Source organism: Cupressus sempervirens, chromosome 4, assembly GCF_028749045.1.
Source record: "Cupressus sempervirens isolate cs-2001-9-10 chromosome 4, ASM2874904v1, whole genome shotgun sequence".
NCBI lineage: Eukaryota > Viridiplantae > Streptophyta > Pinopsida > Cupressales > Cupressaceae > Cupressus > Cupressus sempervirens.
The window spans coordinates 147,449,849-147,521,937 of record NC_143121.1 but is presented as its reverse complement, the minus strand read 5'-3'; the positions used below and the strand labels follow the sequence as shown (position 1 = coordinate 147,521,937).

At 33.9% G+C, this 72,089-nt stretch overlaps 2 protein-coding genes and 1 pseudogene across 3 annotated transcripts; all 3 read left to right on the top strand.

Moving 5' to 3' along the window:
- Nucleotides 1–32,946: 32,946 nt before the first annotated feature.
- Nucleotides 32,947–34,202, top strand: LOC149560393 (cytochrome P450 81Q32-like). Its single transcript, XM_089824671.1, has 2 exons — nt 32,947–33,275; nt 33,394–34,202. The coding sequence occupies exon 2, from the start codon at nt 33,397–33,399 to the stop codon at nt 34,012–34,014; it is 618 nt and encodes a 205-aa protein (XP_089680797.1). The 5' UTR covers nt 32,947–33,275; nt 33,394–33,396; the 3' UTR covers nt 34,015–34,202.
- Nucleotides 34,203–35,045: 843 nt separating this feature from the next.
- On the top strand, nt 35,046–40,581 carry LOC149560392 (uncharacterized). Its single transcript, XM_089827600.1, has 3 exons — nt 35,046–35,742; nt 39,037–39,100; nt 40,410–40,581. The coding sequence occupies exons 1-3, from the start codon at nt 35,559–35,561 to the stop codon at nt 40,579–40,581; spliced, it is 420 nt and encodes a 139-aa protein (XP_089683726.1). The 5' UTR covers nt 35,046–35,558.
- LOC149560391 (vinorine hydroxylase-like) lies at nt 39,871–41,670 on the top strand (annotated as a pseudogene). The gene is made up of 2 exons (XR_016363680.1): nt 39,871–40,737; nt 40,843–41,670. The product of XR_016363680.1 is annotated as a vinorine hydroxylase-like (transcript).
- Nucleotides 41,671–72,089: the final 30,419 nt, after the last annotated feature.

The window sequence follows — 72,089 nt, the reverse complement described above, 5'->3', positions numbered from 1 at the left end:
AGGAAAAGTTAGGGACCCTATTGAGAAAATCTACCACAACTTTTTGTGGTTCAAAACTGAGGAGAATTCTACAATGAGTCTTGTGGCTTGGGAAAATGTTGGCAAACCTAAATCATACCCTAGGGGTCTAAAATTCAGGAGAACATCTAACCTTCATAGGACATTAATGGGAAAAATATGTTAGACATTAATTAGGGATGAGGTTGGATGGTACAAAATTATAAAAGCCAAATATTTGGGGGGACATGTATTTTAGTAGAATCTTGGTAATGTTGAAATCCCATTGGCCTTAATAATTTGGACTAATTTAGTTCATAGTCAAAAACTCTTGAAGAAGGGTATCGAATGGGTGATTGGGGATGGCAATAAGATTATATTTTGGGAGGATAATTGGATTGGGTGTGTTCTTGGCTGGTTGCAATTTAATTTTCTGAGGAATGCCTATGTAGACTAGCTTGGATTATGGTCAAGTAATTATATTGATAATAATGGGAAGTGGATAAATCTTGATCATTTGTTCTTGCAACATATTTTATCCCACGATCTTCTAAAGATAATAGAAAAATCTAGAGTTTTGGCCTTCCCTTATGAAGATGTGGTTGTGTAGAATTCTAATGCCTTGGAGGAGTTCAATGTTAAATCTTCTTATAATATCATTATTATTCATGAGGAGTGTAGTGACTGGTATTACATTTGGAATCATCTAGTAATTCCAAAGGTGAACTTTTTCTAGCGAGTTTCTTTTCATGGAAGTATACTTATAATAAAAAACCTTAAGGAAGAGGGTTTAAATTTGTTAGTAGGTGTCCATTATGTCATAAAGAGGAGAAGACCATCACCTATCTCTTGATCTATTGCACCTATGCCAAGGAAGTATGGTTGTGATCTACGCATAGATTTAGAATCCAATGGGTTTTCAATGGCGACCTTTAGTAGTTTATTCTAGGTTGGGAGCCTCCTGACGTCCACCCCCTCATTAGAATGTTATGGAAGGCTCTTCCCTTGTATGTATGCTAGAATATATGGAAGGAGAGGAATAATCGCATTTTTAGGGAGAGTGTCTCTATCTCTTAGTCACCGTCTAAATGATTATTAACCTACTACATGAATGCATCTTCCACTGGAGGTAGAAGCCCCACCCATTCCCTAGAACTACATGACCATATTATTGCAGATAATTGGGGAATAATTTATTTGATATCCAATTTTGAAATTTATAAACTTTTTCCCAGACAACAAGTGAGATGGAAACCACCCCCCTCTCCCTTGTTCAAACTTAACTTTGATGGGTTTGTAAAGGAAGGATTCATGGTTGTGGTTGAAATTATTAGGAATGACCACGGTAATCTTGTGATGGCATGTGTTGGTAGCTGCAGTGAGAATAGTAGCAAATTTCTTGAAGCTAAGGGTCTATTCTAGTGGGTTAAGCATGATAGTTTAATTGGTATTCAAAACTAGGTGCTGGAGGGAGATTGGAAGCTTATTATCACAGAAATTAAAGGGAAAAGTAAAGTAAACTACAATATTTCCCAAGTAATTAACGATTCCCATACCCTCACCTTGATACTTTAGGAAGTTTCTATTCAACACATATACCATGAAGGGAATGACATTGCAAATGCACTAGCTTTGATTGGGAACACAATGGATGACATGTATAGCTGAGAGAGCTTTAATGGGCTACAAACTCATATCTAGGCTTTAACTACAAAAGATATTAAATAATTTTATGGAGTTGAATACTATTTTGAGAAAATTGACTTGTTTGGTAATCATTATTTTGAGTGTATTACCAAAAGGTGGTTTTAATATAATTTATCATGTGACTATTTTGATATATTCTCTAAGTGGTGTTCAATTTGGGAGATATTTTTGTCTAATTTGGAATGCCAAATTTTGCAAGATTTATTGTGATTTTGTCAAGATTAAAAGGATTGATGATGTATTTAATGAGGGTACTCATACTGACAATGAAAGAAGTTGTGGTTGGAAATGTAAACAAATTATGAAGGGTCATTATTATTTATGGTGTAGTGTGCCTATAGTAGGTATTTATTACTTGAAGCATTTTTTTTTGGGTATTTATTGTTTCAATTGATTCATCTTCAAGTTTTTGAGTGCTAGGCTTACTAGTTTTCTTAGTCTACATTTCAAGTTAGCTGGGGTAGTGTCGGATATATCTAAGGCTTTCATTATGGATTTCAGGAAGATCATAGAAATGGGTGGCTACCTTATTCACATTAAGCCAAGATCCATTGATAAATATAACGAGGACCTTCCAGGACTTATCTCAAGGAGAGTGATTTGGTGTTGTTTATGAAATGCATTGAGTTTGTCTCTATGTAGTTTGTTAATACTTGGAACAATAGGTGAGTGATTGTCAATGAGATGCCTTTTGAGATCAATGAGGAATTCATCACTAAATTTGGTGGTTTCTCCTTAGATGGCCAAAAATGGCATAAAAAAACCCATGCTTTTGTCAAACCCAGCCTCAACTAGTTACTCCACCCAGGAGAAAGTTTGACTTGCAAGTGTGGTGGTTTTGTCAAATCTCTAGAAAGAGGTATGATATGTTGTCATCCACTATCTCACCTTAAAGGGCATGTTCCAAATTTTATACTACTATAATCTCCCCCATATTACACCATTTTCAAAATCATGGTCTCATCTTGTTTTCCTACCTCATACTTAACTCCATCAAAGACAATTTCCTCAAGGTTAGGCAAAAGATGAAAAAAAGGTAAACCTTGTAACATCCTCCACTAGGCTTTCATTGTAGAACTATTCAATTTACATAAGATTCTTTTCCCTACCCAACCTATCAGTGTCTAGGTTATCCTCCCCAACCTAACTATTTCCACCTAAATCCCCAAATCAAGGCTAGGATGAGGTCTACTATTGATACAAAAAGTCTCAAGTCCTCTATGCACCACATCTTTAAACTGTAAGAAAAAGTGATTGAAATGATAAAATATAATAAAATGAAATAGCATGAAATAATAGATTTAATCCAAGAGAGCAAGAAGAGTTTTACCATACAAATGATACAAGATCAATGGAGCAATACCAAAGAGGAAGCAACACAAGAGACAAGGATTTGATAATGGGAAAGCAAAGAAAACCTATTGTGAGTATTATGAATGAGGCAAAAGCCTAAGAATGAGAGAGAGAGAGAGAGAGAGAGAGAGAGAGAGAGAGAGAGAGAGAGAGGAAATGAAGCAAAATAGCTCATTTAGAATAGCATCAAAAACTTGATGTGAATAATGGAGACTAGATGAAAATGAGAGAGAGAAGTATCTCTTTTAAAGAGATGAGAAAGGAGTTTCATATCTTTGCATGTGTAACTCCCATTTCTATGAATGCCACCATTCATAATAAGTGTATGCAAAGTGTCAATATCTTCTTAAGGAGGAATATCTATTTTCCTTATTAAAGGAAATACACACTAATACATTTGGTACCAAATTGCAACGGCAGTGTCGTTGCAGTTTTTTTGTCACAACTTTGTCGCTGTCACAATTGAGATGGTAGACTGTCGCAATTGCGACGGCGACAAGGTTGTGACAGAAAAATTGCAATGGCACTACCGTTGCAATTTGGTACTAAATGTATTAGTGACAAAAAATGAGTTGTCCTCACAAGTAGACAATAGGACAAGAATGACATGTCCTTTACATGTGGACTAGAGAAAAAATAAATAATACATAAGGGATACCTTGGTTTATCCTAATAAATAAATAAATACAACCAAGGAAAGATTATTAATTCTAACACCCCCCTTTAATCTTTACTTGGGGAGATGTTGTCAAAACCAATTTACAATATTACAACTTGATTTTTTGAAATATCTTCATTATGCAAGAGGTCTCTTATCATCATGGGTACATCATTGGAGAGCCAAGAGAAGTGGATAATTCTTCAAGTGTGTTACATCTTCAAGTGGATTCATGTGGCATAGGATCTGTACAACAAATAATAATATCTTGTATGTGCCTTGATGGATTACCTGAAACATAGAAACAAAAGCAACTATCCAGAAGGATAATTTCATCTTATATTCAAGTTAGAAACTTTTTATGTATAAGTAAATTCTCATAGAGTAAATATAAGTGTAACTTGGTACTGCAAAGAAATCAAGATAAATCATATCCTGCAAAGAACAAATATGTTATCAAAACTTTCAAGAAAGGACCATAGAAAATGTTAGCTAATGAATCCAACATCAATAATGCTTCAATCACGTGGATATAGACAGTCCACTAATAAGTCATTTTACTGCAAGTTAATGGGTGATCAATCCATAACTTGCATGACTCATGATTTAAGAAAAGAAGTATACATAACATTATATGACATATTTTCAAAGATGTCAAAGGGAAGAAGTATGAGTATTAACAATTGACTGCCTTCAAATAAGAGTAAAATGCCCTCAAGATAGGTCAAATTAACTAAAATTGGAGGGAAACTCTAATAATAAATGGTATTAATCGTAAAGTGCCAATATGGCAATAGAATGATGCTAAAAAATCATAAACTGCACTTATGTGTCAATAAGTAGAACAAAATAAATGTTGAAGGCAATAGTGTATAATAACTCATAATCTTAAGGAATAAGAAAAATAAATAAAATAAATTTACTTATGTGAAATAAAGAATGCACTCATATTTGATAAGTCACAAGAGACACACTAATTTGTATATTTATCAGGATATATATGTGGGCCCCCATATATACACATGAATAAATATACCTAAACTATCATGATATGAAATCATGCAAATAGAATTAAGATCATATATAGAACATAATTTCTAGGCAACATACTAAAGAGAAATGCCAAAGATGATGAAAGAGAATTATTAACATCAAACAATATTTGCAGTAATTAATCCTCCTAGGTTAAAGTCCACCCATTCTAAAAATTGATCTCTTTTACTAAGTACTTTTTGAAACTATTTATTTTTTCTCTTAACAAATTTATCACTAGAAGAAGAGTCGTGATGTATGAATGCATCATTTATTTCAACATTAGCATTATTACCATTATCAATATTAGTATTATTACCATGATCTATAAATGCATCATTACTATTACCATTGTAAGAAAGAATAGGAGGAATAAAGGTAGATATATGAGGAGTAGGGTTTAGAGAAGGAGGTTAGTCCTCCACTAACACAATTTTGCTTCCATGAACTTGTTCATTTTGAGCATTAGAAGAATCATGCACACTATTTCCTGCAAGACGAACATTTCATGCTATGTGCACTTCGTTAGTAATAGGATTATAAGCTTGACAACCTTTGGTATTTTGCATATTTTCACTCATGCACTTTGTACATGCCATCTTAAATGAAGCAATAGGAGGTAAATTTTCAACTGTATTAGATGAGATATGCTCATTTATCAAATGAGAAAGCCTTTCATGCTCCATATTAAAAGTAATATCTTTGTGCAAAGAGTGTCTAGAAGAGGTGAACCCAAAAAATTTAAATAAGTTATCATGGCCTAACTTAGCATTAGCAACAACTTCATTAGTGTTAGGATCAATAACAGAGCACATGTCCCTATGAAACTCAACTTTGTAATTTTGACATAATTTTACAATAGAAAGAAGATTGTATTTCAATTCAAGAACATAAAGGACATCATGTAATTTTCCATTTGAAATACTAACATTACCAAATCCTTCAACTTTGTAACTATGATTATTAGCTAATTGAATTGGAATATTAGAAGGATCAGGTTTTAAATAATCAAACACTTCTTTATGAAAAGTAACATGTTGAGATGCACCAGTATCAATAATCCATTCTAAATTTTTAGGAACATGGTAACTAACAGTAAAAGCATGACGAGATGGATGAGAGTTTTGATTATTGTTATTGATAGATTGCTTATCTTTTTGTTTTTTAAAATAATTATTCGTTACATGACCATCTTTTCCACAATAAGTACAGTGGATTTTTTTATTAGATTGATTAGAATGAGTATTATTACGATGAGTGTTTGGATGATTATCATGATTATTATTATTATAAGTATTGGAAGAATCATTATTAGAAGATTTGAAATTCTAATTTTGACTTTTAGACACAAAAGCATGTTCATTTGATCTAAGAGTACCAAATTGTAACAACTTAGCTTCCTCTTGACGTAACAAATTTTGAAAAATACTATAAGTTAATTGAGTAGACAAAGTAGGAATAGCAAGTTGAGAATGAACATTAGTAATAAATTGTTGAAATTGTCTAGGAAGACATTTCTTTAAAATAATGGTAATTAATCTAATATCAGTGAGAGTAACACCTAATCCAATTAGTTGACTTTTAATATAATCAAATTTAAGTAAAAATTCATCCATAGATTTGAAATCAATATACCTTAAGTCTTCCAAATTGTCTTGCAATTGAATCTTGCGTGATTCAGATGGTCTGTCATACATTTGCTTTAAAATATCCCAAGCTTCATGGGCATTAGTGCAATGAGAAATTAGAACATATAAATCTGGGTTAAGAGATATACCAATGAGGCCAAGGGCTTCCTCATTTTTAGTATTCCATGCATTTTGTTCATCTTGTGTAGCTGAGGCACCAGGAACTATAGAAGGGTCGGTAGCAACATCTAAAATATGCTTAAAACGAAATATAAATGAAAGATGAGTTTTCTAAGCATGATAGTTTGAGTTATTTAACTTGATTTATGGAATTAAAGTTGACATGATTTAAAAATTACATTTAAAATTTAAATAATAGATTTGAAATAAAAAAGTGAGACTTATTATCCACAAGAATGTTAAATAATTATTAAGAGATTTAGAGAGTCAAAATTAAAAACTAAAATATTTCTTGCAAAACCACTGGTCAGATTGAAGAAACAGGAAAAATAAAAATTTGAAAAACTGAAAAAATGTGTTACAAACAGAGAGCGATAACTTTTTTAATTTAACTCTATTTTCAATAAAATTTAAAGGGTGTTTTCATTTTTATGTCTTCTAAATGCTGTTCAAATTTTAGCCAAACCCAGATCACGGATTGAGAGATATCATAAAAATACGAACTATTGTCTTAAAACTTGAAAAATAAATAATACTGCACATATAGTACAATAACTTTTGCAATGCTATTCTGATACAAATGAAATTTAAAGGGTTTTTTCATTTTTATGTTTTTTAAATGTTGCTAAAATTTCAACCAAACCCAGATCATAGATTATAAGATATAAGAAAAATACGAACTGCTGTATTTTCCTTTCTAAAACAAAAATAGAAAAAAAAAATTGAATTTCAAAAACTTAAAAAGCCTGCAATAGAAATAGTGTTAGATATAATAAAAAAATTAAAAATAAAGAATCCTTTGGCGGCAAGACTTTCAAAGGAGGTTAGAAAAAATAAAAAATGAAGAACTCTTTGGCGGTAAACCTTCCAAAGAGGGTTAGAATTTTTTTTTGAAGATTTAATAAAAAAACCTCCAAAAAAAATAAGAATGAAATTTTTTTTCTTCACTTCTCCTCTCAACAAAGTTCTCCAATATGGTATCCTTCATAAAAGCTCAAAACAAGGATTAGAAAGCTCTGATACCATGTCAGAAAAAGTGATTGAAATGATAAAATATAATAAAATGAAATAGCATGAAATAATAGATTTAATCCAAGAGAGCAAAAAGAGTTTTACCATACAAATGATACAAGATCAATGGAGCAATATCAAAGAAGAAGCAACACAAGAGACAAGGATTTGATAAGGAGAAAGCAAAGAAAACCCCTTGTGAGTATTATGAATGAGGTAAAAGCCTAAGAATGAGAGAGAGAGAGAGAGAGAGAGAGAGAGAGAGAGAGAGAGAGAGAGAGAGCAAAATAGCTCATTTAGAATAGCATCAAAAATTTGATGTGAATAATGGAGACTAGATGAAAATGAGAGAGAGAAGTATCTCTTTTAAAGAGATGAGAAAAGAGTTGCATGTCTTTGCATGTGTAACTCCCATTTCTATGAATGCCACCATTCATAATAAGTGTGTGCAAAGTGTCAATATCTTCTTAAGGAGGAATATCTATTTTCCTTATTAAAGGAAATACAAGAAATGAGTTGTCCTCACAAGTAGACAATAGGACAAGAATGACATGTCCTTTACATGTGGACTAGAGGACAAATAAATAATATATATGGGATACCTTGGTTTATCCCAATAAATAAATAAATACAACCAAGGAAAGATTATTAATTCCCTACCCAACCTATCAGTGTCTAGGTTATCCTCCTCAACCTAACTATTTCTACCTAAATCCCCAAATCAAGGCTAGGATGAGGTCTACTATTGATATTAAAAGTCTCAAGTCCTCTACCCACCACATCTTTAAACATATTAAGATGGAGGAGAATATTGACATCATGGACTCAAATGTGGAAATATAAGGGGCTAGGAGGAGGTCCCCTATAAACAAGAATAGCATGTGAATGTGAAACTTAGGCCTAAACCTGAAAGCCCTCCTTGCTAAAACTCCACTGGAAGTGAAGAATTTAAGCCCCCATAGAAAAGGTAGAAAAGTAAAGCCTCTCAAAAGAAATACATTGTGGATGATGAGGAAGAAAACTAATGAGGTAAAATCTATAGAAAGAAATAATGTAAGCCCTATTCTTTCCCATATCTCTAAAACCCAAAAGTATGGCACCATAAAAAAATAGAGGGTTGAAAAGGGGGAATCTCTTACCTCGCTCCTGCTAGCAAGTAAAAGGTAAACAAATACTTGATAAGGAGCCCCTAGAGATCTTTGTAGGAGAAAATTAGAATTTTGTTGAGGGTTTGGGACACATGAAGTAGAGCTTTAACAACCTTGAAGAGAGATAGGAGATTCCAGAACATATATTTGATGGTGTTACTTGGTTTACGATTAGGGTGATGCACTCAACTGCATCAAATCTTCACCTCTTTTATCTAGAGAAAGAAGGCCTCACTTCTATGGAAGGTATGGACACCATAGGCTCTTTATAAAAATTACTAGTAGATGTTTGTATGTAGCGACTATTGGATAAACTATAAGGGAAAGATAAAAACAAGCAGAGTTAAATCTTGTCTTGGTTTTAGTTTTCTAGTTTTTATTAAGATGTTTTTCATGGCACTTGGCCCCTATAGGCTTTGTTCATAGGTCTTCCCTAGACTCCCTTTTACTATGTTTTATGTATATATTATAGTTCAAACTACTCATAGATTTTAAATGATGGTTAGATTTTGAGAAACTCTTATGTGGTGGTTTTCTAAATTAAGAAAGGGTGTAGCTTATGATTTATTTTAATTAATTCAATAACTTGTAGCTATTTTGCAACATTTTGTTACTTTGAATTAGACCTTGTTTTTGTTTACTTTTGATTTCAAAAAGTTCATGAATTGTAAGACTAGCATCAATAATTCTTCTTGTAGGGACAAGATTTCTTGGTGTAGGTGAATAACATTATCTATGAAAGGTTTTACTCTATTAACCAAAAGCAAAAGAAAAGTTTATGTGTTAAGTTCAGGTATACTCAACCCCAACCTCCCACGTGAGAGGCTCACAAGTTAGCTCTTGTCTTTGTTCAAACTTTTTTTAAATCTAATATAGAAAGAAATAATTAAAAACTAAAAACTAAATCTATCAAGGTTTTAAAAATTATTTATTTGTAGGATTAACATAATATCGCTAACTTATATTAACAATTATAAAAAAATATATATATAATATCACTCATCAATATAAATTAAATTGAAAATAAATAAATAATGCAATGAATGATAAACATTTATTATTATTAACTATTTAAATAATAGTAGATCTCTTTTTTATAACATAGAAATTTTAATATTGGAAAAAAAAAATCATAAAAAAATCCTTTTTTAATAAAAATAAAAACAATTGATTCATAATCATTTCACATTCACAATTAATGTCCACAAAATGTATGAAATTGTTAGTAAACTAGCTTATATATATACATATATACATATATATATATATATATATACATATATATATATATATATATATATACATACATATATATATATATATATATATATATATATATACATACATATATATATATATATATATATATATATATATACATACATATATATATATATATATATATATATAAGCTAGTAGCACTTGTGACAGAAGAATGAAAGACATTATTGTTATTAGTTTGCTGGAATAAATAATAATTAGTAAATATATCATATTTTATAATATATTATATAATTTATATGCTCACTTCAAAAATATGCTTAATGTAATAGTTTCTCTTTGAAAAAAAATTAATTTAAAAAAATCACCACATATATAGTAATTAGTATGAACAAAATGTATATTTTTTATTCAAGTAATTAGAATTACATGTTGGATTGAAATTAGAGTTTTCATTTGCATTAGTGTTAGCATAAGTTTTATCCTTAAAGCTAGATAATTATTTACAATAGAGTAAAGGTTGTAGTGGAACTTCTTTAAGGAAATCAAGCGTTAGAGAGTTGTTAAGTCTTTAACATTTATAATACATAGTTTGTTTATTAATCATTAAATTAAAGTGTCAACAACTCTCTCACATTTGTTTATCCCTCATCCTTCACACTATGCCTACCTCACAAGGTTTTAAGCTTGCTTAGGCTTGTACAAATGATTAGAGTATGGATTAGGATGGTTTAGGATTAGCTTAGGAATAGGCAAGTGGATGGCATTTAATGAGGGTGGGTGAAGGAGGAGATATTTGTTAACTTTGGCTTGGGTTAGTAAGTTTTAACCCATGTTTAGGGAATGTGACAAGGTTAGGAGAGGATAGGATTAGGTTTAAAGACATCTTCTAGAAGAGTCTAGACTTTGGATGAGGATAAAGACTTTCTAGAATAGTCTAGAACTTCTTAGGATGAGGATGAAGACTTTCTAGAAGAGTCTAGAACTTCTTAGGATGAGGATAAATTAGATTTTTAGAAAATAAATAAAGTTTTATTTATTTCAAGGGCTTGGGTTGAGGAGATATTTATTAAAACTTTTTTAATAAACATCAGGATTAATATTTAATCTTAATTAAATATTTTGAGTTGGGATTAGGGGTAGGAAATGATGGGATTAGCCTTTAATCAAAATTAAAGAAGGATTAGAAGATTTCGGAAGAGGTTATTGGTCTTAAGGAAATTGGCCAAGTTTTGGGCAAAAAATAAATTTTTAATTTATTTTGGATTTTTTGGTCAATTTATTAATTAAATAATTAATAAATAAGGAAATAATGTTTGAATAAGATTTAAACATTTTTGGGAGAGATTCTTTAATTAAATATTTTTAATTAAGATAAAGGGATTTAATGGCATAAAAATTAATTAATTAATTAATTAATAAATGATGATGTCATCAAGAATTTTTTTTAAAATAAAAATACTTTATTTTTTAAAGGTTCTTAGGTGTCTACATTTTTCCCCTCTTTGATGTGATGCCGCAAGTGGCATGACATCAAAGATAAGAAAATAAGATGCCCAAGGCTAGAGCAGAAGAGGAGAGAATGGACTGCAAGATGCCCCGTTAAGAAGGTGGCGGGGAGAGAAAGCGAGGCTCGACGACTTCTTGAAAAGTACAAGAATCTGAGATGAGTAAGAAGACTCAGATTGGCTTAAGAGAAGAGGTTTAGTTAGCTCAAACTCTCACTACGAGAGAATGATAAAGGGAGAATCAGAGGCACAAGAGGAAGCAAGCTTAAGATCTCAGGGATTGCAGAGGATGAAGGAGCAGAGTGCTATAAAAGGAATCTAGGATGGGGAGATGGTTGAGGGGATTAAAAAGATGATACAACAGGATTTCAAAGAGTCAGATTGGCGGAAGATGGGTTTCAAAGATCCCTAGGACTAGGATTGTGGATCTCGAAAGATGACGCTTGGTGGATTGATTTGGATTGGTGGATCCCTAAGACTAGGATTGTGGATCCCTAAAGCTAAAGGTGAGGAGTGATTCAAAGAGATATTGATGCATAAGCTGGGGTAGGAGAGATGGATGCTAGATATGGATGGGGGATAATGGAGATGAAGGAAAACTATTGAAGCTTTTTTGAGCAGGGGGATACTTCAAAGAGAAGTACCACCATGTAGTTGAGCACTAGATTTGCTATAGGACTGTTGGTTAATTGCCCAAGGTTACCAAGAACATCAAGGCCATGTCACCAACCATCCAAAGGACTGACGGACTGACTCAAAACAAACTCACAAGGATTGCCCCAGCATCACACATGAAACCTGGAGGAAACAGTGTAGAACTGACACTGGGTAACCCACAAGCAAAAAAGAAACAAACGAAAGACTTGATCAAAACCATACGCTCAGAGTGCCCCATTTGTAGCATACCATGATATGGAAGATCTTGGTAACCTTGAGGAGGGAAAAAAAAGATTGCTTGGAAAAGATACTTGAAGACCCAAAAGGGAAGATTCGAAATCAAAAGAAAGTGAAAATCCAAAATAGAACTGTTTGCCAACGAGATGGGTAGGACGAGGTACTAACAGACCAAGATCAAACATGAGGAAAGCTATATCCTACAAGGATCTATCGAAGAGCACCTAAGCTGATGGATCTGGGTGAGTGATGCATCTGGCAAGCTAAACTAAGAAGGATAACACTTTGGTGACAGGAGATCTAGCTAAAAGATGCATTGGAATAGCTAACCAAGATGTGCGATGTCTGCAAGATGATGATCAAGGAGCAACTGACACAAAAGCTAGATAGATACAATGGTACTAGGCTAAAGAGGATGTACAAGCTGAAGCTGACCAAGATAGTTACAAGAAGGAAAAAGCTTAGGATGATAGGATAGCGGGATGGTTTGATGTTGTGCAAGATGCGAAAGCTAAGGGTGGGGTGATAGCAAAAGATATGAATTTGGCAGGATGCATCCAATGATGATGAGAGATTTTGTGACCAAGGATAGCTAGAGGAGCAGGATGAGATGGCTGGATAGGATGGTAGATAGCTAGGATTATGATGGATATAAAGAGATGACATTGGGTTTGCATGAGGATAGCCTAGAGCTGGATACCAATGACAAGGGAGGATGGACAAGACAAGATCTCCAAGGAATATAGTGCCCCCAATCAGAAGATAACATGCAAAAGGAGGTCTTATGATGGATGTGATAGGATTGAAACTAGGATGGAAAAAGCTAAAGGGGTTAGGGAGATGGATGATAGCTAGGATGGTTGGTTGAAGCTACAGGAGATAAGTGGATGGTGTGAGATGGAAGATGGAGGGTGGAGGATAGGTGGATAGATTGGAAGATGGATTTGGATGTCAAGAGATGACCAAAAGCATGAGGGTGATAGGCTAAGTTGGGGATGGCGGGATTACGCATGATGCTTGTTTTCCAAGTTTTCATCATGGTACTTGTCCAAGGTGCTTGAATTGCCAAGTTTTCACCAGTGGACGCTTTCTTTTTCTTTTTCTTTTTCTTTTTTGAATTTTTGACTTTGGACTTAGCTGGAATTATTTTGGCTTTCTTTAGCTATTTTGGCTTTTTTGGGATTTTTCACTGGCTGTTGGAATGTTCAATTTTGTTGCTAGCTATTGGTACACCGGATGTGTGATTTATGCAATAGATTGGATTAGATGGGATTGATGGTAGGAGATGGAGGGATGAAAATGTTGGAAAGGAGCATGAGATGGGGATGCTTGCAAGAGAAACATTGGCACATGTTGGGACAGGTGTGAAAAGAGCATATGGGAGATAGATGGTAGATGCGGGCGTGATGGAGGATTTGTGGAAGCGTGCTTGGGGATATAGGCACCCAAGATGGAGTTAGGAGGTGGGGGACATGAGTCACTGGATGGAGGATTAGCAATGGTGGATGCCATTATGCATTGGGTTTCAACTTTTTTCTTTGGGATCCACATGGTTTTGAATTTTCTTTTCATAGGCTTTTGCATTATTTTGCATTCTTTGATTGGATTTTTCCTTTTTGGAGTATGTTTGTTAGAATAGACATATGATTGCCTAGGATGTGGATTTTTAGCTTTATGCATTTTGAAGTTGGCATTTAAATTGCTCTAGTAAGATTTGGGAAGATGGTTAGGAGAAGCTTTGTGAGATGGAGAGGATATGGGAGAGCATGTAGGGGGATGATGATGGATGATGTGCCTTGATATGTGCCTTTGTTGATCTTGCATAGGAATGGAGGGAATAGGATTTGAATGATGGCTGATAGGAGGATGGAGGATGGTAGATTTTGGGACATAGGGACCCAAAATGGATTTAGCAGATGAAGGATTGATATGGTAGGTTGTTTTAGGTTGCAAAGATGGTGGAGTGGGGATGACATAAGATTTCTTGAAGGAGTGATGAGAGGCTGGCATGGGGGGTTCGGAGATAGGCTTGATTTGGGGGTGTGGTGTATCAACACCTTTAGATGGTGAGCCTTTGGATACATATCCAAGACCATGAAATCCTAGATTTTTTTGTGCAATAATAGGCTTTTTGATTTCTTGCTCTTGTGGTCTTAAACCTTGACCTTGATAGTGCCATCGATTGAGCATTTGAACTAGCTGAGGATACTTTTTGCTTGCAAAAAATGGTGGAAGTGCTTTATCAGATGTACTACAATAGGGAGATACTATTCTTAATTCTTCTACTGAGAGGAGGCCACTATGGATGAATGTAAGTGAACCAAGAGGGTATATTATAGATGGTGAAATAGCTTGGATAGGTGGTAAGATGGAAGCATGGAGTGGAGGAGATGGTAGGATAGGATCTTGATTTAGCTGATGGGATGAAAAGATATCCTACAGTAGAGGAGGTATGGCTTGAGGTTTTGGAGATGGAGGGGATAGTGACTGCACTATGGATGGAAGACATGGTACGATGATATCTTCATTTATGCTTTGGGGATGTCAACATGCTTTTGGGCAGGATCTTCATAGGATTGGTTTGGAGTGGATGGTGCGATAGGAGGTGAAGGGATGGACTCTTCAAAGGCAGTGGATGGATAGATGGGAGATTCAGTAGTGGAGATGGGTGAGTAGAAGATGGATGCATAAGGGTCATTATGGGAGATTTGGGAAATGCTTGGAGGTGATGTGGATAGGATTTGGAGGGTTTTGACAGATGGTGGGATTTCAATGCTTGCGGGAAGTGGAAGGATTTTAAGCAATTTGATGGATGGTATGGGGATGATAGCTATGGGAGATGGAGGTGATATTATAGATGAGGAAGCTTCATCACTGATTTCTTCACATGGTTGGATTGGATGGCATGGCTTATCGACTGTTGGAGGTAGCTTTTCTTGTATTTTCTCTAGGAGATTCTGTGGACACTCGTGTGTCAGAGGTGGAGGTGAATTGACAGGAATAGCTAGTGTGATGGGGGTGGAAGATTGGAAGCTTGGTTGATTGGGTGATGGAGGAGAAGGTGGGATATCAGATGGCATGACTAGATAGTTTGGAAGAATACGTGGATTTTGTGGGATGGTTGGCGAAAGATGTCTCAGGCTCTCTATATACCCATCATAGTCAACAAGATTTTCATCATCATTGGAAGAGGAGGTGGCGGGAGCAAGGACAATATGACCGAACACATCATGACAGGTTTGGGATTTCATGTTTTGATGATGAGTCAGATGGGGATGGGGTCTTGCATATGGATGAACACGGAAGCTCATGGTTGGATTTAGATTAAGCGTAGATTTTGGATTGGCTGATGAAAGATTTCCTAGGGAGAGTCAAAGCTGCATGACAGACCTAAGGAGGATTGGCTGGAGATTTTTGGCTTTCCTGTGGATGGAAGACTTCAAGGGCATGTTGTCAAAAAGTGAGATTTTTTCTTTCCAATGTGTAGGACTGGTGGAGATTGTGTCAACTTAAGGATGGACTAATGATCCTATGGGCATGACACGAGATTGACCACTTGTGGATCCCAACCATTAGCTCAAGGTGATGAGAGATACAAGTGACAAAGTTGGATTACCCTAGAAAATGCTCTATCAGAGGGATAACCTTGGTGAGATCGGTTGATTGGTAGGATTGATTAGATAGCAAACTCTGGTAGAGTAACAATAATTCTCTAAAGGCTTCGGTGTGATTTTGGATTGGGTTGCTAGCTAGCTGGGGGGGATGATTTGGAGAGACTTTGGATTTGGGATTGTTCTAAAGCAAGGAACTAGATAGATTCAGTTGCAGTGGGGGAGCTTAGATGATTTTCTGATGAGGTAGTGACTACACTAAGTATGCCTTGAGCTGGGAGAATTTTGCTTTTTTGGGATTTTGACCAAAGTTGGCAAACATTCATTCAAAAGCTATGAACAAACAAGCAGACAAAATTTTGGAGCAAGCACGTCAAACACACCAACATCCTAGGGAGCTTTCTACAAAGATGAAATTTGTTATAGCTAGGGAGTCCTTGATAAACACAAGGTACGTGAGGCCCAAATCTGTAGATGAAACCAAAAAGATGTCACACAGCCGACAGGAGCGGTAACCCACTTATCCTCTTTCACTTCTCAAGGGTATAAAGTTCCTTGAGGCTTAGCCCGAGTGACAAAATCTTGATTTCAAGAGAGGTGTCTTTGGATTCACCTCCCAATTTTTATACTCCACTGGAACGCTGGAGTTGAGGTCATCCCAAGGGGTGATGAAATCCCCAAGCAGGCCCCCTAAAAAGAGTAAAACAAGACCAAATACATGATCTTGGGCTTTAAAAGACACACGTTTATTCCAATTGATGATTTAGATTTTGTAAGCTATGATTGAAGACACTTGTCATTATGGCATACAATGTTCATTCCAATTTGATAGCATCGTCAGCATAATGAAAGTCAAGAGATCGTCAACATAAGAAATGTGAGCGTCATTGAAACTGCGTCCAAATCATGCAATGTTCATTGATTGTTAGGCATTCAAGATTGAGTGTGAATTTTTTTTAAGCCCAAAACAAAGATGTGTGAAACTCGATTGCCAAGCACACGCCCAAAGGCCCTCCACGTCAAGATTTGTCCAATTTTTATGCCCAAATGAAGTGTGAGCGAGATTAATGTGCATTCAAAGAATTTTCTAACTTAGAGAAACCACTAAAGACCCAAGTGAGTGGAGTTTGATTTTTGTGGACCACTTAACACCCTCTTAGGTAGACCCATCCCCATAGATGGCGCTGAGATTGCAACCAATGGTTAAATTGATGGGTGATTTAAAGAGGGTGAGTCCAACTACAAACTTACTCAAAGCGTCTTTATTAGTTTTTATAACTTAGAAGATTTCAAAAATGTGGATTCTTTTTATGCCCCAAAAGATGATTATTTGATCTATGGCATTCAAGATTGGATTTTTTGTTTTAATCATGCATTCATAAAAAAAACAAACTTGATTTTAATCCATGGCACTCAAGAGTGATTTTAGCAACATGCATTCAAAGACAAGTGATTAAACATTCAAGTTTTTTCCTTTGAGGATTCAAGATTGAGATTTTGTGTGTTGTTTTAAGAACTTTAAAGTGCTTTGTTTTAACCTTAGATCATTCAAGATTGTTTTGGACTCAAAAGTGAAAATGACTCTCTGGACTTTGGTTTTCATTCAAGATTTTATGTTCTAGTTTGCATGTTTTAAGCCCAAAAATGATATTCCTAGGTTGTTTTGATGCATGAAAAACCTAAGCAACATTCAAGATTTTGCAACAAGACATTTGTTTGGAACAAATAACAAAGCTTTTAGGACAATTTTTGGCAACCATTTAGGACTCTTAGTTTTCATGAGATTTTTAAAATAACTTTAAAATATTTGCAAATGAGGTTTATTTTATCCTTGATTGATGCTTTGAGTTTGATTTAGATTTTGGTGTGCACTTAATGTTGATTTTGAACCTTTTGAAATGGAAACTTGATGTTCTTTTTAAATTCCCAAAAATGAATTGTTCCTAACTTTACATGAATGCATCTAAAACCTTGATGTTTCAAAGATGCAAATGATTGGATTGGTTTAGTTTCACTTGTTAAAAGATTGTTTTTTTTTTGCAAATTTTTAGTTTTTAATGGATTTAAGTATGATTTGGGGGTTCATTTTAAGCACTAAAAAGAAGTGTGTATGATTTTGCTTCCTTTAAAAAAAATGGCCAAGATCTCCACAAGAAGAAGAAGAAGTAGTAGATGGAATAAGAAGAATATAGACAAGAAGAGGAAGAAGAATTCCAAGTTCTTTGTCCACCTATAAGCTTGAAAAATCTGCAAATACTATGAGTTCCTTTTTCTTCTTCATTCTCATGTGGACCTACAAAACCAATTTATACAATCCTACCAATCACAAAAAAAAGTAAAATTAGCCAAAATTAGCAAATGACATACAAAACTTGACTAAAAAAGCTAATGAAGATGACCCATGCAAGGTCCCACCGAGCGTACCAAAATGCATATGAGCAATGTTAGTATGCTAATAGAAATCAAATTTAAATAAAGCTTCTACAAACTAAACAAAATACATAAACTTCAAGATAGACTAAGATGAGCTCTCAACTGAGAATATGAGATATTAATGGGCTCTCTCAATGAGAAGCTCTCTTGTTGAGTAGCTTTGTCTAAATAGATAGGATGTATGCTCAAGCTTATGCTTCAAAAAGGGCTTCAAATGGAGTTGGAATTTGGGTGTGAGTGTATGGTTTTGATGTAAAATGGCTTCTTAAAATGGTATTATGACTTTACTTCATGGATTGTGTTGTTTTGCAAAGGGGAAGGATCCAATTTATAGGCAAGAGGCTTGAGGGTTTGAGGGCTAAGATGCAAGGATGGGAAAAAGCTCATGGAGGGCTCAGATTGCATGAGAGGAGAGCACATGGATTGTGCTTCCTTACAACCAATCAAAGAGTGACACATATCACAGGGTGAGAGGATGGAGGAAAGGGGAAGGATGATCAGTCAACAAAGGAGGCTCAAGGGATAAAATCTTCATAAAGACCCTCATAATGGCTTGTAAGAGCAATAAAAGGGCTCGGAAGAGTCATTTATGGCCTAGTCGACTTCATAAAGTTTTATGGTTGGGATATTTTGAAGGAGATGAGAGGAATTTCGACTTGGACTTGATTAGGAAGGTTTTAAGCTTGCTTAGGCTTGTGCAAATGATTAGAGGATGGATTAGGATGGTTTAGGATTAGCTTAGGGATAAGCAAGTGGATGCATTTAATGAGGGTGGGTGAAGGAGGAGATATTTGTTAACTTTGGCTTGGGTTAGTAAGTTTTAACCCATGTTTAGGGAATGTGACAAGGTTAGGAGAGGATTATGATTAGGTTTAAAGACATCTTCTAGAAGAGTCTAGACTTTGGATGAGGATAAAGACTTTCTAGAATAGTCTAGAACTTCCTAGGATGAGGATGAAGACTTTCTAGAAGAGTCTAAAACTTCTTAGGATGAGGATAAATTAGATTTTTAGAAAATAAATAAAGTTTTATTTATTTCAAGGGTTTGGGTTGAGGAGATATTTATTAAAACTTTTTTAATAAACATGAGGATTAATATTTAATCTTAATTAAATATTTTGAGTTGGGATTAGGGGTAGGAAATGATGGGATTAGCCTTTAATCAAAATTAAAGAAGTATTAGAAGATTTTGGAAGAGGTTAGTGGTCTTAAGGAAATTGGCCAAGTTTTGGGCAAAAATTTTTTTTTTAATTTTTTTTGGGTTTTTTGGTCAATTTATTAATTAAATAATTAATAAATAAGGAAATAATGTTTAAATAAGATTTAAACATTTTTGGGAGGGATTCCTTAATTAAATATTTTTAATTAAGATAAAGGGATTTAATGGCATAAAAATAAATCAATTAATTAAATAAATAATTAATTAATAAATGATGATGTCATCAAGAATTTTTCAAAAAATAAAAATACTTTATTTTCTAAAGGTTTTTAGGTGTCTACACATGTCTCTTACTCTCTCTCTCTCTCTCTCACACACACACATCTTTGTTTCCTAAACATATACATACATATATCTACCCCCATAATTACTCTCTTTCCCTCTCTCCCAACCTTCCTCTCAACATGTGTTCTCCTACTTAACCCCCAGTTATCAGTATTATCCTCTCTTCCTTCCTTCATTACCATGTCCATCTATGCTATGCCCTAATTATTATATTAATCCCATCCCTACCCTATTCCCTCTCCTATTTCCTCTTTCTCATATATCCCTCCCCCTCTCACCATCTATTCCTCCTGATTACCATACATCGCTAGCCCATTTCTCTCACCCTCTAGGCCCTCTTCTCTCTCTTTCTTCCTCATATGTGTTACATTCAAATTACTCTATTACAAAGTATCATCTCTCTCTCTCTCTCTGATTCTCAAATTATCCTAATTTTTCTCGATCTCATATTTCTCCCCCTTCATGTTGTCTCTTTCTCTTTCCCCCTCTTTCCCACCACATCTTACCATCTCCCTCTCTCTCTCTCTCTCTCCCCCTCCCTCTCCTTCTCTCAGCATCTCTTTCTCAGATGTCTCTTTATCTCTCACAATCACTCTTTATGTTGATCTCATGTCTCCTACACTATATCCCCCCTCCTCTCTCTCTCTCTCTCTCTCTCTCTCTCTCTCTCTCTCTCTCTCTCTCTCATCCCCTTGTGTTTTCATTGCTTACTCTCCCTATCTCATGCATCTTTATGTCTCACTTTCTTTCTCTCTACCTCATCTCTCTCCTCCCTTTTTCTCATATCCATCCCCCTCTAACTATATCCTCTCCCTAATTACCATACTTATATATACTCTATGTCTCAAACCCTCTCCCTCTTCTCTCTCTTTATCACTTCCCCTCAATCACTAATTACTTTCTTCCACTCCTTCATCTCACCAAGTGCTACCCCCCCCCCCCCCCCTCTCTCTCTCTCTCACACACACACACACACACACCATCCCTTTCTCACATGTCTCTTTATCTTTCACAATCACTCTCTATGTTGACCTTGTGTCTCCTACACTATATCCCACCCCCTATCTCTCTCCCCCCCTCCCTCCCTCCCTCCCTCCCTCCCTCCCTCCCAAGTACACACACATGTCCCCTCGTGTTGTCATTGCCTACTCTCCCTATCTCATGTATCTTTGTGTCTCACTTTCTTTCTCTATACTTCATCTCTCTCCTTATCCCTTCTCTCATATCCACCGCCCTCTAACTCTACCCTCTCCCTAATTACAATAACTATATATATACTCTATGTCTCAAATAGTCTCCCTCTTCTCTCTCTTTATCTCTTCCCCCTAATCACTAATTACTCTTTTCCACTCCTTCCTCTCACCAAGTGTTACTCTCTCTCTCTCTCTCTCTCTCTCTCTCTCTCTCTCTCTCTCTCTCTCTCTCTCTCCCATTATCATCAAATCCATCCACTTTATTCCCTAAGTACTCTCTTTTTCTCGACCTCATCTCTCTCTCTAGCTATGTTGTCTCTCTCTACCTTATCTCTTCACACTCTTTCATCTTTCTCTTTTTTACCTACACGCTCTGACCATTTCATCCCCCCAGTCACTATTTATCTCTATGTCACGTCTTTCAGCTTCTCCCTCTTCTCTCCCTCTCTCTTTCTCCCTAATTACACTATTGAAGTCCCTCCCCTCACTCCTCTCACAATGTCATCCCCCTAACATACTCACCCTCTCTCACTCACAAGGCACTTTACCTCTCATAATTTATCTATTTATGTCAACCTTGTGTCTCTTGCCCTATATCCTCTTTTCTCACTCTCTCACATGTATGCCCCCTCCTCTCTCTCATGTCTCCTCATATTACTATTGTCTACTCTATCTATATTATGTATCTTTATATCTTACCCTCTCTCACAATGTCTACTTCATGTATCACGCACATCCCTCCCCCTCTCTTCTTATCACATATAAATCTTTTTTTTTTGGAATCTAGTTAACTCATCTTTCCCCACCCCTTTTTCCATCGCCTCTCCCCCCCCTTCTCTATTGCACACACAAATCATATCTCCATCTCCTTTGGACCCTAATTATCATCTATCCCTACTTGCCACATCTCTCTCTCTCTCTCTCTCTCTCTCTAAAATTCCTCCCCTCATCATTATCTCAAAAATTCCTCCCCCATCATCATTTCCATCCATTTGATACCCTAATTATTCTCTTTCTCTCTACCTCATCTTTCTCCCCTTCGATGTTATCTCTTTCTACCTTATAACTTCCCTTGTTTCACCCTTTCTGCTATTTCCACCCCTATTTACCATATCCTATCCTTTATTACCATTTATCTTTACTTCATCTCACTACCTCTCTACATCCTTAATCTCTTTAAGTTTCTCCTTTGCCTCCTCTCATAATCTCTTCCCCTATTTACCCTCTATATCTACCCCATATCTCTCACTCATGTATCTTTATCTCACAATATCTCTTGCACATGTTTCTCACCATATTTCCTCTTATCTCACTCTCATGTTCCCTCCTCATATCTCTTTATCTGTCACATTCTTTCTATGTCTACCTCATTTCTCTCATGCCCCCCTCCACACCCCCGCCCCCCTCGCCAAACACACACACACACCCTCTATCATGTCCCCTCTTATTATTACTATATGCTCTCTTTGTCTCATGTATCTTCATCTCTCACATAGTGTTTACTTCATGCCTCACCCTCATAATGTACCCCCCCCCGCCCTCTCTCTCTACATAAATAAATCTCTCCCTCCATAATTACTCTCATTATCCATCATTGTCCATCATACTCTTGCTCTCCCCACCATTGTATACATCTATTTTGGCCCTTATTTATTCTTTTTCTTATTTAGCTCATCTTTCCCTACTCCCCTTCTACATATCTACATCTCCTACCGCCCCCCCCCCCCCCCCCCCCCCATCTCTCTCACACACACATGCTTGATTTTGTTTCAAAGGTTTGACTTCACTTGTTAATTTTGACTTCATTTCTAAAGTTTGTCCCAATTTATTAATTTCATTTATATCATCCATCCCTACTTGCCACATCTCTCTCTCTCTCTCTCTCTCTCTCTCTCTCTCTCTCTCTCTCTCTCTCTCTCTCTCTCTCTCTCTCTCTCTAAAATTCCTCCCCTCATCATTATCTCAAAAATTCCTCCCCCTTCATCATTTCCATCCATTTGATGCCCTAATTATTCTCTTTCTCTCTACCTCATCTCTATCCCCTTCGATGATGTCTCTTTCTACCTTATAACTTCCCTTGTTTTTCCCTTTCTGCTATTTCCACCCCTATTTACCATATCCTATCCTTTATTACCATTTATCTTTACTTCATCTCAATCCTTCTCTACATCCTTAATCTCTTTAAGTTTGTCCTTTGCCTCCTCTCACAATCTCTTCCCCCTATTTACCCTCTATATCTACTCCATATCTCTCACTAATGTATCTTTATCTCACAATATCTCTTGCGCATGTTTCTCACCATATTTCCTCTTATCTCACTCTCATGTCCCCTCCTCATATCTCTTTATCTCTCACATTCTTTCTATGTCTACCTCATTTCTCTCATGCCCCCCTCCACACACCCCCCCCCATACACACCCTCTATCATGTCCCCTCTTATTATTACTATATGCTCTCTTTGTCTCTTGTATCTTTATCTCACATAGTGTTTAATTCATGCCTCACCCTCATAATGTAGGCCCCCCCTCTCTCTACATGAATACATATCTCCCTCCATAATTACTCTCATTATCCATCATTGTCCATTATACTCTTGCTCTCCCCACCATTGTATACATCTATTTTGGGCCTTATTTATTCTTTTTCTTATTTAGCTCATCTTTCCCTACTCCCCTTCTACATATCTACATCTCCTACCACCCCTGTCTATCTCTCTCTCACACACATGCTTGATTTTGTTTCAAAGGTTTGACTTTACTTGTTAATTTTGACTTCATTTCTAAAGTTTGTCCCAATTTATTAATTTCATTTATATCATCCATCCCTACTTGCCACATCTCTCTCTCTCTCTCTCTCTCTCTCTCTCTCTCTCTCTCTCTCTCTCTCTCTCTCTCTCTCTCTCTCTCTCTCTCTGTAAAATTCTTCCCCTCATCATTATCTCAAAAATTCCTCCCCCTTCATCATTTCCATCTATTTTATGCCCTAATTATTCTCTTTCTCTCTCTACCCTCATCTCTCTCTCCCCTTCGATGTTGTCTCTTCTACCTATACCTTTTTTTTCTTTTTTTTATCTTTCTATATTTTTTTCTTTTTTTATTTTTTTTTTTATATTTTTTTTTTTATCCTTTTTTATTATTTTTTTTTAATCCTTAATCTCTATAAGTTTCTCCTTTTCCTCCTCTCACAATCTCTTCCCCCTATTTACCCTCTATATCTACCCCATATCTCTCACTCATGTCCCCTCCTCGTATCTCTTTATCTCTCACATTCTTTCTATGTCTACCTCGTTTCTCTCATGCCCCCCCCCACACACGCACACACAGCCTCTATCATGTCCCCTCTTATTATTACTATATGCTCTCTTTGTCTCGTGCATCTTTATCTCTCACATAGTGTTTATTTCATGCCTCACACTCATAATGTACAACCTCCCCACTCCCCCCTTCTCTCTACATTTATTAATTTTATTTATATATCTAAAATATAGAATCAAGTACATTTAATATAACTTACTTTTCTTTAATAGTTTCTTTAATAGCTCTCTCTCTCTCTCTCTCTCTCTCTCTCTCTCTCTCTCTCTCTCTCTCTCTCACACACACACACACACACACACACACACACCCTCCCTCTCCCCCTTTTCTCACCTCTCTCTCATATTTGTCTATTTAAATTATATAAAATTTCTAATTAAATTTTTTAAATAGATTAAATATTTATATCAAAATCAAAATCAATGATCATTTTAGGTTTTAATTATTTATTGCAAAATTGAATTATATTTTTTTAAATTAAGCTAAGAGATTTCTAATTCAAAATATGTAAAGTTTAGAAATAAAAATAGATCATCATAGAAACACTATATTTTAAATAATATAAATAATTGAAATAATCATAACAAAGATAGAGATAATAATAATAATTGTATATGATTTTTAAAACTTATTTTAAATAATAAAATAATAGAAATATCATAGAATTAATAATTCAATATAATCATAACAAATTAATAATAATTAATTAATTTGAAATTAAATTTTAAAAAAGTTAACAACTTATCAATTATCGATATTTAAAGAAACAACACAATCTTCAAATCTAAGAAACATCATGTAGTTGAAAAATATAGAAACATGTCATGCAATGTAATTTTTTAGAAATATCTTATTTTCCTATAAGGTTTTTTAGAACTTATCTAAAATTTCTAAAAATGAGATACTCAAAAATAATATAAAGTTGTTATTATATTTTTTATTTACATGATATTTTTCTAATATTGTAATTGAAAAAAGGAAAAGTTTTAATTAAATTTTTAAAATAGATTAAATATTTATATCAAAATCAAAATCAATGATCATTTTAGTTTTTAATTATTTATTACAAAATTGAATTATATTTTTTTAAATTAAGCCAAGAGATATCTTATTCAAAATATGTAAAGTTTAGAAATAAAAATAGATCATCATAGAAACACTATATTTTAAATAATATAAATAATTGAAATAATCATAACAAAGATAGAGATAAAAATAATAATTGTATATGATTTTTTAAAACTTATTTTAAATAATAAAATAATAGAAATATCATAGAATTAATAATTCAATATAATCATAACAAATTAATAATAATAAATTAATTTGAAATTAAATTTTAATAAAGTTAACAACTTATCAATTATTGATATTTAAAGAAACAACACAATCGTCAAATCTAAGAAACATCATCTAGTTGAAAAATATAGAAACATGTCATGCAATGTAATTTTTTAGAAATATCTTATTTTCCAATAAGCTTTTTTAGATCTTCTCTAAACTTTCTAAAAATGAGATACTCAAAAATAATATAAAGTTGTTATTATATTTTTTATTATAAAGTTGTTATTATATTTGTTATAATATAAAGTTGTTGATTTTGTGCATGCAAGCTACATTGTTAAATTCGTTGTTGGGATCCTCTTCCAAAATAGATTACGCCCCAAACTTCTTGAACCAGAAGATTGTTCTTTAGCATGGTGAAAGCATGTGCAACCTTCAATTCCCTTGTGTGGAGAAATTTCAGAAGCACATGTGTGCTCATGATCACCCTTTTTAGACAATGAAGGGGCAATGTTTATATATCTATTTTCTTTCCGCTCTACTCTATCCTTTCGGTAATGTTCGCACTGTCCATTCGGTAACGTTCATGCCGTCTGCCAGCATAATGGCGTTTTAGAATGATCCTATGTGTACATCGCATTTGTTTAGGCTGGAATATCATAGAGTAATAACCTATGTGGCAGACAAGTCACACAACCTTGCAAGTTGAACGACCGTCAAATTTTTTTAAAACTGTTAAAAGTTTACATTGAAATTTGCTCCCACTGTAGGAAAGCCTCTCAGCTTAATTAATTCTTGTCACATTTGTCTTGTGAATTGATGAGTTATTAATGACAATTATATAGTACATTTAATTTTCAAAAATAGATTTTTTGTTAGACAAAATTGAACTTTCTTATTAAAAAATATTTGACAAATTAAATAAAAAGTAAATAAGATTTATATATTCATGAAAAATAAAAGATAAATAAGAATTATAGAAATTACTTTAATTCTTTAATATAATCAATTGATTAATTTAATTGTAGAATTAGATTTGAATAGATTTGAATACATTGCCCATTACGATACAATTATGAATTATTAGTATTTGTAGAAAGGCTATATACTATTACATACTATTGTAATGAATTTATCTTAACTCGTTATTAAATCATTTGATTTCCACCAAGTACTATTCAATATTTTTTCTTTTCAATTTTTTTAAAAAAATTCTAAAGTTAACATGCTTATTTTTTAACTTATAAAATGATCAAAATCATTTATCTAGGCAATGGTTGGGGAACAAACTAATATTTTAGGAGGCACTACCTACATTAATAGAAACATATCATTTATAAAAATTATTATTAATATTAACAATCCATGCTATTGTATACAAACATATTTTATATTTTTAATACTTATGGAACCATTCAGTTCCATTTGAAAACTAAAAAAACTAATTTATTTAAGACTTTAGGTTTTTTGAAAAGTTTGAATTTTCAATATATTTATGAAAATAAAAAAGGGTATTTATTGGAAACCTAATAGCAATGAGAAAAATGATTTTCTGAAGCAAAAATTTAAGAAATTTTCAAAATAGTTATCTGAAGACAAAAAAGAAATCTCGAAAAGCCCAAATGCTCAACCATTAGCTAGCTTGCACTAGAATTGCTCGTTCCTTCATTACAGAAGCTTTATAACTGAGTTATAGCTACACCTATCAATCAACACGGCTCATGCAGAATCTGCTACTGTGGAAATGGATCAACATGCCCAATTTATGATTGTCTAGCATCAAACGAGGCAGATAAATGCAGATTCAGACTCCATCTTTGCCCCCGTGTCTAGTGGTGATGTTATGGCGGATGGTGGCATGTGCAAGGAAAGGAAAGGAAAGGTGGTTTTATAGTCCACGACACTATGCCATAGTTTTTGGGTTTACATATGGTGACAGTGATATGGGACTACCTCGTACTCTTTTTCGGGTTTACATATGGTGACAGTGATATGGGACTACCTCGTACTCTTTTTCGAGAGGCGCTTGGCGCTACAAACGAGGCGTACATACCCTACCCCCAAGTGGGATTTGAACTTGTGACCTCTCTTTCAAGAGTACAAGTTCTCCACCACTAGGCCAACTCAAACGACTTTAGTTGTTCAAGGCTGATCCATTCGTGTTACACAACGATGTTGGAGAAAATTTTGAGGCATCCAGGAACCTCATCCACAACCTTCCTTTCCATTTCGCGACAAAAACTTCACTTCTTAAAGAGTTCCAGAATTATATTTTCCCCCACCTTTGCATATCCGCTGCCTATTGAGGTTGCCTTGAGAAAATAGTACCGTAGGCAGAAATTGATGGCCGAGAGATCACCGGCTAAACATCATTGTGAGTTGTCAATGCAGCCATTGTGAAAGCAAGCTCTGTAGGTGACTCCACACACACTAACTCCATAGCATAATCCACTCACAACCAATTTGGGGAGGAATGGACAAATAATTGAAAGGATGTTTCAAGAAACATTTCCATCAAAGAACTTTAGATCATGAAAAACAGAGCAACATACAGTACCTCTCATGGCATCCCTCAGACTTCATCCAATTAAATGGAATGGACACCCACATAAATTTCAAACCAGAGTTGTAATATAAATTTCAAGAATATAATGTGTATTCTTCCCTTACACGAGCATATATCTATTTTCCAAAGATAGAATGAACTCAATGAAGGTAGGTTGCAAAGGAAAGTTAGCCTTCTTGTTTCATGTTATGGAGATTCTTCATGCCAACACTGAATAATTCTCTTTTGTAATTGCTTTCAAAAAAATAAATTCCTTCAACATTTTCTACTTCAGATTTGGTGGCATCATATTCTTTATTTTACCCTTTCCTACTTCGCTTTTTCTGAGTGCACCTAAATATGAATCGAGACAACAAAACAGATAAAATAAACACCACACCCAGCATGAGCTTGAATCCTTCAATTGTTTCATAATCTCCATAAATTTATACAATCCTATTTGTTATCATTCAAGCCCCTCATAACAAGGGACTTATCTAAGACAAACTCAACACCGGGTGAAGGAGGGGGTTTGTAGAAAACAAAGAGCCTTTACCTCCACTTGAATATGAAAGATCTATGGTTATATCAAAGCTAGTAAAATTTATTTCATCTAATGCCTTGAAATCCTACTCCTACCAATAATCAGATTGATAGCAGAAATATGAAATCCACCTTCTCAAACAGCCACTTGTTCATAACTATGACATTTGCATTACCACTATGCTACAGCTATCCCTTTAGTATGTTTCTTTGAAACCTTTACCATTTGTGCATGTATGAAAAATGTCTAGCAATGGAGGATACACATGAGGTCAACTGCTCTCGGAGCTCAATAAGATACCGCCTCACCGTTCTCTTGCTGATCGTGAGACTCAGGAGCTCGTGCAACATTCCAACTATGCTTCTCTCAGATAAATCTTTTGTAGTGTAAACACAAAACTAAATTAAACCTAGTTTTTAAAAAATTGAATGAGCTTCTAATTAGAATCCAAACTGATGTATCTTGAATCTCCGTGTTCACCAAGTGCATTTTCCATGGAATCCTTCACTATTTTTTATCTGAGCTAGGCTCTCCTTGATTGAAACTTCAGCAAACCCAAGCAATTTTTCAGTACCAACCTCTTCTTTAACCCATGCACTGTTGCCAAATGTATCAGTTGTGATAAGGTAGGTCAAATTTCATGCCGGATGCGACACATCACATCCATAATCTACATGCACTGTGAGGATGCTCCCAATTATTAAATGGGTTGTTACACTTGTATTTGGTGACATCAAACACATACTTTCCAGCGGCCAAACAAAGGACATGGAAGACATGCACTCTATCTTGGGATGTGCATACTTTGGGGAATATCTTTATAATGCTATAAAGAGCTAACATGAGGTTGTTATCTCAAATGTTGCGTATTACAAAAGCATTATAATATTTCAAACTGCTTGTTCAATGAGTCAAAATCCTTGTACCTCTAAATCAATTTAGAGTGCACAACTTTTCAAATATGCTTAGCATAGATGTCTATCCTATAGAATGTACCATTATAATGGTAGCATTCAATGGTAGTAATATTGCTACACCTTCTTTTTTAATAGATTAAAAATATTCATTATCACTATGTAAGCTTTTCTCTGCTACCAGTTTTGAATGGTGTGTTTTTCTCTGCTATCAATTTTGAAAGGTCTCCTGATAGGGCTCATAGTAATAGTGCTTATATGGTTACCATATTTCTACTTTTTCATTTGGTAAGCCTGCCTATTAATCCATAATTTTTCAAATACTTCTTATTTAAATTCACATAATTATGAAAAGATCCCAATGTTTTTAAAGAATTTTTGAGTGCATTCCGTAGTTTGTACCATTTCCAATAAGCTTTGCTTTGATTTATTTGGGGAAACTTTTTCTTCTGAAGACTAGGCTACTATTTTTCCAAACCCACCTAGCTCTACATGGTGATAATGGAAGAATGTTTGTCAAACTTTTTGCATGGTAGTTCTATAGAAATAGGAAAATCTATTATTTTCTGTGAGAGAATCTTGTATTTAAGATTCTTTTAACTTGTTCCCTATAATTCTTTCCTAATATATATCTTTTTAATTTTACATATACTTTAATAGATGTTTATTTATGTATAAATTTTAAGTTATATATATATATATATATATTATGTAGAGTTTCATAAAATTTGTATATTATTTTAAGCAATGTATGCTATTCTATTGAATCATTTTATATGAAGAAATTAATTCTTTTTTTGGTTGTTGTGCAGATATTCTAAAGTCTTCTAAGGCTGCCATAAAACACAGAGGGCCCTCATTGGAAGAGCATGTATGTATTATCTTGCTTGGAGTCCCATTTTGAGTTGCTAAATTGATACACTATCTTTTTTTTCCAACTATAGATTTTTATGGATGTATTATATAAATTAATTATATACTTCTTATAAGGGCTATTTCATGTATATCAAAAGCAGAAGCTTTAAAAGTTTTTGAGAACTTCTATAAACATATTTGTATAGAATAGAGTTAGGGAATAAATGTTTGGACAATTATTTCTTACGGAAATGTTAAATTTGAAATATATTTTTCTATCATCATACAAATTAAAGTGAAAGTTTAGATGTACAATATTTCATATTGTTAATTGCTTGCCTAAAAATTTCAATAATTCTAACTTTAATTTTTTAAATATCATTTTTAAATTCTATCTAATATTCACAAATTTAATTCGTCATTTTCTATATTTTACATTTTCAAAGAAAAAGTTAGTCAATATTGATTATTTCAAATGCAAACTAAAAGTTATTGTATTAAATTTGGTGTTACTGATGTCAATGAAAAAAAATAATGCTTCAAAGAAACCTTCTTAGAAAAATTTTTAAATAGACAAATACGGTTTCAAGCAATGTAGAAGCTATCTGGGACAAATCTCTTTAACCATTCCTTATTTTGGTACTCATTTTTTTGTAATTTTCCTTTTGCCATAATTCTAATATACAAAAATATCAACAACTAATAAGATACATATAAAAGTGTTATTTGAGTTTTGCAAAGTTATAATGTTTTCTCTATGAGAGATTAAATTTTTTAAAGAAAAAAATATATACTTGAAAGTAAAATTCGGTACATTCTAACTATTTATTAAAATGTTTGAAACATTATTATTCTAAATCCACCACATTATAATTATTAGTTAAAATTCTAATATTCTTTTAATCATGTAAATTATTCTAGCATATCTTACTATAAAAGACCATGTTATCTATATTTTTCATACATATTTTTGTATATAGATATTAAAAATATCATATAAAAAAATCAAACTAATAAAATCAAATATTGATCACTTTCTAATTAATAGAGTTTGAAATTACATTTTTAAGAAAAATATCATTATCTTGTATCTAAAATAAAATTAGCAAAATGTATACATTATCTACTCATGTTATCTTAATAGATACCTATACAAATCTATTGTAACAATAGGAAGAAATCCTAGTTACAAAAATCCACAACATACACTCTCGTCCAATTATTAGTATATACCAAGTTCAATAGATTGTACATCAATTCAATTTCAAAAAACACTAAATGACATTATATAGATAATAAAAATCTTTAGCTTTTATATAAAGAAAATGAAGCACTAAGGCTAAAATGGCTTACTAAGACACAATTTCTCTATTCAACATTAAAACCATTAATCACCATAGTTAACCTTGCAAGCATTACACATCTCAAATGACCCAAACACGTGTTCTTGAGTGCATTCAATGTAAGACAACTTCACAATTAAAAGCTTACAAGGCCATGTGAAATTATATTTCAAGCTCACAATAAATTAATCCACAACAACAAAAGGCTAGAACTTTGGCGCTTGCGCCCCTTGCTCTTAATCATTTACTAAAGAACGTATTTGTGCTTTTCACTTTTAATTCTTTTAATTACTTGCATGTCTAAAATTATTTTAAACATTTTAAATTATATTAAAACAATATCAAAATTAACTTTAAACTTAATAATTATTTTACTTTAACATTCAATTAAGTTAATAAATAATTATTTCACTATATTATAAATAAAATAATATCTCTAAATATATATTTTTTTATTTTTAATCTTTGATAAGTTTATATTATCAAATATAATATTTTATATTAAATAATAATTAACTATTAGACAAATACTAGCCACTACTAAAGGCACTTGTACAAATCGCTTTCAATCCAAAACCAAAACCTTACTGTCAGTGTTACAACAAGTGAACCACGTGAATAAATTGACACAAGCCATTCAAATCTGTCAATCACCATCGTGTCCTCAATAATTCGCTACCTCAAGACCCATGCTGCCCACCATTATTCGAAAAGAATAGTGTGCTAAAACATTTGAAGACTTGACATTCATTTCCTACGATTTACAGTCAGACACTGTCAGTGGAGGGCAGGGCGTGACAGGAATTCGCACGGCGTTCGCCGATGAGAACGAAGGTGTGGAGCTCAAGCTGAATGGAGCCCACCATTGCCGTTCTGACAAAGACCGTGGCCAGAGGGTGGAAAGGACAATGATGGCCTCAATAATTCGCTGTCCATGGAGCCCACCATTGCCGTCCATTATTCAAAAAGAATGGGGTGTGACGTTTTGACAAAGACCGTGGCCAAGGGTGGAAAGGACAATGAAGGCCTACCGCAGCAGGGTTTTGAGAAATATAAATTAATTATCTGGTATTCCGTATTATCAGATGGACCAAATTGCTGGCCAAGAATTATCTGGAATTTCAGAGAACATTTCCACAAGCTTCAATTTTTCACCTATCCTGCACTTAAGGGCCCGTTTACTGTTGTTGTCTACAATGAATTTTTTATGTATTCTTGCATAAATTAATGAAATGGGTGAATTTTTATGTATTCTTGTATAAATTAATGAAATGGGCCTGTAATCTTTGAGCCTGATTTGGGACAACAGACAACGGTGATATCCAATCTGACAACAATGCAACAGACAACGGTGATATCCAATCTGACAACAACGACGATGTGGTGAAAGCCACCGCCCTTGTATGTTCTTCTATCCCTTTCTATGATGTATTTTTCAATCACACGCCGAAATTTGGTGATAGCGTTATAAATATACAAGCTTTTTAAGCTCTTAAAAGATTTGCTTTTGGTTTTGTAGACCATGATAAATGCAGGCACTGAAACATCGTCTGTGACCATCGAATGGGCACTGTCGGCTCTGATGAACCACCCGGAAGTTTTGCTCAAAGCGCAGCAAGAGCTCGACACACATGTTGGGCGGGAGCGACTGCTGGAGGAATCAGATGTGCCCAAGCTGAAATATTTGCACGCAGTTGTAAAAGAAACTCTCAGGCTTTATCCACCAGTACCTCTTCTGGTTCCTCATGAATCTATCGAGGCGTGCACTGTTGGGGGATATCATGTTCCCGCAGGAACGCAACTGTTAGTCAATGCGTGGGCAATTCACCGCGACCCGGCCTTGTGGGATCGCCCCATGGATTTCATTCCTGAACGTTTTCTCAACGGTGGCAAAGAGATGGATGTGAAAGGACACGACTTCGAATTGATTCCGTTCGGTTCAGGGAGAAGAATTTGCCCCGGCACGTCTTTGGCGTTGATTGTGGTGAGCCATACATTGGGGCGGCTGCTTCAGAGCTTCGAGTGGTTTGCTCCTGGGGGATCTGAAATCGATATGAGAGAAGGTCTTGGGATCACAATGCCCAAATTAATTCCATTGGAGGCCGATTTAAAACCTCGCCTTCCCCTCCATCTTTACTGACATGATGGGAGCAAGGATTTTAAACCCTTGACAACATTGTGGCTTCTCAGTCATGTGCTTGACGCATTTGAATCTTCATTACCAATTCGAAGGACAGTAAAGTGTTGATTCAATGTGTAGGTTGTGTATTTGATGGTAGAAAACTAATAGAATTTATTAGCCAAAAGAAGAAGAAGGATTAAGCCGAACTTGAGAGTTTGCAAAGTTGAGTTTACAAAGTTGAATTTTATTTTACAAAACAAATTGCAAGCTCTCAACCCAAGGAAAACAGAAAACAACAGACAGAAAGTAAGTCTGTAATGTCACTCTATTTACAATTTAAATCATAGATTCTAATGAATAGAAGAAACGTTTTCAGACTTTTTAAAAAATTTTACTATGCTCGAGACCAATGTACCCGATACAGGGATCCCACACAGCACTTATAATGCATTACAAAATCGTTACATAAATGACATTGAATGCTGTCGAATTAAAAGTAAGGCGTGGAGCTCCACTCGCCGATAAGAACGAAGAGCAAAATTACTTTTCTTTTCATTAAGCTCCATATTAATATGTACCTTTGACTAAATTTTAAAATACAAAATACAGTAGATTTCAGATTTCTGGCAGATATGAAAAAGAAAATAATTCACAGTTTTTAATCTTATATGGATTTTTAGCAGGGCCGTCCAAATCAACAAGCTAATCCATTGGAACGTGTAGTAAAAACAAGAAAGGCTATTCTTAAAAAATGCAGCGAGAGAAGTATATACTTTCTGTTCCGGCCAAGCTCTTTCAAAAAGAGTAAAGCGTGCCTTTGCAGGAGGATAACTGGTGAGCTATGGCGCTTGAGGCAGCTTCCATTCTCGTCGTTACTATAGTCCTGGCTTCACTAATTTTGTTAATTGCAATCTCTGTCAGACGTAGAGTTAATTATATGGCAAACACAAAGCCACCGCAGCCTCCATCATGGCCAATAATTGGACATCTCCCTCTCCTAAGTAGAAACAAATGTTAGAAACAGTCGAATCCACGCTTCCAAAACACTATGCTGTTATAACTAAACTATAGGTGTGTTGCATATTTTGTTGGTAATAGATAAGAACATCCCCCTTAAACTAGGTCATACAGCATTGCAGTTATCCACATCATCCTCTAGAAACATCTTTTGTTAATGCATTCATAGTTTAGGCTCTCTATATATAGAGGCAATTGGATACATTTGTGATCAATCAGTTTGATGAATAAAATTTGCTTCTCTCTTAAGTGTTTATTTTTCATTTTTTCGTTGCCAAGTATTTGTGCTTATTTCAGATCTTAGTAAATCTTAGATCTTTTTTTTTTTATCATGGTATCAAAGCAAGGTTTAGCCAAGTTCAGCTGGAGATTTATTTAGAAATTCAGCTAGAAATATTGCTAGAGGGTTTTGTTGCAGGCAAATAGTTTGTTGAAAATGGTTTGTTTGCAGGGCTGATTTTTTTTTTTGGAGTGATATTTGGTTGCAGGGCTATTATGCTGCTGGAGTATTGCTAGATTTGTTTGAACTTGATCTTTTTGCTAACATGGGTTCTTCAAATGAAGTTTTGCCTATCTTTGATGGAAGTGGTTTTGCGGATTGGAAGATTTTAGTCAAGAATGCTCTAAGAGAGAAGGCTTTATGGAGGATAGTAAATAAAGAAATTGGGGAACCTCAACAAACTGATAAAGAAAAGGAGTTGTGGAAATGTAAATTGGAGCAAGCTAGAGGTATTATTTGTAAAGCTTTGAGCTCCAATCTAAATAGAAGATTTGTTGATATTGATAACCCAATAGAGATGTGGGAGACTTTAGAAAAAGATTATAAAGATGCAAACATTGCTAGCATGTTTAGTATAGAAGAAAAATTGATGAATTTAGATCCATCTGATTTTGGAAAAATGTCTGAGTACTTCAATGAAGTTACTTTTTTAAATGCTTAGCTAAAAAAAATAAGTGCTGAATATGCAAAAAAAAAAATTCAATTGATTGCAATGGTTGAAAGAAAGCTTCCCCAGCCATATAAAGTATTTAAGGAATCAAGGAAAAGGGTTCTTCAACTAAATTCCAATACCCCCCAACAAACTTTTGATCAATTTTGCAAATCTGTTTTAGATGAAGAAGTTCAACTTATTAAAGAAGGGTATATTAAGAAGAATCATGCATATACAGCCAAAAGTAAATTTTTTAGAAATGATGGAAAAAAGAATTGGAAAGGAAATAATAAATTTCGAAATCATGAAGGTTCTAATTATTTTTCTAGAAATGATGGTGTAGAAAAGCAAGCTGGAAGAAAGCTTTTTATTTGCAAGTATTGTGGAGGTGAGAATCACATGGAGAAGTTTTGTTTGAAGAAGAGGGACAATGAAAGGCAGCAATATAAGCCCAAGCAAGAAAGGTTTAAAGATGGAAAGAAGGATAATCATAGTTTCGTAGCTATCTCTTTAAAAAGGCAAGAGAAATCAAATGAGGAGGTAATTGCTACACCCAAAAGTAAATCTAGTGTTAAGGGGGATACTTTGCTTCAGATTCTAATAAAGAATGGATTTTAGATTCGGCGGCATCATCTCACATGACTGGGGATAGATCTTTGTTTATTGATTTTTATGAAGGGAAGAATTCAGATCAAGAAATTTCTATTGGCAATAAAATGAAACTTCCAGTTTTAGGAACAGAAACTGTTAATGTAACACATGGGTCTTTGAAAAATGTTTTATTAGTTAAAGGATTGGGGGTGAATCTTATTTCAGTATACAAAATAGTTCAAGCTGGATATGAGTTTGTTGTCAATGCTAATCAAGTTATTGTTAGAGATAGAAAAGACCCAAGCAATATAATTGCTATTGGTAGAGTTGATCATGAAGAGAATCTATTAAAAATTGTGGGGTTTCTTGATGATAAATATATGCTCTCTCATGCTTTTATTGCTCAGACTGGTTATATGTCACAACTTTGGCATGCTAGACTTGGACATTTAAATTATAGAAAATTACAAGATATGGTTAGAATGGATATGGTTAGAGGATTAACAAAAATTTCAGCTTGTGAAGGTGTGTGTGAAGGTTGTGTGTTAGGGAAACATCATCGAGATCCTTTTGATTCAGGTAAAGCATGGAGAGCTAATCATCCATTGCAACTTATTCATAGTGATTTATGTGAACCAGGATATCCTTCACTTTCAGGTGCTAGGTACCTTCTCACTTTTGAGTCATTATATGAAAATTATGGTATTAAGGTGCAAAGAACAGTTTTTTATACTCTTTAACAAAATGGGGTGGCTGAACAAATGAATAGAACTCTTTTAGAAATGACTCGTTGTATGTTGCATTTTAAAAGTTTGCATAATAAATTTTGGGGTTTGGCGGTTTTTTGTGGTGCACATATTATAAATAGAATCCCCACCAAAGCTCTCACAAATATCACCCCAGAAGAAGCATGGAGTGGTAAGAAACCTCATATTGGATATTTTAAAGTATTTGGGTGTATTTCTTGGGCACACATTCCTAATGCACAAAGGGAAAAGTTAGAACCAAAGAGTAATAAGTGTTTGTTTATGGGTTATAGTGAAGAATCAAAGGCTTATAGGTTATATGATTTGACAACAAACAAGGTCTTTGTTAGTAGAAATGTGAAGTTTGATGAGCATTCACAACTTACATCCACTCCTCACTCTACAACAAAAAATGATTCTCATTTTTTAGATATTTTAGGAGGAAATGGAGACTACATTGATGAGAATGAGTTGTGCACTTCTACAAATGATGAAAATACTAGTGAAAATAACACAACTAATGCTTGTAATTAGACATTTTCTGCAGGTAGTAATGATGAAGAAGATAACTTTTCAGCTAGCCAAAAGACAAGGAGTGTTGAAGAAATATATAGGCAAGGCTCAAAGATCCAAGGGAGGAATGGTAGTGCTCTCATGGCCAAAGTATTACAAGTAAATGACCCAAGATCATATGAGGAAGCTAGAGGGAAGAAAGAATGGGAGCAAACTATGGAAGAAGAATATGATGCTTTGATGAAAAATAAAACTTGGTAACTTGTGCAACTTCCCAAAGGTAAGAATGTCATTGGTTGCAAATGGGTTTATAAAACAAAATTTAAATCAGATGGTGCTATAGAAAAATTTAAAGCTAGATTGGTTGCTAAGGGATTTAATAGAAAAGAGGGTGTTGATTATGAAGAAGCTTTTTGCTCATGTCATTAAAATGAATATAGTTAGAATTATTCTTTCTTTGGCTGCAAGTCTTGGGTGGCATATTCATCAAATGGATGTAAAAAATGTTTTCTTAAATGGAGATTTATATGAAGAAATATATATGGATCAGCCACCAGGTTTTGTAGATCAGCATCATCCTAATCTTGTTTGTAGATTAAAGAAGTCACTTTATGGGCTTAAACAAGTACCAAGAGCATGGAATGAGAAGATTGATAGGTATTTTCAGCTTCATGGGTTTCAAAAATGCAAATCAGATCCAAATCTTTATGTGAAGAGAGTGCAAAATGAAATTATTCTTTTTGCAGTTTATGTGGATGATTTACTCATAGCTGGACCAAATATTGGGTTAGTTAGTGATTTCAAATCAGATCTTAAAGGGGCATTTCATATGAGTGATTTGGGTGAACTGAATTATTTTCTTGGCTTGCAAATTAGTAGACTTCATGATGGGTTATTTATCTCTCAAGAAAAATATGCTTTGGATCTTTTAGATAAATTTAACATGCTTGAATGTAAGCCAGCCCCTACTCCTTTTCAATTTGGAATTAAGCTTACTAAAGAATGTATTTCCAAGAAGGTGGATGCTACTTTATATAGACAGCTTGTTGGTAGCTTGGTTTATCTAACACAGTCTAGACCAGACATTTGTTTTGCAGTCAATTTGGTATCTAGATTTATGTAGGAACCAAAAGAAACTCATTGGTTGGCTGCCAAAAGAATTTTACAATACATTCGTGGCACCATTTACTATGGCATTCATTATAGTTACAAGTCTTCAATTTCTTTGACTGGCTTCACAGATTCATACTGGGGAGGTGACATAGATGATAGGAAATCTACTGGTGGTTATATTTTTCACCTTGGGTCAGGTCCAATTACATGGAGCAGCAAAAAACAAACTACTACATCATTTTCCTCATGTGAAGTAGAATATAGAGCAACAAAAGAAGCTGGAAAGGAAGTAGTTTGAATTTGCAACCTTTTATTTGAGCTTGGTTTTACACAAAGTTCAGCTACTACTCTATATTGTGATAATCAAAGTGCTATCCAAGTTGCAAATAATCTTGTTTTTCATGCTAAAACAAAACACATTGAGATTGATGTTCACTATATTCAGGATCTTGTTCAAGCAAATTTTGTTACTCTCCAATTTTGTCCAAGTGAAGACCAAGAAGCAGATATATTTACTAAGAGTATGCTTGAGGCCAAATTTCTAAAACTACGAGGCATGCTCGGCATGATTGAGGTGAACATTAAGGGGGGGATAGTCATGTCATGTTCCCCTCTCTTTCTTTTGTTGTAAATAGGTACTTAACAAGGCTGAATGTTGGGACCTATCCTATCTATATTTTTTACTATAATTTCTCCCATACATTATCATTAGTGGTAGAAATTAAAGGAGGATGTTAGAAATAGTCAAATCCACGCTTCCAAAACTACGTCACTATGCTGTTATAATTAAACTATAGGTGTGTCGCATATTTTGTTGGTAATAGATAAGAACATCCCCCTTAAACTAGGTCATACAGCATTGCAGTTATCCACATCATCATCTAGAAACATCTTTTGTTAATGCACTGATAGTTTAGACCCTCTATATATAGAGGCAATTAGATACATTTGTGATCAATCAGTTTGATGAATAAAATTTGCTTCTCTCTTAAGTGTTTATTTCTGACTTTTCCATTGCCAAGTATTTGTGCTTATTTCAGATCTTAGTAAATCTTAGATCTTTTTTTTTTTATCAACAAACAACCCATTCACATATTTATATCCTCTCTTTCACAGACCTATGGCCCCATCATGGGTCTCCAACTTGGGGTATGCTCAGTTTTGGTTGTCTCCTCTTCAGATCTTGCAAAAGAATGCTTCACAAAAAATGACAAACCCTTTGCATCGCGCCCATCTTTTATGCTAGAAACCATTTAGGGTACAACTTCAAAACTTTGAGCTTTGCTCCTTACAGCTCCTACTAGAGAAACATCAGAAAAATTTGTAGCCTCCAGCTCTTCACTGCACATAGAATCGAATCGTTCAGGGAAGTCCACACAGAGGAAATTTTTGGTCTCATCCGTTTCCTGTTGGAGAGTTCTCAATGAGGGACCAATCTAGTTAATATCAAGTCAAGGCTCTCAGATCTAACTGTTAATATCATTGTGTGAATGGTTGTCAGCAAGAGATTCTCCCCAGATCTCTGTTCGGATGATTTTAAAGAGGTGCAGCAGTTCAGGGAGGTGATCGAAGAAACTTTCTTGCTAGCTGGATCATTTGATATCGGCTACTACCTGCCTTTCCTAAAGTGGCTTGACCTGCATGGAATAATGTCCGCCATGGAGAATCTGTAGAAGAAGAGAGAGGGTTTTATGATTAAATTGCTGCAAAAGCACCAAGAGAAGAGAGGGGTCCACGCTCGAGACTTGATCGATGTTCTCATCTCTACAATAGACAACCATGAAATTCAGTTTGACAATAACAAAGATGTGGTCAAAGCCACCGCCCTTGTATGTTCTCGTTTCCCCAAATTTGTTTATGGTGTTAGGAATACAGAAGTTTTTTAAGTTCTTATTAGATTTTCCGTTGCTTTTGCAAACCTTAATAAACGCAAGCACTGAAACATCCTCTGTGACCATCGAGTGGGCACTGTCATCTCTGATGAATCACTTGGACATTTTGTACAAAGCCCAGCAAGAGATCGACACACATGTTGGATGGGAGCGGTTAGTGGAGGAATCAGATGTGCAGGAGTTGAAATATTTGCAGGCAATTGTGAAAGAAACTCTTAGGCTTTATCTGCCGGCACCTCTTCTGCTTCCTCATCAATCTATCGAGGTGTGCACTATTGGGGGATACCATGTTCCCACAGGAACACAACTACTAGTCAATGCGTGGGCGATTCACCAGGACCCGACTTTGTGGGAGCACCCCACGAAATTCATTCTTGATCGTTAACTCAACGGTGGCAAAGAGGTGGATGTGAAGGGACACGACTTTGGATTGATTCCGTTCAGTTCAGGGAGAATAATTTTCCCCGGCATGTCTTTGGCTTTGATTGTGGTGAATCATACATTGGGGCAGCTGCTTCAGAGCTTCGAGTGGTTTACTCCAAGGGGAGCTGAAATTGATATGAGAGAAGGCCTTGGGCTCTCAATGCCCAAATTAGTTCCATTGGAGGCCATTATAGAACCTCGCCTTCCCCTCCATCTCTACTGATATGAATGGAGGAGAGAGTTTAAACCCTAGCCACATTGTGGGTTCTCATTCATGTACTTCAATCTTCATTACCCATTCAATGATAACAAAAGTGCTTTGTTTTTTCAAGGAGTAGGTTATGAATGGAAAAAATTATTGAAACCCTGATCATATGTGGTTTCTAGGTCATGTACTTGAATCTTCATTACCCATTCAATGATAACAAAAGTGCTTTCCTTTTGCAAGGAGTAGGTTATATGTTTTGATGATTTTAAGTGAATTGAATTTGATTGGTTAAAATAAATAGTTGATTTTGATTATATTGTTGAAGATGAAACTACTAGTTTTGGATGCTGATTTTTATTTTGCTTAAGATGTTGCAAGATCTCTACAAAAACAAGGCATACATCAAACTGTTTACAAGAATAAATCTGTGATTTCTAGTAAAAGTCATATGTTTTATGAATGTAATCTCAGTTCATCTAACAGCTAAGAAATTCATATACAATGTCTGAAGAACCATTTTCAATCTTCCTTTCCATTTTACGGAACTTGTGACAAATGTAACGTTGAAAGCATTGTCATATAGCTAAAAATTAGCTATTACACCTTAGGCTTGCAATAGGTATTCTGAAGAGATATCAAAGGTTTGGAGAAAAATATTTTGCATATACTTATAATGTAATCATAATCACGTGAGAGCAATGATATAAGCGTAATCCTTTAGACTCACTATATTATTAATAAAGATCCTAAATCTAACCATAAACTAACCTATTCCTAAATCTAACCTCAATTATAAGCTACCCAACCCTAATCAAACTCCTAACTCCCACCATATTAGTGACCATTATGTAACCCCTTACCTTAACTATACTTTTTACACTAAACCCTGTTGAGAACCTTAAATCCATTACTTTCGCACAAACTAAAACACTAACCATAATTCTAAACAAGTGTTGGAATATATTAATGGAAAGAATGCTACTAAGAAGGGGGGGGGGGGGGGGGGGGGTGAATCAGAAGTACTAGCTTTTGACCTTTTTTTTTTTAATCCTTAATAATATATGAAATGGACATGCATGCATATGAACATTAAGCAATTATGAAAAACACATGTGCATCACCTCATAACACTAGAAATTTTGGTAACCCAGAAACCCTCTAGGAATAAGAACGTAAAACTGGGGTGGGGATGATACCCACAAAATCACTGCAGTCATAATGTTTCACTACTTTTGATGGTTTTCCCTGTTAAAGACTTTGCACTGTATCAATACTGACCTGGTTAAAGGATTTGCAAACACTTTACATGAAGTGTTACCTTGTCAAAGGATTTAATCACCTATTTAAAGGATCTACAAGATAGCTATTAAGCTAAGCTATCATCATAGGATTTCCTTTCTAATACAATGGCTAAAGAGTATTAGGTATGATAAACTTGATAGTTTACAATCCTTGATTGCTGAATACAGGCACTTGATCTGCTTTCTTCTGACCTTGATCCTCTAAGATCTGATACTCGTTTGTGTCACCTGCTTTGTTCCTGATTAACTGGATATTTAATTGCTAATCTCTTCCTCTAAGTCTTTCTACTCTTCACTCTGAAGTCCACTTATGATATCATTTACTCCATCCATCTACATACTTAAAATGAGATTTCATCTTCCTTATAAAGACATTCAAAAACTTAGGGTTAGATGTGGATCTACGATCCATATTGAATCTCTGTTTCCCACTCATTCCTTTCACATTTACTATTGGTTGCATGCCTTCTCCATTTTTCTTATTGGTTGCATGTAGATTGCATAGGAAATACAAAAGATTTGATCTTATCATTTTAATCCTTCGAGATTCATCATATGTCGGCCCTGAAAATGGTTTACATCAAAATTCGTAAAGTTACAAACTCATATGTACATTCTGTGTTACTCGGTACATACTGATTCCAGATGCTTGGCACATGTAATAAATTGGCTTACTTGGCTCCTATTACATTCTTATATTTCTTGACATCCTTTATGACTTGGCACCTGAATATTTCTCGGTACTTGTATCATAGTCGACACCTAAAGTCATTCGGCACTTGATTCTCACTTGGCACCTGATCTTCACTTGGCACCTGAAGGCTACTCAGCACCTAAAGATCACTCGGCACCTGTTGGTTTTTCTTACTCGGCACATATTGTGGCTTGGCATACATAGTGATCTCGGCTCCAATGTAGCAAATGGTTAAGTGTGTTGGCACTCAAGTGTCAAAAACCCTTTTGAGGCTAACAATCTCCCCCTTTGACATGAGTGACAAAAACACTTAACTGACCTTATGAGTACATTTACTAATCTACTTGGTGTACATACAGAGGTTTCAAAATTTTGTAATATATAATATATACCTCAAAATTATTGTAACTCCCCTTGAGTTGATTGTGCCATTATCTGTGCTATCTTGGTAACCAAAATTTGATGCTATATATCATGCTCTATCTTTTTATCTTATCTCCCCCATTCTTGTCTCCCTCATTCTTGTCAATCTCTTTTCTTGTTTCCCCCTTATCTTGTCAATCTCTTTTCTTGTCTCCCTCATTTTGACACTTATGTCAGAGGGGTTTAATGGTTAAGACCATATTTCACCAAAAATGTGTTGTTTACCTCCATAATCATCTTGAGAGATGCATCCCAATTATGCAAAGCAATCTCCAATGATTTATGCTAGAGGGCAGTCTCTGCAGTGAGGTGAATAAGTCCTCCTAAAGTAGAAAGATTAGGGTCTTTCTTGAGAAAATTTTCAGCATAGACTTGTTCTTTATGGAGAATTTCCAAATGTGGGGTAATGGAGGATTGAAGTTGTAATAGTTTTCCCTTGATGGTGGCTTCTTCTGCTATTAATATAGCTATCTCTTTCTGAGTGTGAAGCATTTCAGAAAAATGCTTCTCACTTTGAGCTAGATCTTTTGGTAGCTACATGCTAGAAATATTCAAATTTCTTTCCAGGCTCATTATATTTTGGCTAGTCTCTTGTGTGAAGTATGAAAAGTCACACAACTTTTTGTACAATGAGATTATATTCTCAAGTACCTTTTTCACTTTGTTTATGTCCTTTGCCAATTCAATTTGTGAAAGTGCTGTCTCACTAGATATCTTTTCACTAACTTTTCTTTGAAATTTTCTTTCAGACCATTCCATAAGTTTTGCATTTGTCTCTTGGTTTGCATTTGTTGCCTGGTCAACAATATCGCATAATTGGTCCATGATATGCTTGAACTCATCTAGTGACTGAATATTGAAGGCATCCATAAATATGTCTTTAATTTCATGTAAAATTTGTTTTTGTTGATAATCCTTCCTGAGTATCTCTTGCCTCTTTCTTCTGTTTAAAGCTTCCTACACCTCATTAATTTGATCAATGTTTTTTTTTTTAATTCATAACTTGGTATGACTATCTCCTCATCTAGCTCAAGGTGTCCATAGTGAAGTACCCTTGCAACTTTAGCAGAACTAGATCCTAGTGCTAATACTTGTAATGGCTTTTGTGAAGGAGTCCCCAAGATAGGCAAATTTATCAATGTTTGTATTACCTCCTGCTCTTTAGGGGTTTTCTTTGTTTTCTCCTCCTGTTGTTTACTTTGATCAATTATTGTAATCTTAAGAAGTGCACCTTGAGTTTGTGTTGTAGGATCAGATGTAATAGTCTGTCATGTTTGTTCTATTTCTTTTTCTCCTACTGTACTTGGCTTCTGAACTATGGTGTCAACTATGCCTGTTGAAACAACTGTTGGCATTTGAATTTGACCACTAGTAGCTGTAGAGATGATGGAAGGTGGTTCTTGTGCATTCACCTTATCTCTAATTGTGTTTTCTACTAGTTTCTGTAATTCATCCATACTGACCAATACTGGATTTGTACATAATTTTTCTTGTTGTGCGGATTGGTCAAGGATTCTTTTGAGATCCTCTGTAGTTAATGGATTGATGTTCTGAGCAGAAGCTTCAGGAACATCTTGTACTGTTACAGTTTTTGCAGGTGTGATGGGTACATGAGGAGGGCTCAAGGGTGGCAATTGTGTATCTTGCACACTCTAGTCTTGTTGCTGCTCTTGCTCAGCTGTTGCCATTTCATTTTTCTTTTGTGTCTTCTCCTCTATTTCTTTCTTTTCTTCTTCCTTCTCTTCTTCTTGTTTCTTTTCTTCTTCCTTCTTTTCTTCTACTTTCTTTTCTTCTTCTTTATTTTCTTCTTCCTTCTTTCCTTCTCTACCTTGCTCTACTTGTGTCTTCTCTTCTCTCCTTTTTCTTCTCTCTTCTAATGGAGCAGTAGCTTCTTCCTTGTATTCTTCTTCGAGAAAATTTTCAATCTTTTTGTACAAGTTCTTCCATGATTTTGTTCTCCTTTGTACAATTTCTTCCATTTTTTTTTGGAGAATGAAAAATGCCCTGTACTTAAGCATAAACCTAGTATTATGCCTTTTCACTGCTTTCTCTATTTGCTCCTTGGTCAAATCAGGCAGTATGCTTGCTAGGGTTGATTCTCTCATCTCCTTCTCCATTCTCAAACAGAAATGCCATCTGTCTTCTACAATTTTAGATAGTTCATTTGGCAATTGTCCATCTAGTTCAAGAGGAGTGTACTTGAACTATGCCATCATTCCATAAACTTATTCTTCCATTCTATTCTATTCTTCTTTAGTGAACTTATTGAAAAAAACTTTATTTATATTGCTTAAATCTCCATTTCCAATCTTTTTACATAATGTATCAACTGAAAAATGGCTTACCTATTCAGATTGATCTTCTTCATCAGTATCAGGTTGAGCTACATATTTTCTTCTTTTCCTTGGCTCTTCCTATGTCTTCTTGATTGGTTTCTTCTTTGTAGCTTCCTCTTTAGCCTTTTGAGTAGAGGGCCTTTTTGTAGCTCTTGTTGTTGGCTTTTGGGGTGATGGTGTGGCAATTTTCTTTGGTTTGGGTTGAGCTGGAGGCTGATCTTTTGCCTTTCTCTTCTTTGGCTTAGCCTGGGTTGGCGCTTCCTTGGCTTCTTCTTCCTTAGCACCCTCATCCTTGTCTTCACCTAGGCCTTGAGTTAATTCCATTGGGTCTTGCTCTTGTTCATCCTCATTATCATTATCTTCTTCATCTTCTCCTTCATCTTCTTCTTCTGCTGCCTCAATTCCTTTACCAAATTTCTTCTTTATTTTCTTCACCATTTTATCTTTCTTCTTAATTATAGAGGCAGTCTTTAATTCTATTTCAATCTTGGATTTGACCATATCATATGTGCCAAAAGATTTGGCAGACTTGTCTATTTCTTTTGCAAGCAAAGTAGTGATAGCTACAGATGCTTCATCCACATCTAATTCATAATCAAATGGCCTTAGCCATCTCACCCTTGGAACTACTACTTGAATATAGGTGGAATCAATGTCAACTGGGAAACATATGTCATTGATGTGTTTTTCCACTAAGGAAGCTGGTATTCTTACCCTTTGCTTCATGGATTTCTTGAAATCCTCAAAATAGCTTGTCATTTGGGCTTCAAAGTTATCACCCATCTTATCAATGAACTCATTTATTTGTGTCATTGTGGTTTTATTAGAGTCCCATTTCACCTTTCCTTTAGAAGGAAACTCTTTCATAACATAAAAGAACATACACATAAGGACTGAACCAAATTTGCACTGTGCACCTTTTGATCTCCTTATAGCTCCTAGGTTTTCATTTATCTGTTGCAACATAAGTTCTGATAAGTCATGTGAATGATCTTTCTTTACCAGTTTGAATGCTACATCAACAACTATGCATGGCACACTATTCAATCGACTGGATTGATAGAATTTGTGGGATATTATTCTCACAACAAAATTTAGAAGAGAATCAGCGATGATATCAATCGTCATACCTCTCTTATTCCATTTCCCCCCTGTATTTCTTTCAATTATTTCTTTGGAATCACTGTGCAGGGTCTTAGTTCGATCTAGGGTTGGGAAACCCATAACCCTGTGAACTATCCCTTTAGTAATCTTGACTGGACCTTTTTCCAGCTAAAAACATCCATTGTGTATTCTGCTTAGAATAATCCATATCCATTCAATTTTTGAATACTGTAGGATAAACTAGGGCATTCGTCAAACCCCTTTTCTCGGCTATCTTGTATTAATCCTTCAAAATTTTATTCTCACACAATTTTTCATAGGCTTGGAAAATTTCAAGATCACCTATGGCGCCAATTTTACATTTGTAACACTTCCTTACATCTTGCACCATAACTACTTTGGATGGAATAACGGATAATGCACTGGTAGGGTCATTTTTATAGGTGACTTCTGGAATGGGCTTGAATTCAGGTTGTTTGACTTCATTATTGACCAGTTGTATTTCATGACTTTCCTTCCCCTTAGTGGTTCTAGACCCAGATGCCATTGTTTACTAAGCTAGGGTTTTAAAATTTAAACAAGCTTTCAAACTCTACATAGCTCAGCACTTCAATGAAATACCTCAAGATCGATGAAAATGCATTGTAAGAGGTTACAATCTACTTGAAATGCTAGATTCTCTGCTGTGAAGTTGCTCTATGCTCTTTGTCTTCTTTGCTTCTTGATTGCGATGAGGAAAAATGATTGAAATCATGATAATATACCCTATTTCCATCGCATTAAATGCTCAACTGCAAACTCGACTTGCACTACATTTCACTTTACTCTACTTCCATAGGAGTTACTCAACTCGGCATCAGTCATCAACTCGGTCGCTTGTTAGGAACTTGGCATCCACTAGAATTTTATTCAGCATCCAAAGATTGCTCAGCATCACCATTTAAATTTTTGTCTTGGCATCTTGTTTCATGCTGATTTATACTCTGCATTTCTTTTTCGTGGTTTAGGGCTAATGTATGATACTTCCTTATATGTATCAACCCCATAGACTTATCTTGAGATTTAATCAGATGAGAAATGATCACTTGACCTTGTGGGTGAAGTGATCCTTTCATTGGTTGTACTTGATTCATTCTTTTTTTGCCATGTCTTCTTCATGTTTGTTCTAATGTGTTCCATATCAATCCTTTCTTTGCCCTTGTTTGATTCAATTTTTAGTTCTTTTGACCTTGTAGGACAGTTTTTGCTGATATGACAAGTTTTAAGGCAACTAAAACATGTGGTTTGGCTTAGCCACCTACTATAATTCCATCTAAAATGTGTTCTTATGCAATTCTAGGGTATATGTCCATATTCTTGACAATAATGACAGTTATACCTGGTGTTGTAGTCCCAATGGTATTGACTTTCATTTCCTTTTGTTTTTGTTGGTTGATTTGATGTCCACATAGGCTTTGATCTGCATTCAAATGCTCTGTGCCCATACTTCTTACAATTATGACAATGTCCAACAAATCTTTGTGTCCTTGTAACTCTGGATTTGCAATCTCGTGTCATATGTCCTTGCATGTTGCACTTGTAACAACAACTCTTATTTTTGGGAGTGTTAGGCTGATTGATTTTTCTACTCCTACAAACATTAGCAGTATGCCCCTTTTAATTACAGTAATGAAAAATGGGTTTAGAGTCCATACCTTTGTCACTTCTTTGCTCAACACTCTTTGATGATTCTCCAATTTCAGTGCCATTGTATCCAAGTCTTGATGTATCATGGGCTAATCTTTGAAATTTCATCAACTATTCAAAGCACTTGATGGCTTCACTTGATTTGTTGAGAGTCACTGCTACCTCTTTTTCTCTGTTCAATTCATTCTGTAGTTGTTCATTCTGCATCTTCAAAGTAGAGATCTCAATATCTTTCATATTAAGTTCATGATGGAGATTCATCATTTGAGCTAGTGTATCCATCTGCATGTTTGAGATCCTTGTTAATTCAGTACATTTTTCTTCCAGTCTGTTTGCAAGATTCATTTTGTCATCTTCCATCATGACTCTATCCTCAACTGCTCTTTTCTTTTATTCAGTGATTTCACATAACATTATGGCCTCTAATTCATGTTCCATCTTTAGAGATCTTATCTCATTTGGTTGAGCTTTATTTTTCTCCATCAGTTCTACTATTGCTACATCAAACTCTTTAGTGTCTCCATTGATAAACACTTGTGTGGTATCAATCTCCTTGTAGTGTGTATCATTTTCAGCTATGGCTATCTCCTTTCTTCTTTTCAAAGATTTTCTTAATTCCACTCTAGCTTCCTGTACTTTGTGTAGAGCGAGATGCACATCTATCACCTTGTTCTCAATGGTCTTTCCAAGTTTGAAAACTTCCATCTTTAGATCTTTCCCTCCAAGCTGTTAGGCTCCTTTTTGAGAGAAAGTGGCTCTGATACAATTTTTTTTAATATCTTAATGGAAAGAATGCTTCTAAGAGGGGGGGGGTTGTGAATCAGAAGTACTAGCCTTTGACCCTTTTTTTTTTAATCCTTAATAATATATCTTTGAAATGGACATGCATGCATATCAACATTAAACAATTATGAAAAAAACATGTGCATCACCTCATAACACTAGAAATTTTGATAACCTAGAAACCCTCCAAGAATAAGAAGGTAAAACTGGGGTGGGGATGATACCCACAAGATCACTACAGTAATAATGTTTGACCACTTCTGATGGTCTGTCCTATTAAAGACCTTCCCTATTAAAGGCTTTACACTGTATCAATAGTGACCTAGTTAAAGGATTTGCAAACACTTTACATGTAGTGTTATCCTGCCAAAGGATTTAATCATCTATTTAAAGGATCGACAAGATAGCTATTAAGCTAACCTATCATCATAGGATTTCCTTTCTAATACAATGGCTAAAGAGTATTAGGTATGATAAACCTGATAGTTTACAATCTTTGATTGCTGAATACAGGCACTTGATCTGCTTTCTTCTGACCTTGATCCTCTGAGATCTGACACCCGTTTGTGTCACCTACTTTGTTCTTGATTAACTGGATATTTAATTGCTGATCTCTTCCTCTAATTATTTCTACTCTGAACTCTGAACTCTACTTATGATATCGTTTACTCCTTCATCCATCTACATACTTAAAATGAGATTTAGTCTTCCTTATAAAGAAATTCAAAAACTTAGGGTTAGATGTGGATCTAAGATCATATTGAATCTCTATTTCCTGCTCATTCCTTTCACATTTACTATTGGTTGCATGCCTTCTCCATTTTTCTTATTGGTTGCATGTAGATTGCATAGGAAATACAAAAGATTTGATCTTATCATTTTAATCCTTTGAGATTCGTCATATGTCAGCCATGAAAATGGTTTACATAAAAATTTGTAAAGTTACAAACTCATATGTACATTCTATGTTACTCGACACTTACTGATTCTAGATGCTCGGCTCCTATTACATTCATGTATTGCTCGGCATCCTTTATGACTCGGCACCTGAATATTGCTTGGTACTTGTATCATGGTCGGCACCTAAAGTCATTTGGCACTTGATTCTCACTCGGCACCTAATCTTCACTCAACACCTAAAGGCTACTCAGCACCTAAAGATCACTTGACACCTATTGGTTTTTCTTACTCAGCACATAATGTGGCTCGACATACATAGTGATCTCGTCTCCAGTGTAGCAAATAGTTAAGTGTGTTGGCTCTCAAGTGTCAAAAATCATTTTGAGGCTAACAACAAGATCATAACATGAATTCTAAACCCTATCATAACCCTAACCATGGTAAAAATTAAAACTCTTCTCTTAACCATGGTAGAAATTAAAACTCTTCTCTTAACCTTACAATTCTAACCTTAATTAAAACACTAACCCTAGCTAGAATTACAACCATAATCATAATTCTAAGCCTTGATCATAACCCCAGTGATAATAGTAATGATGATGTGACTTGATCATAATGCCAATGACAATAGTAATGATGATGTGAATATTATACCTAGCCATATTTTAGTTATACTTGTTAACATAAACCCTAAAACATAATCATAATACTAACTATGAGCAATCATAATTAAAGACTAACTCTAACCATATATTTATTATTTAATAAATTTTCTTGAATATCTAATAATGAATAATAATTTATAAAATTGATAACTATCATTAAATAAATAATTTGTATACCTAATATTAAATAAGAATATTAAAGTACAAACTATTAGCAATTTGATTATATTTAACTATTTGTTTGAAATAAATTAAAACTAAATAATTATGAGAAGTTAAAAATACATATAAGTTATCCCAATTTTATCTTATCATAGTATTTTACTTTTGAACATTTTAGATCATGGATCTTTCAATTAAGTTATAACTTTTATAGAAAAAAAATACAAAACTCATAACTTAAATGTTTAAAAAAAAAATAATACATAACTTTAAAAAATTATTTTAAAAATATATTTAACAACATATAAATAAAAGAGTGTCTGTGTTGAACTTCATCCCAAGTTGAATCTGTACAGTAGCCTAAGTTTTGGGCTTGTTCTGAACCAAAGGCTCTCCCGCATTTGAGATACATTATTTCCATTTGACATCAACCGAGTTCTCCTTCACATGCCAATGGGGACGCTGACTAATATCGATGGCTCACGATGAAAAATGGCGTGAGAAGCAGTTTCAATGATTTAGAATAAAGAAAAGTAGGTCCAAAAAATGCATTTTCAGGGCCAGCATTCTCTCCAAACAAATGGTCATAGAGTGAGGGAAAAAATCAATGGACTATACCCCTTCAATCGTCTTGCACTCCCTTTGTACACTGTGAACCGTCGATTTCAAAAGTGAGGTTGCCCGTTTGGTTGATGGAATAGGAATAGGAAAATTAGAATAAGATTTTTATTTTTTCTTTGGTTCGTTACTTGGAATAGAGAATAGAAATACATATTCTCATTTTGCCTCTAAAATTAGCTTATACCCATTCCAAAAAATAGCTGTTATTGGAATAGCCTTTCCTATTCCCAATATTACATGCCTATTCTCCATTCCTATGCCTGCGGCCAAATGGGCATAGGTACGCCTTCAGCGTAATAAAATGCATAGTAGTCACAAACAACGAGTTCTATCATCTCTATTATTATTAGTCCGGGAACTAATGTTTTCATTAGACACCCTCAATTAATTTGTGTGTTCAAATTTTTTTCAGAACACTAAGATTAGGATGAAAATATTTATAAATTCAAATTTCTTATTTTTAATTGGTTAATTTCCATTTTTCGGGTTAATTTTTATTTTTTAATATAAAAAATAATAAATGAAGAGCTATGGAGATAATAATGAAATAAATATAATGTCAGAATATTTAAAACTTTGTACTCATTCTAACAAGTCTGTCTATTGTAATTTTTCCAACAAGCCTTAATAAATGATCTACAATTATATGGAATGTTTGAGATTTTTATTTATTCATTCAACTATGTCCTTCCATTTTTTACAGAAAAGTTTCAGCGAATAGACTAGTTTTCCATTTTAGTGTGTGCAATCTACTATGATTTTAGCAGCGATAGGTTGCACATTCCAATCATGACAATATTTATTAATTTTAGAATCTTAAAATATATGTGTTTGCTGAAACAGGTCAAACATGAGTTTTCAATAATTTTCAAACTAAATGTTGCACATTCCAATCATGACAATATTTATTAATTTTAGAATCTTAAAATATATGTGTTGGTTAAGAATAGGTCAAACATGAGTTTTCAATAATTTTCAAACTAAATGTTTCTCATGAAAGTAGATGAAAAAATTAATTTCGGGTGCCTTTCAAGGGTTCAATGATTTTGACTTGAAACAACATACATCTCTTCCTTTTTTCTATCTCCTACTATTTGAAAAAGAATTAGAAAAAAGAAACACTCATGATCATTATCATCATGTTAAAAGGCAGAATTTTGTTTTGCAATTAATTAAATGTAAAACACATGATATTATATGATAAAGTTTAAAGATTCTTTTTTAACATATTATTTCTTAAGCCTTTTTACTATATTTCATATAACGATTAATATATTTAATCATATTTATCTAATATGGATAAATATTATAGCTCAATCGATAATCATATATATATTATGTCATATTATTTTAAATATACTAAAAATTAAATATAAATTCCAAAACTATTGTTTCATCACTAAATACTTTTCTTAAAAATAAAACATTTATATATTCTAAATCATGAAGGCAGGGACTCTAGCTCTCTAAGAGCTCTTGTTATTAAAAAAATTTAGTACACTAAAAAAAATCATATCATAGATGTTAAGAAATTGTTACATCAAACAAGTCAAAACAATTTTTAAGTTCAAGAAGATTTATTTTATAAGTACATCTACTTTAAATGTCAAGTAAATCTAGATTGAAACTAGATGTGATGTTATATATTTTTTAGCATGCAATAGTAAGTAAATAGATTCTTTTGTAATTATTTAAAATGTAGATTTGTTAATAGAAGTCATTTTTATTTAATATAAGAGAGAATTTGACAATCTTATAAGAAGTATGCCCCCAATACTCTAATAACTCCTCGAAGTAGGCTGCCTCCCAAAAAAAATTGTTGGCTTGTGCTTGAATCTATAACATCGTACTACTACATAAGCATGATATTGTAAAAAGTGAAACACTAACATCATTTGAGTTGTGAGAAAATAAAATAATAGTTCTATTCTTTCAACATAAAGAGGATTTTCACCCTAAAAGAATGCCAAATCTAGATAAATTTAAAGGAGAGTTAGCATTAATCGCTTAAGAGAACTAGGCCAAGAAAATGTTTTCTAGGTTTGTAAAGTCAAAAGAAACTAGGAAGAGTCAAAAAAAAAAAAATGAATCTCATTTCTCAAGTGTTGAGCATAATGAGAAAACTAGAAAAAGTGTTTAATGGCTGAAAAAGAACACAAATCTAGAGCACCCAAATAATTTGAAAGTGAGAGTTAACTGGCAAGCCTTGGAAATAATACACCAGATAAAATGAACCCACTCATGATTGAGAATATTATACTAGACATATTAAATTTTTTGATGTCAAATGACATGAGAGGACTACATATGCTGTGAGAAGTTCAAGGCTAGCACCATGGCGAAATAAGGAACAAGTTAATAAGAGGCATTAAGGAACCAAAGCTAACCTTTCAACAAGGTTGGATAGAGTGCATCTTTAGTTTTTGTAGTACATTTAGAGGTAGAGTTGTTACTACAAGAATTTCTTTGATACTATGTAAGAGTTATTTTGATAGCATGCAATAATTTTCGTATAGAAACTATAATGCAAACACTAGATGTCAATCACTAGCACAATCAAGAGAGTGAGAGAAGTGAAATGGACAAGAACAATTAGTATTTGTATCAATATACAAAACATTCAATAAATCTAACTAGATACAAAATATTGGATTAGATCACGTAGATGTGTCTTCTTATACAAGAAAGGAAATAAGAGACTATGATATGGAGAAGATAACATAATAACAAAATCAATGACACTTGGACCAGTTACATGTGAACAAAGCTAATGAGTTTGGACCTTAGAAAAACTCTAGAGCACTATAAACAATTTCTAGAGAATAAATCACTGTCTTCAATATTTTATAAATTTTTTTACATACTTATCTTCCACTTAATATGTACATTTATTCAAGTGTTATATAGGTTCAATAGCACCACCATGCCTGGCACACAATCTTACTTCTCCAAACATAGTAGACTTCAAACAACAATGTTTGAGCAAGCACAAACATCTCTAAATAACAATTTTGGCATCAATGACAAAAGATAATCAAACATATATTTTCAACACAACTAACATATTTTCAGCCTATTCTATAGTTTGACAAAAAAAATCACACTAGGAATCTACTTTGCTAGTTAATGTCAATGGTTGGCATGGTGATGCAAGCCTTACTTTTACCTTTGGGATATATGTTATAGAGTATTACTAATCACAATTAGGTAAACAATTAACTAATATTTATGCACTCTAGGCATTTGGGAAACTTGACGAATTGACAAATTTTGTGCCTTATAATACTTTACTTTATTTTTACCTACATCCACCTACTCCTTTGTGAAAATTATGTACAAATGAGAATATTACAATGATACTTAAAATTTATATGAAATGACTACTACATTATTCAAGTGTTGAAGAAATTACTCTCAATGAAATTCTGGAACTAAATTATTGGTAACCAAATTTGTCACTATAAATGCTTTTTAAAAAATAACCTTATTTTCTTTAGGAGCGCATAGAAATAACCTTATTTTCTTTAGGGGCACCAGATTAAAAAATAACCTTATTTTCTTTTGGTGTAGGGGCACATAGAAACAATAAGAAAATCAAGAAGACTATGAAGGTAATAAAGATATCTAATGGCTATCAAAGGTCTAAGGAGGTCAAAGGAATCCTAAATGACGAAAATCATATCAACTATGATTTATTGGCTACTATAATGGTTTAAATACCATGAAATGACTTTGAATGAAATATTATCCTTGAAATGTTTAAATGAATGTAATTTGGACCATTAGTGTCCTAATTTGTCTAGGAGGATCTAGGAGGTTAGTTGGGTTTAAATAAGTTTAAATAAGTCTTCTAAGATTTTGAGACACCTTAGTGAGGAAATCTAATAAGTTTTAATTTATTTTCATAGTTTAAAACGTTAAATGTTCAAGTCATAACGACTAGTTGTCATTTTGGAGGGAAAAGGATTTTTGGTGGTTAAAACACTTAACTACTCCCTCAAACCAATTTGTAGAGGTTGGGGAAGTTAATATTGATTTTTGTTTGTCTTTGGAACTCCATTTTACAAGCAAGGAAGCCTAGAGCATATGGACAACACAAAGAATAAATGAAATACATGTTTTGGATAAGCAAATCCATTATTTTGCATTGATTTTCTTGTTTTGGATCAAAGTTCTAACATAGAAAATTTCTTGAAGGTTTCAATAGGTTATTTGAAGGCCTTTCTACACGTTTTAGAGGGTTTGAGAATCATTTTAAAATTGTACTTTCATGATCAACAGATTAGTTTCAATTTCTGAGTTTTCCTTTCCTTGTTTTGAAGCTTTCTTGGTAACTAACACCCATCCCATGGACTCAAAGGCCTAGAATACATGGAAATATGTATACTAACCTTGTATTATATGAATCTAACCTAATACTTGCAGAAATTTGATTGGAAAGTGTGATCACAGGCTGAAACTAAGAGAGTACCCTTTGGAAAATGATGGCACAAGTGTAGCAGCAGGAGATTGGGCTCAATAACATGACTATTTTTTTTATTGGAATAGTCTTATATGGTATATTTAATGGTGAATAAATTACCAATTGATCTTGGAAAGGTATGGAAGAGTGATATTGGAGAAACCCTCAAATCAAGGGTTTGAAGCAACCAAATTGGGGCTTTTGGTGTTCCTGATATTTTTGGTCTGGTTACTCTTAGATCTAGATATTTTGGGACATTTATTGATACTTTAAAAGATATGAGACCTTCAAGATATTTCTAGGTGGTAGTTTCTTTGTTAAATTAGCTACTTTTAAGTGTGTTTGAATGGGTACAAGTAGAGTTTTCCTATTTGGTCCAAAAGAGTAGTACCAAAATTTAAGATATGTTATAGAATTAAAAAAATGGTATCTTAATATCTTATTATTTATCTTTTTTCTTTGGGAAAGTTTGGAGTTTGAAGACCAAAAAGGTCGCTACTGGGCTGATTGTTGATTTCTAGGCCTCTAGGCTAGTTTTTAGTATTTTTTCCTTTGTCAGTTGAAGATAGGTATAGAAACATTAATACCACTTAAATCCATCCTCATATAACTTAATACACAAAATTTACAATGGGTTTGCAATTATAGGAACCTTGGTTATGTTAGGCCCTTTAAAGCCATTTGAGCACTTTGGGGAGTAAGTGGGTTTGTAAGCCAATTTGAACAACTTATCTTGTGTAAAAGGTTCATCACCCTCTCCTATGCATTGTAATCACTATAAAATTGAAAATTTCCTCTATATTTGAGAGGAGCAACTCCCTCTTATGACAATTATTTTGGCTTTTGTAATAAATATTCAAGTTAAAGCTATTGAAAGTGAATATACAAACAAATTTTAGAAGCTTTGACTTATTTCCTTGAAATTGCTAATGAAAATTTATCAATATCTACGCTCAAAGGTCAACATAAATATCATTCAATATTTGATGTATATTCACAAAATACTTTGAGAACAATGCCACAATATGAACCAATTTTTTGATAATTTATATTTATGAAAGAGCCAAAAAAAGTTATTGATTATCATATCCTTATACCAAGAATACAATTATATTTTTTCAAATACAAGAACAAGATTGTAACTAATTTCCAACACTTGACATGTATCTATTTGTGAAGTTCTAGTATAGATTCTTTTTTATTCAATAAGTTTCAAAAGTCCCTTTACATTTCCTGCTTATGGTAGTTATATCTTTCTTTAGAATAAGTAACTTTCAAGTTCATAACTAATTGAAAAGTTAGAGTTTGGAGATTCATAATGCATTACATAACTAACTCTATCTTCTTACAAATAAAAACTCCACATCAAAACTTTTGTTAGAGTAATGCAATATTCCCAAAGTTGTGTTGGTCATACGATGATTGTACATGTTGATTATAGAATAATTTGATATTCCTAACACATTGTATGTAATTATTTATTTTTGAATTAAAGAGTTGGATTTTCTATTAGTTCATGTAATGTGTGTTGTGATTATTATGTGTGGTTATTTCTTGGTTCCTTGGTCACTTGCATTAGGTGTTCACTTGGGCTTGCGTCGTGTCAAATCTCTTAAATATTTCAAGCTTATAACTAGCAAGAATGAACTTAGCCTTCAATTTTGTCACCACCAATCTCCACCTAGTGATCTCCATTTCACCTTCCCCTTCTCTATCTCACTACAATTATCTCCATCATAAAGCAGTACGTCCTTTCAACTTGGTCTGTACCAACCTCACTTTGAATGGATCTCCAACATCCTCTCACTCCAGGTAGTCTTCTAGATCACCAATCCAATCACTTAGGTTCTTAGGATTCAAAGTACTTGAGAAATTAGAAACATCCATCTTATGCATTAGTCTCGACCAAGCTCCAAATCTATCCAACTGACTAGTTTTATCTTCCACAAATCTCTCCATCTTATCGATCCTATATTCAATAGTAGATCTAGCAACTTCGAGGTCTTCACCAGCTTTTTCATAGCCATATTTTGTACCCACATTCCTCGATACACTAGTTACAGTTATCATGATCTTAGTGACATATCATTATTCATCAACTCTATCTTATCTAACTTTGTCTAAAATCTTAGTCTCTAGGGCATCACAAAGATCTACAATTACTCTAGGGTCCAATATTCTTAAAGATGTCTTTTAAGATCCTCAAAAACCCTCTATAATAAATTCCACCTAAGAAGCTTGTGATAATCTTGAGTTTCTTCCAAGTCTTATTGTAACTTGCAACCTTGCACAAACAAGAAAGAGGTCTTACAAGTCTAGGAATGTAGATTTGCAATAATAATCACATGAAATCTCTACAACCATGCTCTAACAATCACCAACTATATAAAATATTCACTTTGATACCATCTGACATAGTGTAAGGCCAAGTGAACCCCCAATGGAGGTGACCAAGCCCCTAGAAAATATCCACACATAAGAAACACAACACATGATGTGAGATCTAATAGAATATTGAAATCTTTATTCATGAAATAAGTGATTACATGAAATCTATTATGTTGTAATGCCCTCCTAGTTACAACCAAATATAGAGTAATTACAGTAACAATTCTGCAAGATCTCACAAGAACCAAATAACTCCTACCTCTTGGAAACCTACTCAATTCTCCCCTTGGGATTTGTGACAATGACTTAACCTCCTCCTATGTACTATAAGTTGAATGGTTGTATCAGGAATTTATAAATTGGTCTTTTGGTCCAATGACAAACCCACTCTAACAAGTGGTATCAAAGCTTGGTCATAGGGTTGAATCCTTGCATCCTAAGGTAACGTTAAAGGAGGAGATTATTTGAAATTTGTTCAATACTCCCCTCAGGATTAATGACAAGGGATTAACTACCTCCTATATACTATAAGTTGAGTGGTTATATTGGACATTGGTAGATTGGTCTTTTGGCACAATGACAACCCCACTCTAACACTACCTAAGCCCAGATATGTAACATAAGAACCTGGTAGAAATCCCAAGCAATATCTAAACTTGTGCTCACAAGTCACCAATAAATATTTTCATTTCCTAAGCCCACTTTTAGCTACTAGCTCTACTCTCAATTTGAAACTCCATATTATTTTCTTGAATCTATGTTGCTACTACTAACTCTTATAAACTACAACACTACCCAAATGCCTCTTTTATACTTGCATGGCCACAAGTTAGCATGTTGCAAAATAGAATCATCTATAACCTAGAAATAAATACAATATACCTTATTTTTCTTACAATAATCATTAAATGCATATAGGATAAATAACCAAGACCACAAAGAGGTCCTCACACATCCCAAGATTGATCCACATCATAGTCCATGTAATAGAAATTAAATGCATGGGTTAGTTGATCAAAATCTTTCAAGAACACCTAGTTGGTGAAAAATACCAAGAAAAACAATAACCACTGAGAATGTTAAGTATTGAGCATTACAAGAAAGCATGTCCTTTGAGTTCTCTTTTTAGTGAGCACTAGTTCCAAAAACAACATCATTAGCTGAGCATAAAAAGCATAATTGAGCTCCCATAATCATTGATTTCATCACTGAAGTCACACCTTCCAACCAAGAACTACCCGAATAGTGATAGAGTAGCACCTCCTTTCAACCAAGTTCCCCAACTCTAGGATCAAAACCACTCCAACATATAATATTACCAACTACCCTAGGTTGATCTTACATCACTAAGGAATACTAACATGTATCCATAAGCATTTAATGAATGGGATTGCTAGATTTTCCAACTTAAATATAGAGAAAGACACATGAACAAACTATTAGAAACTACAATCAGAACAATTGTTATGTTCTCATTGACATCAAACCTACTAGAGAGAAATTTACTAAAAGTGTAGAGTGTCATATCAGTTGATTGATGTAGAGGACTTGAAAGGAGAGATAACTAAATGAAGTAGTGAAGTTGTAGAGTAAAAAGGGTAAAGTGTGTTAGAATTACAATTGACACATGATTAGTTAGTATTTGACAAGATAATATGTTGTTTAGTAATTATATGAAGCAAAGAATATAGTTAAGTTGATGTGTAGAAGAGAAAACAAGAAGTTGAGTAAAACACTAATCTTGACCAAGTGATAGTTTCACTAGGTCAATGAAGGAGTTAAATTAGAAGATTAAGGAACTTAAGAGATAGTTGAGTAAATAGTACTAGCTAAGTAATAGTCATGGTTGAGCAAGATAAAGAATAGAATGTAGTAGTGACCGAGCATAGTGAGGATTGAATGAGCCGGTGAAAGTTGAGTTCAAGACATAACAATAAAGACTAAGCTACAAAATATTGACCAAGTAGAAGAACATAGTGATGACTGAGTGTTGGTTAATCAATAGTTGGTGAAAAAAAACAAGTTTTGAGGTTGATATAGTTGAATTTTGTGCTTATTGAAAATGTGTGGATGATAAGGATTGATGAGTTAGAACTAATTTGGTTATGTAATCAAAGGCAAGGATTGAAGGAGAAGTTTCTAGAAGTATCAAGAAAATAGTAGAAGGACAAAATGATGGATAGATTAAATGAATCTAATCAAACCTTAAGATCTATGGTGATGTTTAAGTGAAAAAAGATCAAAGCTACATATTTAATGAGGCATAAGAGATATTTTTTAAGGTTGGTTCATTATTGATTAGTAATTTTGTGGAAAACTTGTGAAGAATATAGTAGCAGAGGAAAAGTGAGAAGATTGGTGAACTATGTTTTCTTGAAAAGTTGCCAAGAAGATTAGAGAAGGATATTATAATGAAGTCTAGTCAATAAACTAGAAAATGAGCTAAATGAAGATCTAAATTTACAAAGTGAGTTTCACTTGAATAGATCAAACCTATTTGTTGCTTTCTAACCATTATAATGGTCAAAATCCTTTAATCAAGGTTGACCTAATAGTCATTTTGTAAATCATTTAATCAAAGTCACATTCTAATGGAATGATTCAAAGATCTTTAACCAGGCCACTCCTAATAGGATGATTAAATACTTTAACAAGGTCACACATAACAATGTGTTTTGTAACCTTTAATAGGGTTGGCTCTTAACCAAGGTCACTTTAGAAGAGTTAAAAGTGATAACATGTTATTTGGTGGTTTTTCCCAAATTGGGTTTCCACGTTAAATCTCAGTGTCATATTTGTGATGCATGCTATTTATTGTTTTTTATTTTTTGTTAGTCGACATATACTTAACAAAGAGTTAAGTAGTGAATAACTATGTTAAGTTTCTGATGAGTTTCTATATGGACTGAGTGGTTTTATGAGCTTGAATAAGTTGTTTAAAGTTAGTGAAAGCTAAATTAATACATCTAGACCCAAGGATAACTGATTCAATCCCCTCTAAATTATCCTAAATGTTCTAAGAATTTGTATCAGAGCTCTGATGCTTGTAAGGAAATTTTGAAATACTTAAACTAAAGATTAAGATGTACAATAGAGAGAGTTACATAAGTTGAACAAGGAGAACTTCCTAGCATGAAAATGACTAATGAAATTGCATCTATCAGGAGTTGGAGAATCTACATTATATTACCTGAGAATGAATAAATTGAAGTTCCTAGACCCATGATCATAATCAAATGATGATAGACATGACATCTTCCCTTAGTTATGTTGAATTTCATGATGTGAAATAGTGTACTATGAAGAAAATGTGGGACAAGTTTGTACATATCCATGGAGGAGACAAAAATGTGTTGAGAGCTAAATCCTAAAGTTTGAGAGGAAAATTTGATGACATGAGAATGAAAGAAGAAAAAATTATGGCACAATATTGTGGCTGAATCAAGGAGTTTGTGAATGCTAATAAAGGAGTTGGAGGTATCATATCTAATGAGACTATGATAATGAACGTATTGAGGAATTTACTTCCTATCTATGCAATTAGAGTATCTACAATTCAAGAACTAATATGTACACCTAGTAATGGTATGGCCCATAAGATTCTAATTGGTAGACTAGCTACATTTAAATTGTTAAATTTTGATAACTATTCAACATCTAGTGTTGAGTGTGCTTTCAAGTCTCAACTAACCCTTGATGATCTTGTTGGGTGATGCGATGCACTCCCCTGCCCACAGGTGGTTAATTATGTGGTGTTCCATGTTCACTAACAGTCATGGCTTTTTGTGCAATGGCAAATGGGCCATACAAGTGGTATTAGAGCCTGGTTTTGGCTTGGTCATGGGTTCAAATCTCCCCGGTGCCTTCCTGACCCATGTAAGCACCTAGTATGTGCGTCGAGGGGGAGATTTTTGGATGATGAAATGTGCTCCCCTGCCTACAAGTGGTTAATTATGTGGTGTTCCATGTTCACTAACAGTCATGGCTTTTGGTGCAATGGCAAATGGGCCCTACAGATTTAAGAAAAAGAAGAGGAGAAAAAATGTGGATAGTGATAGTGAATCAAATTATGATCTTGATGATCTTGAAGCATTAGTAGCAAGAAGGCTACCAAGAAGAAAAGGCAAATACAAAGATAAACTCCCTATTATTATTTTTACATGTAACAAAGCTACCCATATTTTTGCTAGATGTCCTGATAGATATGAGAAGGAAGAAAATAAAGTCAAAAAATACCAAGGAAGGAGAGATGAAAAAGAAATTTGAAGTAACAAAGGCTACAAAGGAAAAAGTTAAAAATCCTGGTACATTGTTGAAGAAGATGGTTCTAATAGTTATTCTAATAAAAATGATGAATAAGTTGTTTATGTTGCAATGAAAGATGAATCTGATGAGGATGAGAAAATGACATTGATTTCACATGTGAATAAGAATGAAGATGGGTTTAATTGATAGTGGTTTTCTACATCATATGACTGGTGATACAAGTAAGTTTGAAGATCTAGAATATTATAATGGAAGTAGTGATAACTTTTGAAATGATGCACCATGTCATGCGAAAGGTAAAGGATCAATTTTACTAAATGATAAGATTATATGTGACACTTCATATTGAGTTGATGGTTTGAAATATAAATTTTTAAGTGTGGTATATTTGAACAACTAAGGCTACCAAGTTGAATTCCAAAATAAGAAGGCCATTTTTTATCATGCTACTAGTGAACTAATTGGAAGCAGTGATAAAACAAGAGGTAACTTTTTCTATCTAGACCTATCAAAAGATACTTGTCTATTTACACAATTTGAAGATGTTTTGTTAAGGCACAAGAGGATATGTCATTTTAGCTTTGATAATTTGGTAACCATTAATAAGATGAAAAGAGTGAGAAGATTACAAAGATTAAGAAAATCTGATAAGGTGATGTGAAAACAATATCAAACAGGAAAAATAACAAAGTCTAGTTTCAAGAGAACAACATATTCTTTTGATGATATTTTTTAGTTGGTTCATATGGATTTATGTGGTCCTATTAGACTACGAAGTTGTGATGATGAAAAATAGTTTATTCTATTTTTTGATGATATCTCTAGAATGATGATTGTGATGTTTCTTATTGAAAAATCCAATACATTTTAAAAGTTTAAGTAATATTTGGCTAGACTTGAAAAGAAATAGGAAAGAGTCTAAAGTGCTTGAGATCAGATAAAGGAGGTGAATTCATATTAGGTGAGTTCAACATATTCTACAATGAAAAAGGAATAAAGAGAGAAATGAGTGCAACACTGACTACACCACAGGATGGGATAGCTGAAACAAGGAATACATTAATCATGGAATGTACAAGAACAATAATGATGAAGAATAGCATATCTCAAAAAAATTGGAGACAAGATTTAAATACTACAATCTACACTCTGAACCAAGTTCAAGTTAAGAAATGTACAAACAAAACCACTTTTGAACTTTGGTATGTCTATGCACCTAATGTCAATTATTTCAAAGTTTTCAAAAGCAAGTGTTACATATTGAAAGATGTAAGGAAAGAAAAACTTGATGAAAAAAGTGATGAAGGTATACTCCTAGGATATTCCACTAAAAGGAAAGAATACAAGTGTTTGAATTCTAACACTTACAAAATTGTGGAAAGTACAAATGTTAGAGTTGATGAATTTGTAGAAAAGAATGAAGATGAATTCAAGAAAGAACCTAAAGATTAAAAATTCATTGTCTACATCTATTAAGGAGAACCTAGTACATTTCCTAAACCAAAGAAAGAGGTTATTGAGCATCGAGAACTAGGCAATGCTAAGGTTAAATAGAAAAGATCTATTGAGCATCACCATGATGTCGAGCATCGAGTTGTAGGAATTGAGTTAAAGATAGAAGAAGTTGAACATCAAAGAGAAGAAACTAAACACTAGATAGACTAAACTAAGTTGTATTTAGAGATACTTCGAGGAGATGATCATGTAGAACCAAGTGAAATACATGAAGAAGAAAAAAATATGAATATGTCTTAGAAAAATATGTAAGGAGGAACCATACACCTAACCAAATAACTAGAAGAAAACATTTAGAAGTCATGAAAAGAAGTAATTTGAAGAATGATACATGTTTATTATGTGAGGTTGAACCTAAATCAGTTAAAGATACTTTGGAAAATGAGGATTTGAATAAGGTAATTAATGAGGAAATTCATCAAATAGAGAAGAATAAGACATGGACATTGGTACCAACGAAAAAGGATAAGAATGTGATTGGAACCAAGTGGGTATTCAAAAATATGTTGAATGAGAAAGGTGAAGAAGGAGTTGAGTATAGAGAGGCATTTGCCCAAATTGCAAGGTTGGAAGAAGTGAGAACTTTACATGCATATGCTACTTACAAAGGTTTCAAGGTATACAAAATGGATGTCAGATGCAAGACCATCCTAGGTTGCCTTCTAATTTTATACTTTTTGGTTCTTTCTATCAGTGATTGCCAAGTTCTAGTTGCTGTTGAGTTCTAGTTTCCAGCTATTGCTAAGTTCCAATGTATACCAACTTTTCCAGTGTGTGTCAAGTTATCTAGTATTGGCTAAGTGTTTCTTCATGTGTCAAGTGAACCTATTATTTGCTGACGCTCAGCTCCTTCTTTAGCTAAGTTTTTTTTGTTTTGGTTCTTAGTGGGAGCCAACTTGCATATCTAATTTTGATCATTAATTTAATGATAGGATCTTTCTTAGGGATGAATGTTGACCATTCTGGGGTTGGCCTTTCTTTCATGTAATGGTCTAGAGAATCTTCTATAAGACATTTTGGCAAGTATAAATAGAGTGCTTAGGCTTAGGTTAAAGGTAGAAGTTAGAGGATTTCAAAAGGGAAATGCATGTGTCTAGAAATGTGAATTTGAAGCTAGATCATGGATCTTGAATGTATTTTTATATTTAGGCAATACCCAGAAGGCCTTACAATTGGGCATGTATGAAATTACTTGATGAATCAATAAGTATTTTGCTCTCTCTCTCTCTCTCTCTCTCTCTCTCTCTCTCTCTCTCTCTCTCTCTCTCTTTGGTGTTGTTCTCTATTATTTTCTTCTATTATGTTTACTCTGTAAGGTGGTTTGGATAGTTAGGTGTGCCCTTAGCCCTATTTATTTCTTTTCTCCTTGCACCAAGTGGTATCAGAGCCTAAGGTTCATCCTTGTGGAGATTGGATTATGTAGAACCCTAAGAGAATTTTCTTGTGGGGTAGCAAATCTAAGGATTTGACCTACAACTTACAAAGGGTTACAATCTTCCAGGAACCTAATTTGTAAAGATGGTTCAAGGTAGAGGAAATGTTGACAATGCAGTATTGGATACATTGAGATAGATCACAACCATATTAAATGATGTGGAGACAACTTAGAGGAGAGGAGCACATCTTGATGATGCAAGTGATGATGAAGTAGTAGCACCAAATCCTAATCTAGAACCTAAAGAAGATTAAGATGAGGCAATATTGTTGAGAGTATTATCTACGAAAAATTCAAAGTCTGTTGTAGAAGTTGTTCCTTATGATGGAAAATTGGATATGAATGATTTATTAGACTGGATCTCTAAAATGGAGAAGTTCTTTGACTATGAAAACACTCTTGATAATAGGATGGTGAAGATTGAAGTTACTAGGTTGAAAGGTCATGCCTCACTCTGGTGGGAGCATTTGCAAACTAATAGAAAAATGAGAGGAAAAGAAAAGATTAGAGCTTGGGTATAGATGGTGAACAAGGTAAAGAAAAAATTCCTTCTTACTAATTACCAAGTTAGCTTGTTGAGGAAGATGCAAAATTGAAGACAAAGAGACATGACTTTGAAGGAGTATACTAAGTAATTTTGTAGGTTGGACATCAGAACTGGACACATGGATGATAATGTTGAGAAAATTGTAAGGTACATAAATGGATTGAGATCTAGAATTCAAGATGAGATAAGTTTTGTGAAATTGGAAACTGTGGAAGCAACATACCATTATGCCTTGAAAGCTGAGGATATTTTGACAAAGAAGCATGAACAAAGACAAAGAGATAGAGGTTGTAGATTCCAGAGAGGTAGAGGTAGATCTTATGGAGAAGGTGGAAGATCTGACAATTCTATGCAAGATAAGAAAAAAATTGAATGGAAGAATGATGACAAATGTAAGACTAAGTGTAAAGGTGGTGATTCTTACTAAGGAAGAGGTAATTCTTATTCTAGAGGTGGATTTCATGGTAATTGCTTTAGATGTGATAAAGAAGAGTATAGATCATTTGAGTGTAGATCCTCTGGAAGTGGGCAAGGTAACATAAATGTTGTGACTCAAAGAGACACTAAGGGTTCACCAAGTGGACCTAAGGCTGGAGAAAATACCATAGTAAGAAGAACCTTATATAATAAGGGAAGTGATGAGGAACCTATCCTAGGGAGAAGTCTTTTTAAAACCAAAGATGTAAGATGGTTGGAAAATGTTGCCAAGTAATTATTGATAGTGGAAGTTCTACAAATTTGGCATCATAAGAGCTAGTTACAAAGTTGTAGTTGTAGAGGCTAAAGCATCCTAAACTCTATCATGTTTCATGGATCAAGGATGAGCATAAGATATTCGTAAGTGAGCAATGTATTATGAAGTTAAAGATTGGACATTAGTTTGATGAAGTTCTATGTGATAATATGCCTATGGATTGTTGTCATATTTTGTTGGGTAGACCTTGGCAATATGAGAGATATGCTATACATGATGGAAGATTGAATCAATATACTCTTTCGGTGAATGGTAAAAAGAAAATATTGTTAGCTTTGGTTGAAAGTATAGATGAGGTTAATTGTACTACCGTGAAAATTTGCATGGTTAGTGGGAAACAATTTTTAAAAAAGAAATGAGAACAAATTTTATTTTGTTATAATTCCTAGAGGACCTAGTTTTGGTACTAATGACCAAGCAACAAAAGCTGGTAATGGTTGAGTGACAACAGAAGATGATAATGACTAAGTGATAGAAGAAACTGGTAGAGGCCAAGTACCAGTAAAAATTGAAAATTTATTGAATGAATATAAAGATATTGTTGCAAAGGATATACCTAATGGCATACCTCTAGTAAGCAGTATAATTCATTGTATGGATCTGATTCCTAGAGCTAGTTTTCCAAATAAAGCACCATATAAATTGACACCTACAAAGAATGAAGAACTTAATAGACAAGTGCATGAGTTTTTTTAGAAGGGTTTGATCAGATAAAGCTCGATTCCATGTGTTGTACCTTCTATATTGGCACCTAAGAATAATGGAGAATGGATAATGTGTACTGATTCCAAAGCTATTAACAAGATCACAATGAAATATAGGTTTCCTATACCAAGGGTGAATGATGTAATGTATTGTTTGAGTGGAGCAAATTATTTTACCAAGATTGATTTGACTAGTGGCTATCATCATATCAAAATTAGAAAAGGTGATGAATAGAAGACTGCTTTTAAGACAAAAGATGGTTTGTATGAATGGTTGGTTATGCCTTTTGGTTTGACTAATGCACATAGTACTTTCATAGGGTTAATGAATAAAGTTTTGAAAATATTCTTGGGTAAGTTTGTGATCGCTTATTTGGATGATATTCTAATATTCAGTAAGACTAAGAAATAACATATTGAGCATGTTAGACAAATATTATAGAGATTGAAAGAGGATAGGTTGATGATTAATCAAAAGAAGTGTTCCTTTATTCAAGAGGAGATTGTGTATTTGAGATTTGTGATTTAAGCTAATGGTTTGAAGATGGATCCTGAGAAGGTTAAAGAAATTTTGGAATGGCATACACCTGAGAGTGTGGGTGAGATAAGATCATTTCATGGTTTGGCTAGCTTTTACAGGAAGTTTATAAAGAATTTCAGTTTTGTTTGTAATGCTATAAGTAAGACAATGAGAGGAGATAAAAAGGAGTTCAAGTGGACACACAGAGCTGATAAGAGTTTTGAGACTTTGAAAAAAAAGGTTGCTGAGTTGCCCATATTGGCCTTGCTTGATTTCAATAAGATATTTCAAGTTGAATGTGATGCAAGTGTCAGTGCAATAGGAGTTGTATTAAGTCAAGAAGGTAAACCTATTACTTTCTTTAGTGAGAAGTTAAATGATGTTAAAAGGAAATATTTTGTGTATGATCAAGAGTTTTATGCTATTTTTCAAGCCTTGAAGAAGTGGAGACATTATTGGATTCCTAAGGAGTTTGTGTTATATACTAGTCATAAATCCTTACAGTACTTAGGAATTCAACATAAATTAAATTAGAGACATATGAAGTGGGTTGAGTACTTGCAGAGTTTTACATTTGTTACTAAACATAAGAGTGGAATTACTAATAGATTTTTTGATGCATTAAGTAGAAGACGTTCTTTGTTTACTAAGATGAATGTTGAAGTTCTTACTTTTGGTGAAAAAAAAGAGTTGTATAATATTGACCCTAATTTTTCCAAGGCATGGAGAGAGTGCGGAGCACCAAATCTAAAAGATCACATAAGTAAGTATGATGAATATTTCATTCAAGAAGTTATGTTGTTCAAAGGAATTCAACTGTGCATCCCTAGAAGTTATATGAGACTTAATTTGATTAAAGAAAAACATAGTGGTGGATTGCCTAGATGGTTTGGAATTGATAAGACATTGAATTTTCTGAAGGATAAGTTTTACTAGTCACAAATGTATAAGGGTGTTCATAAATTTGTAAAGAGTTGTGGAGTTTTTCAAGTTACAAAAAGAGTAAGTCAGAATACCGGTTTGTATACACCTATTTATGTTCTTGAGAAACCTTGGAGTGACATCATTTTGAATTTTGTTCTTGGATTGGCTAAAAATAGTGAAGAGGCATGATTCTATGTTTTTTGTTGTGGATATATATTATAAGATGGCTCATTTAATACCATGTAAGAAGACATCAGATGCTAAGCATGTTGCTAAACTTTTCATTAAAGATATTATGAAATTTCATTAATTACCAAGAAGCATTATTTCTGACAAAGATAGTAAATTTTTTGTTTTTTTCTTGAAGACTTTGTGGAAGAAGATGGGTACTGAGTTGAAATTTAGTTTTACATTCCATCCACAGATAGATGGATAGACAAAGGTTGTGAATAGAAGCTTGGGAATGCATCCTAGAGGAGTATTAGATTTGAGGGATTTTATTGGTGAAAAAAAGAGAAGTGTTGCAGGGGAAGAATTTGCTAATTTCATGGGGTCATTACATAAGGAAGTAAAGTTGAAGTTGGAAGAAAGTAATTAGAAGTATAAGGAGAATGATGATAAGTCTGGAAGACATCATGTTTTTTATGTTGGTGATGAGGTGATAGTTCATTTGAAGAAATGAAGATTTCCTATTGGAACATATGGTAAGTTGAAGAGGAAGAAGTTTGGACCTTGTAAGATCTTGAGGAAGTTTGACAATGGTAATTCTTATGAAGTTGAGTTGCCTGATGACATAATTATATATCCTATATTCAATGTTTCTGATTTGTATAAGTATCATGAGTCAGATGATGAATTTTTTGTATCAGATGATTATCCTAAGAAGTATATTAAAGAAGTTGAAAAGATATTGGATCAAAGAGTTGGTAAAAGCACAAGAGGAAAAGACTACTATGAGTATTTGCTGAAGTGGAAGAATAGACTAGCTGAAGATGCTACATGGATTTCTCAATCTGAGTTAGATTCAACTCAAGTTGTGACACTTTCATGATTTAGGAGAATCATCTATTTCAACCCTGGTAATTTAATGTAGGAGCATCCTAGGTTGCATTGTAATCATGCACATTTTTGTTCTTTCTGCCAGTTATTGTTGAGTTCCAATTACTGTCAAGTGCTAGTCACTATTGAGTACTAATTGCTAACAAGTTCTAATTTCCAGTTGTTGCCAAGTTCTGGATTCTAGTTGCTATCGAGTTCTCGTGTCTGTCGAGTTATCCAGTGTGTGCTGAGTTAACTAGTGTGTTTCGAGTTATCTATTGTTGGTCGAGTGTTCCTTCATGTTCTAAGTGAGAATGTTATTTGTTGATTCTTGGTTCCATCTTAAGTCGAGTTGTTTGTGTTTTCATTCTTAGTAGGAATCGACTTGTGTATTTAATTTCAATCACGAATTTCATGATATGATCTTTTTTAGGGGTGAGTGTTGACCATTTTGGAGTTTGTCATTCTTTTATGTAATAATATAGAATCTTCTATAAGCCATTTTGGTAAGTATAAATAGAGTTCTTAGGCTTAGGTTAAAGGTAGAAGTTAGAGGGTTTCAAAAGGGGAATGCATATATGTCTGGCAATGTGAATTTGAAGCTGGATCATAGATCTTGAATGTACTTTGTATCTAGCCATAACCTAGAAGACCTTACAATTGGGCATGCATACTGATTACTTGATGAATCAATAAAGTATTTCATTCTCACTCTCCTTGGTGTTGTTCTCTATTATTTTCTTTCATTTTGTTTACTCTGTAAGGTGGTTTGGATAGCTGGGTGTGCCCTTGGCCCTAGTTATTTCTTTCCTCCTTGCACCAATGTCAAATTTACATTTTTGAATGGAATCTTAGAAGAATAAGTCTACATTGATCAACCTAAAGAATTTGTTGAGCCTAGGAAAAAGACTATGGTATGCAAACTATACAAAGAATTATATCATTTGAAAAAAAGTTCGTAGAGATTGGTATAAAAGGTTACACAATTATTTGGTAAAAATTAGTTTTGCAAGAACTAATGATAATAAAAATATGTACTTGAAAAGTACTTCTAAGAACATGATATTGTTAAATAAAATTTTTGTTGATGATATCATATTTGGAGGAAATAAATTATTATGTAGATCATTTGGTAATGAGATGAAGAAATATTTTGAGCTGCCAATGTTTGGAGAGATCAATGTATTTTTTGGTTTACAAGTTTAGCCAATGAAGAAGGGTATTTATATTACATAATCAAATTATATAAAGGATATTTTGAAGTCCTTTGAAATGGAAGCTTCAAGACTAGTTGGAAAACCCATTGTTATTGGTCACAAATTTTCAATGAATGATGATTTTGTTGAAGTGAATCAAACATTGTATAGGTCAATGATTGGAAAACTATAATATATTGCACATAGTAGACCCTACATTGCATTTGTGATTAG

What these genes read in the sequence shown, in the direction of transcription:
- LOC149560392 (XM_089827600.1), top strand. Translation starts at nt 35,559, where the DNA reads ATGGGTTCTTCAAATGAAGTTTTGCCTATCTTTGATGGAAGTGGTTTT. An exon ending in TAAATTGGAGCAAGCTAGAG is followed by an intron (nt 35,743 to 39,036) that starts GTATTATTTGTA and finishes CTGGCTTCACAG; the next exon opens with ATTCATACTGGGGAGGTGAC. An exon ending in GGTTATATTTTTCACCTTGG is followed by an intron (nt 39,101 to 40,409) that starts GTCAGGTCCAAT and finishes AATGGTTGTCAG; the next exon opens with CAAGAGATTCTCCCCAGATC.
- LOC149560393 (XM_089824671.1), top strand. Translation starts at nt 33,397, where the DNA reads ATGATAAATGCAGGCACTGAAACATCGTCTGTGACCATCGAATGGGCA.